At 44.2% G+C, this 71,022-nt stretch overlaps 1 protein-coding gene across 1 annotated transcript; it reads right to left on the bottom strand.

Annotated features, from left to right (window-relative positions):
- Positions 1-17,259: 17,259 nt before the first annotated feature.
- Positions 17,260-21,976, bottom strand: DBX1 (developing brain homeobox 1; the record flags this gene model as incomplete). The annotated part of the gene is made up of 4 exons (XM_079930401.1): positions 17,260-18,325; positions 18,745-18,947; positions 20,863-20,964; positions 21,610-21,976. The coding sequence occupies 4 exons, from the start codon at positions 21,974-21,976 to the stop codon at positions 17,960-17,962; spliced, it is 1,038 nt and encodes a 345-aa protein (XP_079786527.1). The 3' UTR covers positions 17,260-17,959.
- Between the last annotated feature and the right edge of the window lie 49,046 nt (positions 21,977-71,022).

The raw sequence follows: 71,022 nt of genomic DNA, 5'->3' as shown, positions 1-71,022 counted from the left end.
GGGAAGTCCCTCCTTCTCTCTGGATGTATCTTTCATCAGCCCACAGACATGCTCCAGAATCAGCTGACTTTAAAAAAAAAAAAAAAGGAAAAGCAAACCAAGAACCCTTCCTTAACAACACATCCCTTTCCAACTCCTGTTCCATTGCTCTGCTTTTGTCTATAGCCAACCTGATTGAAAAACTTGACTATTCTTGTCTCCGGTGACTCTCAGACTTTTTGACCATGACCCACAGTAAGAAATGCATTTTACGAAGCAGCCCAGGGCACACACACTCAGTGTGTAAGCACACACACTCTCACACAAGCACCCACACTCACACACATGCACTGGCATACACACAGTCACACATAAACACACATATGAAATAGAAACAAATATTTCAGAAAACATTACTCATGGAATATACACTGAGATTTTCTATTCCATTCAATGCTATGTTATGCCATTTCATTAAAAAAAAAAAACAAAACTGGCTTCTATAGACTGAATGTGTCCCCCCACCCTACCTGCTGCCACCAAATTCCTATGTTGAGACCTAATCCCCAATGTGATGATATTTGGAGGTGGGGCCTTTGGGAGGTGATTAGGTCATGAGGGTGGAGCTCTCGGGAATGGGATTAGTGTCTTTTTTTTTTTTTTTTACATCTTTATTGGAGTATAATTGCTTTACAATGATGTGTTAGTTTCTGCTGTATAACAAAGTGAATCAGGTATACATATACATATGTTCCCATATCTCTTCCCTCTATGCGTCTCCCTCCCTCCCACCCTCCCTATCCCACCCCTCTAGGTGGTCACAAAGCACCGAGCTGATCTCCCTGTGCTATGCGGCTGCTTCCCACTAGCTAGCTATTTTACGTTTGGTAGTGTATATATGTCCATGCCACTCTCTCGCTTTGTCCCAGCTTACTCTTCCCCCTCCCTGTGTCCTCAAGTCCATTCTCTAGTAGGTCTGTGTCTTTATTCCCATCTTACCCCTAGGCTCTTCATAACATTTTTTTTTTCTTAGATTCCATATATATGTGTTAGCATACGGTATTTGTCTTTCTCTTTCTGACTGACTTCACTCTCTATGAGAGACCGGGATTAGTGTCTTTACAGCAGAAGCTTGAGAGAGCTCCCTCACTTCTCCCTCGGGGTGTGGAAGGCATCTTCTCCATTTGAGAAGAAAACTGTATACCAGGAGGTGGCCCCTCACCAGACACTGACTCTGCCAGCGCCTTGATCTCAGAAGTCCAGCCTCCAGAACTGTGAGAAATAAATTTCTGTTGTTTTTTTTTTTATTTTTTTTATTTTTTAAATTTCTGTTGTTTATAAGCCACCCAGTTAATGGCATTTTTCTTGTAACAGCCTGAACAGACTAAGACACTGGCCTAAACTGTTGCTCCACTTCCTTTCTCCTATTAACTTTTTGACATTGAGAAATGCTTAAATATATTAAAGTTCAAAGGACAGTATAATAAACTTTGTTGTTACCACTTAGCATTTACAAATGCTAACACTGTCATATGTCCTTCAGATTTATAAACATGTCCCCTACACTCCCACCTCCCATTTCCCTTTCTTCCTCTTTGGAGGCAGGAATTGGATTTTTATCCTGTCTGTGTTCTTAAACTTCTACTAAATCTATGTACATCTACAACAAGATGTATTTTTCTAAGTATTTGAAAATTTTGTATTTCACATTTGTTTTGGGTTTTTAATTCATGTGAATTTTTGCATATGATGTGAGCTCAGGATCAAAAGTGTACATAATTTTGGAGAGACAGTTGTCCCAACATCCTTTATCGAAGTGCATGCTTTCTCTCCACTGAATGAGCAAACAGCAAGGTTTTGTGTATTGGTTCTGTTTCTGGGGCATTTATTCTTTAATTCCCTTCCATTTGGCCTACACCCATGTCTCAAATAAAACTGGTCTTCTCAGGGTCCCTGATGATTTCTATCTAGCCAGATAGTTTGTATTCTCATCTTGACTGCCTTTTTTTTTTTAATTTATTTTTTTTTATTTTTGGCTGTGTTGTGTCTTCATTGCTACGCACAGGCCTTCTCTAGTTGTGGCGAGTGGGTGCTACTCTTAGTTGTGGTGTGTGGGTTTCTCATTGCGGTGGCTTCTCTTCTTGTGGAGCACAGGCTCTAGGCACGTGGGCCTCAGTAGTTGTGGCTCGCAGGCTCCAGAGCACAGGCTCAGTAGTTGTGGCGCACAGGCTTAGTTGCTCCGCAGCATGTGGGATCTTCCCGGACCAGGGCTTGAACCCATGTCCCCTGCATTGGCAGGCGGATTCCCAACCACTCTGCCACCAAGGAAGCCCCTTGACTGCCTTTTTTAAAGTTTCGGGAGAACTGGCATCCCTCTACTTCTTTGCCTCTATGACAACCTACTTCTGCTGGCTTTCCTCCTACCATGAGCGCTGCTTCCTTTCCGTCTCCTTCTCAGGTGCCTTCTACTCTATCCAGTCCCAGCACAAGCTCCTCCTTCTCCAACCCTTCTTTGGCTTAAAAAAAAAAAGTACACAAATGATACACAAATACGTTGTTTCCAAAGTAGAGAAATGAAGCAAGGAAGATCCATAAGAGGAACATAAAATATCCCTTTTTTTATTACTCATCACCTGCTTCCCCAAAGAGGCACGTGGACTGTTGGGTGTGGGGGGCTGAGGATGTGAGCTGCCCCACTATCCACTCTCCCCTTTATCTTCTGTAATCGAACCACCCAGAAGTCAGATTACACTGAAATGTAAAGGTTTTGCTTCCTTTAAGTAGGGTTGTTGATTAATCAGACCTGGAGTTATTTTAGAGACAGCACTGCATGTGCAAGATGGGAACCCACATCTCCAGGATGAGCCTGGAACCAAGAATCTTTAGTCTACGGAACTCAAAGAATAGAAATGTTGCCACCGGAGCCCTTTACGAAGCCAGAAGTCCTTCAATAAAGAAAAGTCAGCTTCCAGCAGCACAAGTAACTTGATTACCATAGATGGACTGATTCCAGACTAGCCAATCAGCTTCCAAGTTTGAAATTCCCCTAACCAGTTAAATTTCACCCTGGACTCTGGATAGGGGAGAGAGAGCTTTGAGCCCTGCTTCCTGTCCCCTTGCCAGTCGACCTTGCAATCAAGCTTTCTTTTATCACGAGCCAGTGCCATGGTATTTGCTTCAATGCATGCTGGGCAGCAAGCCCTTGCTGGGTAACAAGGTTTCCCTCCCACACAGCTGTGTGCAGCTCTGTGACTGAGCTCTGGCTCATGGTGGAGAAGTTCAATTTGTGTGTGCAACTGCAGGGATGTTCCCTCAGAGAAAAAGACATGCCCTTCTCCTCATCTTTGCTCCTTTCTACTGTTTGGTTGCCAGAGCCAGAGCAGCCCCCTGGGACCCTCCAATACGTGGGATTTTTTTCCCACACCAAGCAACTTTGCATCGCCAGCTGGGAGTTCTTCAGTTCAACTCAATGCTGACACTATTGGCGTGGAGATGGAGTCAGCTGCCAGGAGTCAAGGCTCAGCCCCACCAGACTTCATATGCCAGTTCCAAGTGCAGCTTCTCACCTGTGCTTCTGACCAAGAGGCTGTGAATCGGAGGTTCCTACAACACCCTCCTCAGTTTCCATTAACTTGCTAGAGCGGCCCACACAACTCAGGAAACCAGTTTACTTACTAGATTATCGATTTATTATGAAAGAATAGAACTCAGGAACAACCAGATGGAAGAGTTGCACAGAACAAGTTATGTATGAAGGGGCACGGATCTTCCAGGCTCTCAGCCACTCTCCCAGCGCCTCCATGGGTTTACCAACCCAGCAGCTTTCTAAACCCCGTCCTCCTGGGCTTTTAGGAAGGCTTCATTACGTAGGTATGGCTGATTAAATCATTTGCCATTGGTGATTGAATTCAATCTCTAGCCCCTTTCCCCTCCCCAAAGGTGTGGATGGAACTGAAAGCTCCAACCGTTTAATCATGTGGTAGGTTCCACTTGCCCCCAGCCCCCATTTTTTTTTTTGGCTGCATTGGGTCTTCATTGCTGCATGCCGGGTTTCTCTAGTTGCGGCCAGTGGGGGCTACTCTTCGTTGCGGTGCACGGGCTTCTAATTGTGGTGGCTTGTTATGGAGAATGGGCTCTAGGTGCACGGGCTTCAGTAGTTGTGGCGTGTAGGCTCAGTAGTTGTGGCGCACAGGCTTAGTTGCTCCGCGGCATGTGGGATCTTCCGGGACCAGGGATCAAACCTGTGTCCCCTGCATTGGCAGGCGGAGTCTTAACCACCACACCACCAGGGAAGTCCCTGGCGCCCATTCTTAAGTGCTTTCTGGAAGTCACCTCATTAACATAAACTCAGGTGTTGTTGAAAGATGTTTGTTATGGATAACAAGACACCTTTACCTGTCTTATCACTTAGGAAATTCTGAGGGTTTTAGGAGCTCTGTGCCAGAAAGGGGGACAAAGACCAAATACATATTTCTTATTATAAATGACAATATCACAGACCCTAAAGTGGGAGCTGCCTATTGAGGGAGACAGGAAGACCCAGAGATGCTGTTCCAAACCCATCCTTATATATAGGAGAGGAATGTGAGTATTGTTGTAAACCTTTGTTATTTGGGATTTTCTCTCACACCCAAAATTGACCTAGCTCAAGCTAGACATCCTTTAGGATCTTTATTAATAAATATATCTTTTCTTTTCCATGAATGAATTCATGTATGGGTCTGTGGCTGGCTTTTTTTTTTTCTTCGTTGCGGAGCACAGACTCCGGACGCGCAGGCTCAGCGGCCATGGCTCACGGGCCCAGCTGCTCCGCGGCATGTGGGATCTTCCCGGACGGGGGCACGAACCCGTGTCCCCTGCATCGGCAGGCAGACTCCCAACCACTGCGCCACCAGGGAAGCCCTGTGGCTGGCTTTTTTACTGAACAATACAGTACGCTCCTCCATCCTCCTCACCTCCCACGTTTAATTCATTCCTACAACCTGTGGATCCTTTTAGCCCTCGCCCTCTCTGTACCCTCACTGCCGCTTCTCTAGTCCAAGCCACCATCATTTCTTTCTTTCCTTTTTTTTAACAGGGCTGGGTCTTTGTTGTTGTTGTTGGCTGAGAGGCTTGCGAGATCTTAGTTCCCCGACCCGGGATCGAACCTGCGCCCTCAACACTGGCAGTGAAAGCACTGAGTCCTCACCACTGGACTGCCAGGGAATGCCCCCACCATAATTTCTAAGTGTTGCTAACTGATCATTCTGCTTCCACTCTTGCCTATAGGTAAAACCAGTTTATTCTTCAATCCATTCACCTTGTGTTCAGGATGATTTTCTAAAAATCATAAGTCATGTCAAGCCATATTAAAAACCCTTCTGAAAAAAACAAACCCTTCTGTACTTCCTGTCCCATGTAGAATGAAATTGAAGCCCTTTAACAGGGCTACGAAGCTGGGAGAGATTTGCTCTGCCCATCCTCTGACTCCCATTTCTTTTTAACGTCATCGTGTCTCTTGGTTCCTTCCTCCATTGTTATGCCCTTTGCAGACTCCTAAGTCATCTGGAGCATCCTTTCCACAATACGTGCCCCACTGGTGCCTTATATCTGCTACAATGTCACCTCCTTAAAGAGGCTTTCCCTGGCTAGCTTTGCACTCTGTTTCCCTTATAGCCCTCATCCCAATTTGTAATTTTATATGCATCTGTTCATTGACTTGTCTCTGCCTCTCCTGCTGGACTGTAAGCTTCCAAGACCAAGGACCCTGTTTGTTTCAAGTATCACTCCATCCTCAGGAGCAACCAGAGATCCAGAGACACAGAAGGCACTCAGGAAATACTTGTTAAATGAAAGAACCCTGACTTAGAGTTGAGAAACCTTGGTTCAAGTACCATCTTTACTGCTTACAGGCCGTGCCACCTTGGGGAAATCAATCAACTTTCAGAGCCTATGTGGAACATGGGGAAAATGAAGCCTGCCCTGGTTATCTCATGGGGTTGATGTGAAAATCAAATGGGATGAGGTAAGGTAAAAATTTTAAACTCTGAACAAATGTCAGGGGTTGATTTGATGTTGAGGTGAGGAAAACTTATGTGAGAACTTAGAATGAGGACCTACTTTCTCAAATACCTGTATGTAAAATAGGCCTCTGCAAACCAGTCTGTCCAAGGCCTTGTTAATAATTAACAACTGTTCATTCCTGGTCACTTCCCCCAATTATACAGCTTGAAAAGGAAGGTTTTCTTGGAATACAAACTTTAGCACTACTTACGCCATCAATCCCAGTAAATGAGTCCTTTTGAATTAAGAATGAGGAGTTTAGTGGCAGCTGCTAGTGGACAGTTTTTTGCTAAGAACAATAAAACCTCAGCTCTCTCGCCCCTTGATCTGCTTTGCTTAGTTTGTTGGTGATTGCTGGGGTGTGGTATTTACAGAAAAGTTTAGAAAAGTGCAGGAGGTGGCCTGTCCTTTCGCATTGGATGCCTACGTGGTGTAAATAATCCTCTTTTAATCACAGTCTAAACATGGTCCTAAAACAAGATGTTTGTGCCAAAAAGAATTCCAGGAGGCATTACCCTGATGGTGGGGGGTTTGGAGGGGGGAGTAGGGATGAGTGGCTTAAATAATAGAATCATCAGCCCCACTCGGCTTGGGCAGGGGGTGGGGTGCACACTTTTGTTGTGTGGATTACCAAAGAATGAATTGAAACTTCACTTTTCCTTTTAATAATCACCTTCCTCTAATAGTACTTTTGCCATTTAAACTATAAAGAATGTGGTCCTGTTTTCTCCCTTGCAACACATCTATACAAACACATTGGATTTTTTAAAAAATATTTTATTTGGGAATAATTTTAGATTTCTACAAAAGCTGCAAGGATAGGACAGAGAGTTCCTGTATCATCACTTATCTTCCCTAATGTTAACACCTTACCTTACCACAGTACATTTGTCACAGTTAAAAAACCAATATTGGTACATGATTGTTATCAACTAAAGTCAGTGCTCTATTCAGATTGCCTTAGTTTCTACCTAATGTCCTTTTTCTGTCCCAGGATCTCAATTGATTGGGATTGTTTTTTTGTTCGTTTTGATTTGTTTGAATTTTTCTAAAATTTTTATTTTATATTGGAGTATGGTTGATTTACAATGTTGTGTTAGTTTCAGGTGTACAGCTAAGTGATTTAGTTGTACATAAACATATATCTATCCTTTTTCAACTTCTTTTCCCACTTAGGTTATTAGACAATATTGAGTTCCCTGTGCTATACAGTAGGTCCTTGTTGGTTATCTATTTTAAATATAGCAGTGTGTACATGTCAATCCCAAACTCCCAATTTATCCCTGCCCCCACCTCCCCCCTGATTGGGATTGTTTTTACATCAGCATCAAAAAGTCATTTTTAAACACTTTAAAGTAAAACCATAAACTTAAAATCAAGGAAACCTTTTTCTTTTTGGAGAGTGTAAAGTTGTGGACTTACAGGTCTTTACCAGGAAAACCATTTCTATAATTATTTAATATTGTCTTTCCAAATTCAGATTGTGGGACTCCAGCTAAAGACACTCTTTAAAGGAAAGCATGAATATCTACCCAAAGGACCCCATGTAGAAGCTGCTGTTGGTAGTGGGGTGGGGAGAAGGGGAGGAGACTTGGTGCCTTTGCCCCTAGTGGAAAAAGAATGTGCTGGAGTCTCTGCCATCTGGGTAATTAGGTGAAAGTTACTCAGCCTCAGTTTCCCATTCTGTCACATGCAGGTATTGATGTTTCCACGGAGAGCTGTAGTACAGGTTATATGCAAACTAAATGGAAGCTTTAGCAATATGCCCAGCACACTAGGACTCGGTAGTCATTACTGTTATTCTTTTATGTTTAAAGAAAGAGAATGAGGCATTTTGGAAATGTTTACTTAGTGGCTGCTTGTTTCAGTTTATTGCCCCTGAATAGAAACGTCCTATAACATCACTGTCCACAAACACACTCAGAAACATTGCTCCCTCTGCTCTTCGTGGTATGTCTTTCCGGAAACAAAACAGTATATGGTTTCCTCTTCCTACCCCATAAATATAATACCATGCTTCAAGACTTGGGGCAAATTTCTCCACAAAACCCACTAGATGCTGGGAAAAGGGGATAACCGGAAGATCATTTGTCATGGTGATTAAAGGAAGTAATGAATATAAAATGCTAATCCCCACATCTAGCATGTAGTATGGTCTGAAATAATAATAATTAATAATAGCTTTTCTTTGAGATAGTGGCAGTGAGAATGGAAAGAAGAGCAGAATATCTACTGAGGACTGACATACCAGGACAGGCCTTAGAGGGTGAGCCCTGTATGGGGCAGACAAGAGAGGGAGAGGTCAGGAGTGGCACTTGTCTCTATTTTTTTTTTTTTTTTTTTTGATATCATGATTGAGGGTCCACCTCTGCCTTTGATTTTTTTTTTAACATCTTTATCGGAGTATAACTGCTTTACAATGGTGTGTTAGTTTCTGCTGTATAACAAAGTGAATCAGCTATACGTATACATATAACCCCATATCTCCTCCCTCTTGCGTCTCCCTCCCTCCCACCCTCCCTATCCCACCCCTCTAGGTGGTCACAAAGCACCGAGCTGATCTCCCTGTGCTATGTGGCTGCTTCCCACTAGCTATCTATTTTACGTTTGGTAGTGTATATATGTCCATGCCACTCTCTCACTTTGTCACAGCTTACCCTTCCCCCTCCCCATAGCCTCAAGTCCATTCTCTAGTAGGTCTGTGTCTTTATTCCCGTCTTGCCCCTAGGTTCTTCATGACTTTTTTTTTTCTTAAATTCCATATATATGTGTTAGCATGCAGTATTTGTCTCTCTCTTTCTTTGTCTCTAATTTTTGAGCAAGGGAGATGAAGGCATTCATGGAGTTAGGGGAAGACTTGGGTGGGGGGTTATTTATTGTTGTTTTTTGGGGTGTTTTTGTTTCTGTTTCTGCTTCGTTTGAATGGAGTGTTGCAACTAGAAGACTTGCCCTTGGCCCGGGGCATGTGGAATTTAACAAGTTCTTGGGACATCCAAGGGCAGATATCCAAAGACTGCTGCTTATCTGGGTCTGGAGCTGAGGAAAGAGATGTTCGAGTGCCAGGCTGGGGTTCACCATCAAACAGATGTTAGCTGGAGTCAGAGGAGAAGATCACCAGTATAGCTCGTGGAGAGAGCAGCAGCAAGGGCTAAGGACAAAGAGAAACATCTGCGTTAAGGGGAATGAGCCACAGAATGAGCCTTTGCCAGCTTGAGGGGCTGAGAGACATGCATCCGGCAGTGGCTAGAGGGAACAGAAGAGGAGATTTTCTAGGGTACGTTTGGAGGAAGGGATAAAGTTGATCGTGTGTCAATACTGATACTACTGAGGTGCTACTGAGAAATGTGGGTGCTACTGAGGTACTACTGAGAAAGGTGGGCTGAAGATGGATAGAGAAGGGATTCCTGGAGGGAAGGGAAGAGTTGACAGAGGAGGGAGGGAACTGAGGACCTGTGGAAGGCGCAGGTTTGGTTGCAGCTAAATTTTTAAGTGGAGTGGTACGAACTTGGCCAAATAGTTTCCTCCCATCTCTCCTCTAGTAAAGCACTTCATACGTTTAAATGATGAGCTCTCAAAGTGTGATCTGGGGACCCCGGAAGTCCCCAAGACCCTTCCATAACTGTACAGTGGTGTTTTCTGTACAGTAGGGATTGCATATGCAATGGTGTCTCCCTCTGACGGCTAATGGAATATGTGCTTGTATAGTCTTGTGTTTCTTAGAATTTTCTAAGGTGGTGAATTTAGATGTATGTGCATTTTAGTGATTAACTTAGTTTTTTTTCTCAGTACTTCTGCTGTGCTTTTACAGCTCTCTTCACTTATACCTGCTATGACATCTGTAACCTCATTATCACCCAGTAAATTGCTATTTTGAAATTCCCAGATTTTCCTTTCACCTGTGCAGAAACACGAGACGGGCACATGGTTGTCTTGTTTAGCAATAATATTTTTAAATTTGTTGAAAATGTTCTACACTGTAAGATTTTGCCAAAACCTGCTATTATTTTAGAATTTTATATTTTATTTAAAAATAAAAGAAAATGTGCCATATGTTTTTCTTATATTAAGGGTGAATTGTTGGCTATTGAAAGGGAGACTATTAGAGTCACTTTCTCAATCCATAGCTGCACTATTTCTAAAGATGCTAAAACAGATAAAAGTGACATATCAGAGTTCATGGAAGGCAGGAATATACTGCCCCTCCCCCCCAATAAACAAAAACAAAAGCTGGCTGAAACTGCAAAAAAGAAGGAAAATATGTTAAAAGTTAATTGATGTAATAATTTACCTTTATTGTCTTACACAACAGACCATTCGGGGATAGTATTTTGGTTCCAATTAAATTGTACTATCATTCTGAGACCAATCACTCAGAGTTTAAAGAAAGGAATTGAATTGCATTTTTAAAACAAAGATGTGAGGCACTCTTTAAAAATTAAAAATTGTTACAGGGCTTCCCTGGTGGCGCAGTGGTTGAGAATCTGCCTGCCAATGCAGGGGACACGGGTTCGAGCCCTGGTCTGGGAAGATCCCACATGCCGCGGAGCAACTGGGCCCGTAAGCCACACCTACTGAGCCTGCGCGTCTGGAGCCTGTGCTCCGCAACAAGAGAGGCTGCAACAGTGAGAGGCCCACGCACCACGATGAAGAGTGGCCCCCCCGCTCACCGCAACTAGAGAAAGCCCTCGCACAGAAACGAAGACCCAACACAGCCATAAATAAATTAATTAATTAATTAAAAAAATTAAAATGTTACAGATTTTCAGACTAGAAATGGAAAGGCCGCCAAAGCATCTCACAGAGTAAGTTAGCATCTTGCGTTAGCTAAGGAAGTACACTCAGCGGCTGAGAGACTAATTCAAACAGCTGACAATGCTGAACACCTGCTGAATGAACAGTCAGTAAAAGAAGTCATGATGGTGCCACTTCCCAATAATAGAGTAACTAATCAAAAACAGTTAATAAATCGTCTGCAAAACTGTAATTTTGCTTTGGAAAAGGACAAATCTGCAAAAGTGCCCGGACATTCTATTCTGTTTGTATTTGTTTAGTATTCACAACAGCTAATCATCAAAGAAGATCTGTAAATGCTTGGCAGCAAACGCAAGTGTTGCTGAAGTATTTATAAAGTATTGAATACCTTTTTTTTTTTTTTTTTGCGGTACGCGGGCCTCTCTGCTGTGATCTCTCCCATTGCGGAGCACAGGCTTCGGACATGCAGGCTCAGAGGCCATGGCTCACGGGCCCAGCCGCTCCACGGCATGTGGGATCTTCCCGGACCGGGGCACGAACCCACGTCCCCTGCATCGGCAGGCAGACTCTCAACCACTGCGCCACCAGGGAAGTCCCTTGAATACCTTTTTGAATCTTATGTTTTATTCAACTACTGTGTTGACATTTTTAGGGCATTTTTAGTGCAAAATCGATTGTCGGTACAACTACTGGCACCTTGGCACAAATCAAGGCAGGGGTGCTAAACTACACCAGTGATCATTGCATTCTCTGCTGCCTCCTGCCCACAGACAGCCAGTTTCACTTACGAATGTGGTTGGTGGGGCAGGAAAAATTATTGATGTTATCAAATTTCAATGCTTAAGTATATAATATATAATCCTTTTAATACTATGTATGATGACATGAGAAGTGCGCATAAAGCACTTCCGCATCGTGAAATGTGATGGTGATTTCAAGGAAAAGCACTTTGCGATTCAACTAGCCACATTTTTCATGGAACTCCATTTTTACTTGAAAGAATGATGGATAGAAAGACTATGGTTTCAGACTTGGGTATCTTGTAGACATTTTCTCAAAAATGAATGAAGTGAGCCTTTCACTTGAAGAAAAAATTATAGCATTTGTCCCCATAATAAAATTAGAGTTTTCAAATAAAAACTTAAATTTTGGAAAACTTGTATCTGCCACCATGAGCTTGACAGCTCCTCAACTCTTAAAACTTCTATGATGAGATGTGTGATATTAACAAATGTGATGTTTGATAATATATGGAAAGTGTCAATGTTTAGAATATTGACATTACCCAGTGAACCAATGTTTTCTAAATGACCAGTGCATGATGTTCCAAAATCAAATATGGGTAAAATACCCATTCAAACTGCAAGACAGACCAATGGACTTTAATGTAACGTAGTTGAAAAGTTCATTGATAAGAATTTAGATTTCAAATTGCTACTAACCTTTAAAAAACTACCACTCATCAAGTTTTGCTGTTGTACCAAAGAAGAGCCACAGTCATCTAAGGTTAATCAAATACTGCTCATTTCCATTTGCATATTTGTATGAAGCCAAGTTTTCTACAGATAAGAGAATTCAGCTGTCTCCTATTAAGCCAGTCATTAAAGAGTTTTGCAGAAGTGTAAAGCAACGCCACTCCTCTTTCTAATTGTTTTGTTTTGTATATAAACTTATCTTTCGTAAAGTATGGTATTTGTATGGCTATTTAACAAAATTGTTTTAAAATGAAGTAATAAGTATTTAAATTTTTTCTCAGTCTTAATTTCTTATACCAAAAATATCGATAGATAAAACCCACAGAAACAAAAAAGTGTTTTAGATATTCAGTGATTTTTAAGAGTGTAAAGGGGTTTTTTAACACCACAGTTTGTGGATCACTGGTTTAGACCTCAGGGAGGAGAGCTGGTAGTTCGAGAGATTTAGGTGGATGAGAAGGGTTTTTAAATAGCCAATGATTTTTTTTTTAATTTGGATTTCTTTTTCTTTTTAATTAATTTATTTATATTTGGCTGCATTGGGTCTTCCTTGCTGCCTGCGGGCTTTCTCTAGTTGCGGCGAGCGGGGGCTACTCTTCGTTGCGGTGCGCGGGCTTCTCATTGCGGTGGCTTCTCTTGTTGCCAAGCACAGGCTCTAGGTGCTCGGGCTTCAGTAGTTGTGGCACGTGGGCTCAGTAGTTGTGGTTCACGGGCTCTAGAGTGCAGGCTCAGTAGTTGTGGTGCATGGGCTTAGTTGTTCCACGGCACGTGGGATCTTCCCGGACAAGGGCTTGAATTTATGTCCCCTGCATTGGCACGCAGATTCTTAACCACTATGCCACCAGGGAAGTCCCTAAATAGCCATTGATTTTTTCTCATAACTTCAGAATATTAAAAAACATAAAGCTCTATTAAGAGTACCTATTCAAAAAATATACAAATCAGGGCTTCCCTGGTGGTGCAGTGGTTGAGAGTCCGCCTGCCAATGCAGGGGACACGGGTTCATGCCCCGGTCTGGGAAGATCCCACATGCCGTGGAGCGGCTGGGCCCGTGAGCCATGGCCACTGAGCCTGCGCGTCTGGAGCCTGTGCTCCGCAACGGGAGAGGCCACAGCAGTGAGAGGCCTGCGTACAGCAAAAAAAAAAAAAAAAAAAAAAAAAAAAAAAAAAATATATATATATATATATATATATACATATACACAAATCAATTTTCACTGCAAAGTAAAGGAGCTGTTACAGTGGAGGATTACTGGACTGAATGTCAATATTATGACATAGTATGAGTGTGTTTCGTGTTTGGTAATTGCAATCATTGCTGCTTTTTTTGTGGTCATCCATTTATAATGCTTGGTGTCAGTCTATTTATCTCTTGTAAAAATAAAATACAGTGTGTGTGTGTGTGTGTGTGTGTGTGTGTGTGTGTGTGTGTGAAAAATAAATAAATACAAAAAAAAGAGTGCCTATTTGTTGGAGTTTGGTTAAATGAGTTTTTACCAGTTTAGTCAAGGAAGGAGAATGGTGTATTAGAGTTAGATGCACCTGAATTTGAATTCTGGCTGTGGTAAGCATGGGAAATTACCAAAACTCCTAGCCTCAGTTTGTCCATCTGTATTGTGGGATAATAATATCTACCTTAGATGGGTTATTGTGAGGATAAAACTTCATGTAAATCTTCACTACTTAAAGTGTGTTCTGTGGACCAACAAGGGGTTAGCAATGCTAAATAAATACCCAGAGCTCTGAATCATGATCTACATTTTGATGAGATCCCCAGGGGGTCTTATGCTCATTTAAGTCTGAGAAGCACTGATGTGTAAGGCAACTAGCAGAATGCCTGCCTGCCACATAATAGGTGTTCAATAAAAATTCTTTCTTTGTTGTATTTATTATTCTTCAGCTTATAACTATTTTAGTCTTTTGGACTAAAGTAATTGGCTTGATTTCTTTTTTTAAAATAAATTTATTTATTTATTTATTTTTGGCTGTGTTGGGTCTTCGTTGCTGCACACAGGCTTTCTCTAGTTGCGGCGAGCAGGGGCTACTCTTCTTTGTGGTGCACAGGCTTCTCATTGTGGTGGCTCCTCTTGTTGCGGAGCACGGGCTCTAGAGCGCAGGCTCGGTAGTTGTGGCCCAGTTGCTCCGCGGCATGTGGGATCTTCCTAGACCAGGGCTCGAACCCGTGTCCCCTGCATTGGCAGGCGGATTCTTAACCACTGTGCCACCAGGGAAGCCTAATTGGTTTGATTTTTAAGAACACATCTGACCAGTTAATTTAGTGTTTTTCTTTATTATCAGCCTAAGTAATCCTTCAACTTTCAGACCTATGGTCTAGAATCTAGAGTGTCTCTGTCCCTCCTTTTAATTAATTAATTTATTCAATACATATCAAACACCTAATACATGTTAGGGACTATGCATGACACTAGGAAAACAGTATGCAAAACGAACATGATTCTCACCCTTGTGACGCTCACCTAAAATTGGCACTAAAATGAGCCAAAATGTGCCACTTGTAATTCTCAAGAAGTAAAGCTTTGTGCATATGGGGGAGTAGCATACATTTTTAAAAAACCTCCAGAGTATATTTTTTTCCTTTTCTGGGTTTTCTTAACTTTTATTAATACAGAAAAAAACTTTATTTACATCACATAATACTTCTTGGTTTGAATTTTACATTGTCTTATGATAATATTGCTTACCTCAGGGAATTCCCTGGTGGCCTAGTGGTTAAGATTCCGGGCTTTCACTGCCATGGCCTGGGTTCAATCCCTGGTTAGGGAATTGAGATCCTGCAAGCCGCACCGTGTGGTATGGCAAAGGAAAAAAAAAAAAAAATATATATATATATATATATATATATATATAGCTTACCTCAGATTTTTTTACTTGCCTGCCATAATTTTGACCATTGCTGGATTTTTAAATCTGCTAACATGGGAGTTATTTTTCCAATACTGAAATATTACTGAAATTCTGCACCCATTGAACAACCCCCTATTTCCCTGTGACCCCAGCCCTTGGCAACTGCAATTCTACTTTCTGTTTCTATGAGTTTGACTACGTTAGATACCTCATATAATTGCAATCATATAGTATTTGCCTTTTTATTATTAGCTTATCTCACTTAGCATATGTCCTCAAAGTTTATTCATGTTGACAGGATAACATGTGACAGGATTTCTTTCCTTTTTAAGGTGGAATAATATTCCATCGTGTGTGTATACCACTTTATCTATTCACCCATCGATGGACATTTGGGTTGCGGAAGCTATTGTGAATAATGGGAATGATGTGAACATGAATCTCTCTTGGCTATTGTAAATAATGCCGCAACGCACACGGGTGTGCCACTAGAGTACTTTGATGTAGACACGAATCCATCCCCATGCCTGAAAATAGTTCTCGACTCTAAGTAATAACTGCAGGCTTGAGCTGGCAGAGAGGGAAATGTGGGCCATTTCTGGCCAGGATTCCATCTCTGGTTATCTCTCTGGGCAACAGCAGAGGGAAGGAGAAAATAGCCTGAATCACTCAGAGCAGAGAGGGTTTCCTGTCTGAAAGATTGTATGCCTACCATATGCAGGACACCATGCTAACACTTTCATATATACTGAGGGGGAAATGTGGGAGATTTCTTGAATTAAGATAACTGTGATAATTAAGATAATTTCCCCCCCAAATTCCCAGGACAATGAAAGCAGTGATTGCCAGTGTCAGGAATGGGCCCAGGAGGGCAGGATATCAGGACCTTAGCATGGAGGGGGCTTGTGTTATTTGAACAAAGAGAGTTGAGAATAGAATATATTCAAATTTCAAATACAACGCAAACTAATGAAATGTAAGCTTAACAACTTTTTTTCCTGGCTGTTGGGGTATGGGTTAGGACAATAAACAGGTGTGTTATGTGCCTGATGTGGCAGAGATCAGTCTCTCAAAGAGCACAGAGCCCTTGCCAGGGTTCTAAGCTGATGTTCTTTACTGGTTGCTGGTTAAATAAATCATTTTTGCTGAAAGTTAGTCTTTAAAGAACTTTAGTTTCACTGGGGAGCCCCAGAGTCTGTATCTGGGCTCCCAAGTCCTGCCTGTAGATGTCATTCCTATTAAAATCAGTTCACACACAGAAGTCAAAACCACCTTTGGGCTTCCCTGGGGACTAGGAAATATGCCTTCAAGGAGGGAAAGAAAAACCATTGTAAAGTTGCACCACTTAAACTGACTTTCATTGTTGTCTTCTAGTCCATCATTTCAGTCCTTAGAGTAGGGGAGAAGGATCATCACAGACTCAACTTGTTGACATCACTTGACTGGAGCTATTTTACTTGTAACCATAGCAAAATTGGCTATTTTATGGTACAGGGGAAGCAGAAAAGGCACTGGCCCGAGAGTCAGAGATGGGTTCTAGTTCTAGCTTGTCCTCTAACTAGTTGGGTGCTTTAGACAAGTGCCTTCCTCTCTTGAATATGAGCGTACCTTCTGTAAATTCCAGCAGCACTTGGATTAGAGTAGCTCCATTCCTTGCACTAGAATAGCTCTAACGTTCTGTAAGTTAGGGATAACACTTGATCATTGTGTGCATCCTACTTTTTATTTGGCATTTGTTCATTTGATACATATATACATATATAAAAATCTGTACATGGTAAAAATACAAAATAAGTATTTTTTATAAGTTACTCAATTAAACAGCTACCTTTTTAAAGTTTAAAAACCATTGCAAGAAAAGAGAGAAGGAAATCTAGTCAGTCCTTTATATCATTCACAATAAACTTGGTATAAAATATCCATACAAGTGTACAAAATAGTCTACAGTTCACAAAAGCTGTGCAAAGACAGCAAAGTTCTATGAAAAAAAAAATCAAAGAGGCTTGTGGGTCTCTCTCTGTTCACATCATGCCCAGTGCTCAGTGAAACCTCCCCAGAAATAATAAAAGGGCACAAGGTGGAGTGCTTGGTGCATATACTATGCATGCAGAAATAGTGAAGAAAAGTCTTTAAAACACACACTTGAAATAGAGGCCGACTCTTCCTCCCATTTAGAGAACTCACTTCTTTGCCCAGAGAGCGTTTGGAATATGACACATAGAAAAGACTCAATATTTATGTGGTACCTTAGACCAGAAGGCACGGGTAGATTTTTTTTTTTTCTTTTTTGAAATTCTTGAGCTTTCTAAGGGCATTGCTACGGGAAGACTGGGTTACCAGTGTCTGGAGTTGGGCAAGAGGCCCTCGCTACCTAAGGTGGGGAGGTGGAGGGATCTAGGAAGTCAGGGGTCTTGAAGTTATATGCTTGATGTTGTGACTCGTATCTCGGTTTCCTACTTCAGAAAAGGTTTCTTACCTTATAGGGTTGTTGCTGCTGTAGACCAGCAGGGCCTGGCTCACAGCTAAACCCGGGCTGGGAGAGTGAACACCCCACTGTGTTGAAAATATCTTGCAATAAGGAAGCTAAACAGGGGCCCTCGCGGCAAAGTTAAGGCTGGGACCAAGACCTAAATTTAACTTATGCGGAGAGGGCTGTTGGTAGGTGGTGTGGGGCAAGGGAATGTCGTTGGGGGGCAATGGAAGGGGCCAGGGTGCCCTCGACGACGCGACAGTTCTACAGCGGGGAGCGGCAGCGTCTGCGCAGCGGGGGCAAGTGAACACGCACCGAATCCCACCTCTTCAATTTCAAAGCACTTATAATCGGTACCCCGGGCGCGGGAGGGCTTCTAAGACACGGTGATCTCCTCCTCCTCAGCCTCCTCATCCTCCTCGGAGTCGGAGAAGTCCGAAGGTTTGTCGGGGCTGCCAGAGTGCGCGGGCGAGTGGGGCAGCGGCCCTTCCAGGCGCGGGTCCCGCAGGTGCCGAGGGTCGGGGGACGGGTGATGATAGACCAGGCGGTGGCGGAGGCTGCCCGGGCCCTCGTCCTCCTCGTCGTCGTCGTCCCCGGGACCCTTCTGGCCCACGTCGCTGAGGTCCGGGTGCGGATTGAGTTTGGTGGGAAGGGTCTGCTCGCGGCAGCCCCCGCTAGACAGGAGCTCGCGCTCCTTGGAGTTCCGCCACTTCATGCGTCGGTTCTGGAACCAGATTTTCACCTGGGGCGAGAGGGGTGAGAGCAGGGGAGAAGCAGCGGTTAGCGCAGAACCCCCGCCACCGCCCCAAGCGGGTGGGAAGGAGGCCCTGTTCTTCCTCTCTTTGCCGGCTCCCCACCCGGTAAAGTGAGTTCGGACCGGAAGTGGCCCTTACCCTACCCCCACCAGCTCGGCTGCACGCACCTCTCGCCCTTTCTTCCGGCACCTGGCCCAGGTGGGCGGGGGTGGGGAGACGCTGGGCTCGGGAGAGACGGGGTGGGGAGAGTAGCGGGCTATCGCGAGAAGCCTCCGCGAAGCTGGCTCGTGCACTTACTCCCTCTCTAGACCTTACCGCGTCTGTACAATGGGACCTAGGCGGTTTCAGAGAACCTTCCCGTTCGTACGATGCGTGGGGGGAGGGGCTCTGGGGAGACTGCCCTCACCTGTGAGTCTTTCAAGCCCAGCTTGGACGCCAGCTTCTTGCGGTCGGGCTTGCTGATGTACTTCTGTTTCTGGAACATCTTCTCCAGCGCCTTGCGCTGCACGTCGGAGAACACGGCTCGACGCAGCATGCCCCTACGAGGCTTGCCGCGAGCGGCCAGTGGCCAGGAGAAGGTCCCCGGGATGGGCACGACGCTGGAGGACGCTGCGGAGGCCAGGGGTGCGAGGTGAGTGAGTGGGCGGTGGCCCGCCCGGGCCGGTGGCGTCCGCCCCACCATTGCGGCCTCCTTAGGTTTTTCTCTCTGATCCCTTCATCTCTTTAAAGCTCTCCTTTTTCTCCGCCTGGAGAATAGGCTACGAACCCACAAACCTGCGAGAGTGAAAGGCGCTTTCTGCCCAAATAACTTTCCCTTTCAACCGTGCAAACCCGGATTAGGTAAAACCACGGAAACACAGAAAAGACCCCCCACAATAGCCTATTTCGTTTTTCCATTCAACGATCTCAGGGAAACTAACTTGCGTGCATCAGCTAATATAGCTGAAGAAAAAAGTAAATTGTAAAAATAAAGTAGCCAGCCACTGGGTTCCCCCCTAAGCTTTTAACACGTTTGTGGCTTTTGCATTCTTTAGATGAAAATGAGGTGATTTACTGATTTGATAGAGAGGAGAAAATCCGCTTTGGATTTTTTATGTTTTGAAAAATCCAATCAGTATTCATCTTTTTTTATATTAATCTTTCCTCCCCTCCCCCACAAAACGTAAAGAATTCGGCCAGAATACATGAAAAGTGGCAGCTAATTAGCACATTGACCGCTTCCCAATGGGTATTGGCATGATAAAAGGGGGGAGAGTTTCGCTTTAAGGGAGAAAAAAAATCCAAAAGAAACAGAGACTCTAATGAAGCGTGAATGGTAATTGTGTAGTAATGAACTAACAGAAAAAGACTGAGGACAAGCAGCGAAAGCCATATATTACTGGGACAAAAGAGATTTACACTTTCAAACTAAACACAACTGCAGGCCAAGACCATTGGGAGAATACTGATGGCAGAGGCTTCTCTTCCCCGAATCATTTTCATTAAATGGACATGAAAAGCTATTTATAAAGCTCGGGTTGTTTTTGTTACAGCATTGAGATGGGGGAGAAAGGGAGCAAATTCCATTATCAGCAGTAGCATGAATGGTGGTGGTGGGGGGGTGAATTCTCTCTCCCCCTTTCAAAAATCAATTGCTTGTTTCTTTCGCTGATATTTGGAAGTGCTGTCGAGGTTCTACCCATCCCCCACCGACCATGCCCAGTCTCTCTTCCCTTTATAAGAGTTCCTGTCTCCTTAATCTTGACCAGCTGCAGAGTTTTTGAGCCATAGTTTGAGTCACCACTGGGATTCCAGAATGAAAACGTCCTGGAACCTGTTTAAGGTGTTTCTCCTTTAAACCGGGACCCAATTATGGGCTTCCCTCCGACTTAATTTACGAGCTCTAGGATCTTTAAAACGGTATGGCGATGGGGGGACGGTATGAGAGTTTGGGAAATAAGGTAGGAAATAGAAGGTTGGGGTTGTGGGAGGATCTAGTCCCCCTCCCCCTGGGCGACCCCAGGCATCCCACACAAGAGGGCACCCCATGTGGTCTTGTGAAAAGCCTGAAGCCCTGAATGAGTCTTAAAGAGAAATTAGCCCCGGCTGGTAGGTGTCTCTCCGCGGCTTGGAGGGGCGAGGGTTGGTCTGTGTGTGGCTGCCCGGAGGAGCTGACCAATTGGTCATGGTGCTGAAACCTTTGTGGGGAATCGTGGCCAAGTGCACTGACTCTGTGGGAAAACGGCGGCGTGAAGGGATGCCAACAGCTCCTCGCCGGGAAGGGAACCGCCTCAAATTTGGACCATGACAATTCCTGCTAATTTGTAGAGCAGGGAATTGGTGCAAAGTGTCAAGCAGTCACTGCTTGTGCTAAATAGGGCATCAAATTGGCGCGACGGATTCGTGAATGTTGTACGCCTTGCAACCTCTGAACCGGAGCGTAACCCCGTGAGGTGGACGGAGAAATATGGCTTCGGGGCAGGGAGCGACGGAGTGGGGCTGGGGCGACGCCCAGCCTCCTGAAAGGAAGCGGGATGAGACCTACCTGGGAAATAAGAAGATCTGATGAAAGGCTGGAAGGAGCCTTCAAAGTAGGGAAAGGCGAAGGTCTTGGGAGGGACACTCTGGAGCAAGGCGGGGGATGTTTCTGGGAGAGAGTGAGGAAAGGAGGAACAGAAGGAGGGAGACAGAAAGGGCATTTGATTAAGTACATGATTATTGTACAGCACAGTGAATACACGACATGATTAACCTTTTGGCTGGTTTCAAAGGCATCTTACTCAGTGTACTGACACAGTAAAGTAAACCTTTCCCTAACACTGTCTCTATCTGTGGAACCCCCTCCCCCAATAGTCCTCAGAGGCCCCCCCCCATGTCATCCTAGGCACTAACGAGATAGAAGAACTGGTGGGGAGGGGGAGAAAAGAATTGCAGACCGATAATACTTGCTAAGCTAGTAAATATATTGTCTTGGGTTAAAAAAAAAAACTGGCTTTCAGAAGCTCAAGGACAGAAACGCAGACGTCCAGGGGCGTGCGCGCAATTTCACTGCGCCAGGGAACTGTGCGCGCTCGGACTGTAGGTGTTCAAATTCATTCTGAGGGTGGGGCGAACCTGGAGGCTTCCCGGGAATCGTCTGAACCTAAGTCTCACATTGCTTGACAGTGGGGCCTCGGGGATCTTGCGTACGTGTGTGCACTGCTGTGAGCGTGGGTACCCGCTGCGTATGGGAAACTGAGGCCATAAGGACTCTGCATCTAGACCGGCCCCTTAGCGTTTTGCTTTCACTTACCAGTTCTGGGCGCCGAAGAAAGGATGGCGTTCACTCCAAACTTCAGAAACGTGGGCTCGCTGGCAGGGGAGACGGCCGTCTGTGGTGAGCCGCCCCGCCGGCTGCCTGGACCCGGGGAGCCCAGGTCCGAGGCCCCTGTGTCTGTGAGAGCCGCAGGGGCCCCCTGCCTAGGGGGCGACATGCTGGCGGTGGGCACGCTGCGGGGCAGGTAGGCTGGGGGTCGGCTGATGCGGATCAGATCCTCCACCAGGAAGCTCGAGTGGCCGGAAAATGCCGACTGCAGGGACTGGGGCAATGTTAAGGTGGGCGTGGGGCGCAAGAGGCTGGGGTACCCGGCTGGGGGCGCGAGGAGGCCGGGGAACATCATGTTAGGCGAGGGGCGGGCGGAAAAACCCTTCTTCCAGTGGCCAGAGGGTAAATGCTGGGCTTCCCGCCCCTCCCGCCCTCTCTCTTGGGCTTAGCAAACGTCTTCTAGTAACGATCCCACTTGGGTGTCTGCGAGTCCTCCGCGGTCTTCCCGTTGAGGTGATGGTTTTATAGTGGCCCGCCCGTTAAAGCGTTTTGAAAAGTGACAGCTCTGACAATGAAGTTCAACAAAGTTCTCCACTCGAGCTTCATTCGCTGGAGGCTCTGGGCGCGCTGATTGGCGCAGGGGTGCAATTTATGATTGGATTAGTCTTCATAAGCATGGCCCGCACAATGGGCTGGCAACAAAGGCTGGCGCGCATCAATTCTGCGTATCGACCGCCTCTTTGCAATACAGTGCTCCCCCAAAGCTCTCGCCGGGAGTTTTTGTTCGGAAGCAACACCCGGGCTAATTAAATGCCTATTTAGAAGTTTCAGATGACATCTTGCCTCATAGAAAAGGAATTATTTAAAGAATGCACTAAATTTATTTGCAGCTCCCCTGCTGAGCCTGGAAAATAAATCAATAAATATTCATAGAAATTCATCTCCAGGCAATCAGTAAAATAATCCTCCCCCCTTGTGGGGAGGGCAATGGAAAATTTCAAGTCAGTGAACATGAAAATATACTCCCTCTTCGGTCTCTGCCCTATACATTACTCCAGCTGAGGCATAAAGCAGATGTGATGGGTGGGTTAAATAAATGTGGGGTAGGGGAGTGCCGTTCTAACAACCCAGGGAGACTTGAAATTGATGCTTTGGGGCTATTGGATGTGCGTCCCTAGGGTTGGAGGGTGGAGGTCTTGATTTGAGTTATTTCATGTTGGGAAACTAACTGAGATTGAGAGAGTTAGTGGGTACCTGAATAGTAATATGACCCTCCTGCAAACTCCCAGCAACTTAGAAAACGATTTTCAGCGACGTATCTTTATAAGTGTCACTGAGGAACGAACGGCAGTTCACCCGGGGGAGGATCAGAGAGCAGCATCGAAAAGGGGCAAGGTAGCCGGATTCCATTCCCAAGGGCTTACCTCTGCTGGAGGCTGCCTCAGACAAGGACACCTGGACACTGTGGGGGCTCTGCTGGCTCTTTCCTAACCTCTACAAGCCCTCGGCAGTTTCAGTAGAAACTCACAGCCTGGACTTTTAAAACCACAGCAGCGAAGGTTGGGATTTGTCCTGAGAGAGTCCTACCCATTGTGGGCGCTTAACCCGGCCAAAGTTTTGCTGCTTCTTCATCAACTGCAATGTACAAACACATGAAAACAGCACGAAGGACGCGGTTCCCAGAAATGTTGGTCCACATGAGGAAAGACGATTCTTAATTTGGTGCCTCAAATGAGAATCTTCCTGTAGACAGTACTGTGTTTTCTGCTGGGTTGGGGCTGGGGTGGCGCTGAGCCTCAATTCCGTTTCTCGGCTCGGCTAGATAACAGATGTGTAAAACGTCCCATTCATTTCTTTAGTGTGGCTGAACCTCCCCAAAGAGAAGTGTGCAGCCCGCCAGGCCGCCCTGATCCTATTAACCATGAACTAACTGTCACCTTCAGCTGGTTTTCCTTTTTTGCTTTTTAACACAAAGCTTTCTCAAAAATCTTATTAACCAGCTTTATTTCTCTCGATGGTTTTGTTCAGGGCGTTTTGTGTTGATGATCTCCATGTCGCTGCTTTAACCATTCAATAAAAGTGCATCTGTGATTTATATCACATTAAACCAGAAATGGAGCCCGCTAAAGCTCTCCCTTGATTCAGATTAAAAAGTTATTTAGGTCGGGCTCTGGAGCCGAATTAATGCTCCAACATGACGCAAGTACGGAGTTTCTGAGCCCAAGACTGTTTATGGAGGCATTCTGGGCAGCAGGCCCTGGAAAACCACTAAGGAAAGAACAACTGTTAAATAAGTGGCTATTTAAATATGGGAAATGCTTTGCTCAAGTTAACTGGAGTCCCCTGGAAACGATAGAGACAGATCTTCGGAGAACTTCAAATGTTCCTCTTTTTGAAGCTTTGCCATAGAATAGGGGAGAAAAAGTCGAAAGTATTTGAACACCTGAGCTCTAATTTTGCCACAGCGTTTTCATTCGCTATCACCCCTCCCCACCAACTGCTTTGTGGAAGCAGGAGGACCAGCTCTGGTTTTTGCATTCTCTCCCTCTTTCTCTTCTTTTTCCCCTCTTCATTCCCTCCCTCCTTGCTCCCCTACTCCCCTGTCAGGAGCCATTGCCAGTTCCCGGAAGGAGGAAAACTCGGACTAGAGGTGTTGGGTTTCTCATCAAGGAAGTGTAGCTCAGCACTATAGCATTTGACTGCAGTCTACTGGAAGATAGAGCCTACATTTGCAGGGCTTTGTATTGAGGGGCGGTAAGGACTCAAAGCCAGTCTAAGGCCTTCCTGACCCCCTGCCCCTCCTTCCCTAGACCTCCTCTCCAGCTGAGGTATTTCCCTGGGTGTGGTTTTTTGTTTTGTTTTGTTTTTGTTTTTTGCGGTACACGGGCCTCTCACTGTTGTGGCCTCTCCCGTTGCGGAGCACAGGCTCTGGACGCACAGGCTCAGCGGCCATGGCTCACGGGCCCAGCCGCTCTGCAGCATGTGGGATCTTCCCGGACCGGGGCACAAACCCGTGTCCCTTGCATCGGCAGGCAGACTCTCAACCACTGTGCCACCAGGGAAGCCCCCTGGGTGTAGTTTTTACAGTTACTATCTTGACAATTGACACGCTACTTGGTTCCCACACTTACACACACACACACACACACACACACACACACACACACACACACACACACACACACACACACACACACCGGCCATTCTGCCTCACTCTAGACTAACTGCTGCTAATGTCTCTTCTTTTAAAAGGGGGGCCTGACATTTTTTGGAAGGTGGGTCAACCCCTTGCTGCGATCCACGTGTTCTTGGCCTCCAGCGGTCCGTCTCCATAGCCTTTTTTCCTTTTTCCAAGGGGAAGAATGAAGGCGGGGGCGAGGGCTGGCGGCCCGTGAAAAGGCAAAATAAATCCTAAGGAAGCAAGAAATCTGACGAAAGGATCTTACTTTTAAGTGATTTCCTTGAACGCGTCTTTTCAAACTCCGCCATAGCCTAAGGGGCTGCGCAGCCGGCGGCTGCGGCTAAGACCTGTGACTAATGCCGTTTGACCTGAGCCCTTGGGGTTTTGTGCGCCCTGCCATTCATTGTAATGTCGTTATCTTCAAGTTTATTTCAGAGAAGTCACTAGCGTCCTCTCTCCCAGAGCGGGGCTTTCTGTCTGTTTCTCTTTCAGGGGGAAAAAAGACGGGAGGGGAAAAGAGTATCGGAGGCGCCGGTTGGGGTGAAGATCCTCGCCTGTGCCGCGGGCGCCGCTGCTCGCTGGGGGAAGGCCTCAGTAGAGACAGCCGAGGCTCCCGGGGCCTTCGAGGCCAAAGCTGCCGGAGCCTCCCTGGGAAGGCAGGAAGGGCTCCGGAATCCGTCTGGGCTTTCTTCCCCCCGCCACGCCCCCGGGGCCTTGGATAGCTGGCGCGTCCCTGCCCGATGCGCCGGGGTCTGGCCGTGGCTCACCCTCTCCAGTGTGGGTCGAGGCGTGAGCGCCTGCCCCGGGTAAGTGCAGGCCGCCCGTGGGGAGACGAAGTGCCCGAAAAGTAGAGAGTGGCTTGATATATTCCTCGCCCTCCGAAACGACAACGAACGTAAATTCGGGAAGACTGGGACCCCAGGGTCGCACTTTACAAGGGTTCAAACCCCCAGGCCGTGGCGCTCCCGACCGGAGCTACCAACAGAGAATGCTTTGCAAGTCTGGCAGGCTGCGGGGTGGCGGTGGCGTCGGAATTAGCACCCGCCTCCTGGCTTCTGCTGTCCCAGGGAAAAAGAGGGAGCTGATGCGCGAGGCAAAGGAGGAGGGCGGCGAGGCTTGGGCTGTAAGAGCTTTCCTACAGCCCTAGCTCTTTAGGCGAGCCGCTCTATTAAGACACCTCTAAGGGGTTCACCTTCAGAATAGGCCACAGGGAGCTACCGGCCGCCCCAGCCCTTTCTAGCATCTCCCCGCACCGCTCATTCCTTTCACACTCACTCCCCCCTTTTTCCTTGAAAATCCTTCTATTGTGCCAATCAAGCAGATGGTTTGCAGGAAATATAGCTTGGCCTTGCTGACCGAAACTAATTTTAACTAGCTTTCCAAGCCTGAAACGTTTGTTTTGCTCTTACAAAATAGCCCCCAAAACAGCTGGCAAGGGTGAATTAAACCCATTAAAGACACATTTATAAGAAATTATATTCACATAGATTGCCTGAACCCCCTTGTGCAGCCTAAGAGGGGAGATGAGCGCATTTAAATGAAAATGTCGCCGAAAGCTCCCCTCCTTAACGTAGCCTGAAAGTCCCGAAAACATTTTACTAAATAGATTAACTTGACTATTGTCTCGCGTCACATTTAGCAGCTTCATTAAGTGAATGGCTGAACAAATATATTACGCATGCATGGAAAGCGCTTTTGCGAAGCGCCTCATTGTGTCCTCAGCCCTGACAGGTGGTTAACTGTGTGTTGTGTTTTTTGGTGGGTTTTTTGTGTTTTTTTTTCTTTTTTTTTTTTTTTCTTTTTTTAACCCGAAGAAAGAGGGTGTCTTTAGAGCAGTGCTGTGCGCAGGCCCGGCTTGGTGGGAGTTTACTTTAACTGGCTGCTTGGGCCCTGCCGCCCAGTGATATTAGCACCGTGAGATGTTGGCAAAGGCGATCTGAGCCCATTCAAGATAATCAAAATTAAATTCTGGTGAGCCGAGCCTTGAGTGCTTTTTCTCTCCATCACTCCCACCTCCTTGTCTCGGAAATTAATTTTATAATGCTCCTTTTCAAAGCTGATGTCCCCCCACCTCCCGAAAGTAAATTGCCTTTGCGTTTCCTTGATTAACCGGCTCTCTGCAGACTGCAGTGTTAAATATCCTTTTAACTCACATTTGGATCCATTTCACTTTACTGTGTGTCTTTGGGGAAAGTCCTTGTTTCCCAGGCCTCAGGGTCCCTGTGTGGGAAACAAGGGACTAGGGCCCTAGAAAGCTCTCTAAGGGCCCTTTCAGGTCTGACCTTCTAAGGTTTAAAAATTCTCTGCTCTTTGTCACCCCACTGCGGGTCCCAACCCAGCAGCTCCCAGCGTCTGGCCTCCACCTGGAGGACCTGAAAGACTGCATTTCCGGGTACTAGGGGCGAGCCCTGAGTGGAGGGAAGAAGCGTGGAGTAAGCTGGAGGCTTCAGTGCAGAGCGACTGGGCTTCTGCTCCTCGGGTCTCAAGATCCACTAGGAGCCCTTAGGTGCCAGGCCCTCGCATCCCACCCAGCATCCCGCCCCGCATCCTTCCCTGCGTCGGACTTCTCTTCAGTCCTGGTCCTGCAAAGAGGTGTGGCCTGATGCCAGGTGTAAAACAGGAGGTGTTGCTCCCTGCCTCGCTCCCCTGGTCCTGGGAGTTGCTTTTCAGCCTCTTTAATTACTCCTTGCGCTCCCCGCCCCCCTCTCCCCCCATGAACCCCTTCCTCACCTGCCCCCGCCCCAGCTTTTTTACCCTTCCTCTCGTCTCAAGCTGAAACGATTGGTTTCCTGTCCCAGAATCTTTGAGAGGCGCTGAGTGGGAAACCACATAGGATCTTTCTCTGGACCTGAAAGAGCCGGTTTTCGTCGATGGTGGGAGGGAGAAGAGGGAAATATCTGTTCCACCTTTGCAGTCCCCAAGGACTCCGGGATGGGGAGCAGGTGCCTCTCTGAGGCTGGGTTTGCGTTGGGGTGGAGGCGGCCCTACAGGGAGTCAGCAACCCAGCGAGTTGGGTGGCGGATCCCGGAGAAATGGACGCCACCACCTACGACCACCACCCACACTTCAAGAATAGAGGACTCTGAGAAGACTGGTCTTGTTGATGTGCAGTGGCTGTGCGAAGCCGGTGCTGCCAGATTTATACCAGTCTTTCAAGCTATCTCTGGGGAGCTTGCTGTCTCGATATTAAACCTTAATCTTGTCCAACGTTTAAGAACCCACAAGGGAAAAAGACTTCTGCCTATGGACTGAGAGTCTGTTTCCCAAACCAGAATCTTGCTTCACCTTCTCCTTTTTCATGTTAAAAAAACCAGATGGCATGTTTTCAAACATAGAAGGAAGAGGAGTCATTTTAGATCTAGGGCCAGTTGGTTACAGAAGGTGGGGGCTGGTGGGGGGGAGGGAGCCTCCGAGGCTAAACGTTCCAAATTCTTCAGCTCATCTTTGAAATGTAGAGATTGCCCTTTTGGGACAAAGAGGTATTTTTCTAATCCAGATACTCATGGGAGGATTAGAGGTAAGACTGCTAGTTCTTTATAATGTAGTAAAAATTCATTTTAAAAATTATTTTTCTTCTAACAGGAAGTGAGTCTTGATTTGGTCAGAGGAGGGACCTATCAGAGAGAGAGGCTGTTTGGAACCATGAGTCAGTACTTGAGAGAGAAGTATTCTGATGTGTATGGGGCTCTAAGTTGCTGAAGGTTTGTTTTGCCTGAGGCTGAGATGGGTTTAGAGGTTATTGCAGGAAAGAGAGAAGGAAAAGTCCCCCAAGACTTTTGCCTGCTCTGCAGTTCTGCTTAGTCAGCGTAGGGAAGCAAGACGGAGGCATGAGAGAATGTGACATTCCTCTTACATGGGGAAGGGGTGGGGGGAAATAGCCTTATCTTAGGGTGTTACCTATACTGCACAATGGCCTTAAGGCTAACTGCCAGCTGCTGTCTACAGGAGGAAAATCAAAGCATTCCCTAACCTGCTCACCCTCCTCCACCATCAGCTTTCCCCTCTAACTGCAGAGAGAAAGATAGTCATCAGACAGAAAGGCCTTACATTTCCTTCCTGCCGGCTCACTCTTCCATTCTATTCACATCTCCACCCATTCAGGTCCTCCCCTGCCTCCTTGGGGACAGTGTTAGTTATTTAATCTCTGTTTGCCCTTCCAAATCCACCTCCTACTCCTTCTCCCCCTTCTTTTGTCCTAAGAGACTAGCAAAATGCATCTAGGGAAACGCATGGACACCAGCATACCCTGCTGGCTGGTATCTTCTGCTTTGCTTCAGTTAGTGGGAGGCAATGGCACCAGCTCAAGGATAGGAGGAGAGAAACGTTGGGGTTTTCTTCCTCTCACTCCCTTCTTTTTTTAACATTTATTTATTTTATCCATTTATTTTTGGCTACATTGGGTCTTCATTGCTGTGCGTGGGCTTTCTCTGCGGTGCGCCGGGGCTACTCTTCGTCGGCTTAGCTGCTCCGCAGCATGTGGGATCCTCCCAGACCAGGGCTCGAACCCACATCCCCTGCATTGGCAGGCGGACTCTCAACGACTGCGCCACCAGGGAAGCCCCCTCCCACTCCCTTCTTGCTTTGTTGCATTTCTGTGAATAACTGTAGCTGCAGCTCCCAAGCTCACTGGGCCCTGCGATATAATAGCTTTCCACTTTTGCTAGTCTTTGGGTGCATTAGCATTCCTTGTTTATTCCCTTAACCTCACCTGCGCTTCTGTAAGTGGTTCCTTCATTGGAAATATTTGCTGCTGAACTCCTGACTGATACAGGGACCTTGTTTTTCATTGTCCTCTCTGTCTATAGCTTCAATACCCCCTTCATCACAGGTTCTTTCAAACTGTGCTCATATCAAAAGGACCATCTCTTGACCTTACGTCCATTTCTAACTGCATCTTTTTACAGACTTCCTCTAACTTTTGTGAGGCCTGAGACAAAACTATAGATGGAAGTCTGTGGCCCACCCTACTCCACTTCCCACTCTGACTCCATTCTACATCATGAAGGGCCATGCATCCAAGAGTGTGGACACCTGGTCCACTTATCCAAGGTCCATCCATATCCCCTGCACCCTCTCCAAACAGCCAGAGGTTTAGGGATGGGCATGCCTCAGGTGTAGGGATGGGCACACTAGTGACATTGTCCACTCATGGGAAGATAGACCTAGGAGAGGCTTATGTAGTCTTTGAAAACAGGCTTGGTTCCACTTGGGTAAAGAATTCCAGAGCCTAAAAGGGAGCATATGGGCTCTAGGTGAGCACGTCCCTTTGGCCACACGGACATGGGTGGAGCTGGAGGGGAGCCAGGCTGGGGCCCTTTCTGAAGTTCAGGGCCCACACAAGTTCCCTGTTTGTCCTGGTCGAAGCATGGTACTTCTTTCACAACCAGACTTTTTTGAAAAGCAACGTCTAACCTTGCTTTCTCCTATTCCTGCCACCTTCATGACCTTTCTCAACCTGCTGCCACCACATTCCACTGAGATGGGTTTGTTAGTGTCATTGATGCCATCCCTGTTTGCAGAGTCAGTGATCTTCTCTAATTCTATGTGGCCTGCCTACAGCATTTGTCACTGTGGACCTCTCCCTTCTGGGCTTCATGGTTTTCTTTTTCCTCCTCAGACTGTTCCTTCTTGCTCAGTTTGTGAACTCTCTTTTCTCTGCTCAGCCCTTAGACGGTAACATTATTCTGGGTTCTGACTTTGGCTCTTCCCCCAGACAGTTATTGAAATTCTGCTTATTACTTATTCTACCCCTGTTGCACTACATGCGCTTCCCTAATTATGCCCCGCTCTCTCAAACCCCAGTGCCTTTGTGCACACTGACCCTTTGGATTCTTTTCACCTGGCTGACTTCCATTGGTTGGGAAAGATTTGGCTTGAGCCTCTCCTCCTTTGTGATCCTTCTTTGACATGTACTGTGAGGTCTGTCTGTTGGGTATTTTCTTGTCGTACCTAACACTCACCTTTAATAGTGCATTTATTACGCTGTGTTTAGAGTTGCCAGATAAAAATACTGGATGCACAGTTACATCTGAATTTCAAACAAACAAATATTATTTTAGTATAAGTATGTCCCAAATACTGTGTGGGATATACTTAGACTAAAGACATTACTCATTGTTTATCACAAATTCAAATTTTACTGGATATTCTGAATTTTTATTTGCTGGCAACTGTACCTACTGGAATAATTTACATGTTTGTTTCCCCTGTAGACCATGAACTTCTTAAGGGTAGGCACCGTGTCCTTTGGCTCTGTGTCCTAATGCCTGGCACATAGCATGCATTCAGAGAATGTGTGCAGAGTGATAAAACCTTCAAGTTTGGGAGCACTTTGCTGCCTCATTTCAAAGGACCTTTCCTGCTTTGAAATTCAGTGTATTTAGTTTATTGATCTCTCTTCTAACCTCTTCTAAAGTCTTATCATTATTAGCTCTTTGTTTTATACTGTTTGGTTCTCTAGATGGTAACCAGATGGGAAGGCTCCCAGATTTTGTCAAAAGACTGATCTTCATCTGTATCTCCTAGGGCAGTCCTCTTTGCTGATTTGAATGATTAGGTGATGAGGTCTGTTGGCATTGTTGGTCATTATTAGATATTACTGGTGAATATGCTTAGTTGACTAAATATGTTTAACAGAGGGTCAAATTCCATAGCACAGGAACCAAGCTCAGATTAACGCATATACACTAACTCTTGGTCTCACAGCATTAAATTAAGTAAATATTTAATTTTCACAGTGTAAATAATGAATCCACTGGCAGATCCCCACCCAACCCTCACTTAGGGGGTATAAATATGTGTTTTGTATACATGTTTATATACATACATAAATATATTTGTATAAATATATATGTTAATGAACTCATCACTAAGAATTATTCTCTGGTCCAGAAAGCAAAATATTGCAGCTCTGAAAACTGGTGCCTGCCGGCTAATCCTTAGGTCTTAGGTACTAAATCGGTTGACGTGAGACAGAAAGCCAACACAGGCATGGGTATCAGAATTGGTTAATTATGGTGGAGAGGAAGTTAAAGAAAGCAAGACTCACAGAGAAAATGCAGAGCTATCCAATTTATTATCAGAAAAAAAGTCAGAATGTAGAACTAGAGCTGCACTCTCCAATGCAGTAGCCACTAGTCACATGGAACTATTCAAATTCAAAGTAGTTAAATAAATAAAATGTAAATAATTTAAATAAAAATTAAATTTTAAAATTTAAATAAAAATTAAAATCTAACTCCTCAGTCACATTAGCCACAATTCAAGTGCTCAGTAACCACATGGGGCTAGTGGCTACCATATTGGACGGCATAGATATAGAACATTTCCATCACTGCAGAAGTTCTTTGGACAGCGTTGACTAGAGTTCCTGAATGTGAACTGAATCTCTTGGCCTGGGGAAATGGAAACCTAGAGGAATATGACTGTCATATTCAAGTACTCGCAGGGCTGCCAAGAGAAAGAAAGTAAGTAATGAGTTCTAAGTTACTAGAAGGAACCAGAGAGAGGCCAGATGCATACTTCACAGCAACTAGAGATTTTAAAACATAAGTCAGTCCTTATTGCCCCATCCTCCCCTTCAATCAACAAATATTGATTGAGGTCCTACCGTGTGCCAGCAGGCACTGTTCTAGGTCTCGGAACACTGGAGTGAACAAAACAGACAGAGCTTGTGCCATCTTGGATCTTCTCATTCCACTTAGGATGAAGTAGGAACGGCCCCTGCCAGCCCCTCCCACTCCCCCTCCTCTACCACAGTCCTGTCTCCCATCTCTTCTCTCTTCCTCTAAGATGCCAGGCTCTTTCTCACCAGTATACCTTTGCGCATGCTCTTCTCTCTGCTTGCTTCATTTGGTTAACTCCTGCTCATCCTTCAAACTGCAGTTTAAATGCTACTTTCTCTTCACCCAGTTTCAATCACCCTGCATTTTTTTCTTCTTGGCAATATATCTATATCTATATTTATACATATACAGTAAGTCCCCTACAATACAAACCTTAAAGTTGCAAACTTTCAAAGATGCGAACGTGTGTTCCATCAACATCTGATGTGAGTGAAACTGCAGCTTGCCCTCTGCCTCCTAATTGCTTACGATCCTTCAGCTCTACCATCTCCCACCTCCTCTCCCTCCTCCAGTCAGTAACTCTTCTTGCCTGTTCACTCAGTGCCAGTCCTTGTATGCCAGTTGTTGTGCTGTAGTTTTCAAGGTACTGTACTGTAAGATTAAAAATGTTTTCTTTATTTTTCTGTTTTTTTAATAAAGTCTTTTTATTTTATTTTTTAATTTTTGGCTGCATTGGGTCTTCGTTGCTGCACGCGGGCTTTCTCTAGTTGCGGTGAGCGGGGTCTACTCTTCGTTGCGGTGCGTGGGCTTCTCATTGTGATGGCTTCTCTTGTTGCGGATCACGGGCTCTAGGTGCGTGGGCTTCAGTTGTTGCAGCACGCGGGCTCAGTAGCTGTGGCTTGCGGGCTCTTTTCTTTTTTATGTATTATTTGTGTGAAAAGTATTATAAACCTATTACAGTACAGTACTATATAGCCAATTGTGTTAGTTGAGTACCTAAGCTAACTTTGTTGGACTTACGAACAAATTGGAACATGCTCTCGGAACGGAACTCGTTCGTATGTAGGCAACTTACTGTATAAAGAGAGAGCACACGTTGTCACTCACTAGCTGTGTGACTTTGGGCCCAGTTACTTAACCTCTCTGTCCCTTAGTTTTTTCAACTGCCTCATCTAAAATGGTAATAATAAAACTTACCCTAAAAGACTATGAAAAATGTTTATTTATTGCCTAGAACAGTGACTGGCTTATATTTAGACACATAAGAAATTTAGTACCCTTTCCTCTCAAGAAACTAAATATCCTAATCCTATACCTGATTTCCTTTTAAAATGTCAGTGAAGGACATTTAAACCAATAATAATAGCAACAGCAATGATAATGATAGTTAGCTTTATTGAGAACTTACTATAAGCCTGGTACTGTGTTAAATATTTTCCAGGCATGATTTACAGTAATCCTCAAAACAGCCTCATGAGGTAGATACTATTATTATCCCCACTTACCTACAGGAGGAGATACAGAAACTTAGGGAAATTTAACAACAGAACCAGGTTGGCTTTGCATTGTGTCAGCCTGGCTAGGCTGAACTCTTTCTCAGAAATTTCCAGTGCAGCATGACTCCCGTTAGGGTGGACAGCTAAACAGGCTTGAGAGATTCGGAGGGTAGAAGTAAGCAGTGGCTGGTTTGTCACTGACCAGCTGGCTTATGTCACTGGTGTGAGGCAGCTGGTCCTCCACTTTCCCCAGCTTCTCTGACTCCTGTGTTTACCCCGCTGAAGGAGGGTGTTGGCTTTTGCAGGACATTCACACCAACAAGGTCAGAGGCAGTAGAGACTGACAAGGATTTCAGTCTGTTCTTGTGGGGTTCCAGCTTGTGTTTGTGGATTCCAGCCTGCTCCTGATATGTGTATGGTATACTGCCTGTTAGTTCTGCTTCTCTGATTGAATTCTGACACACAGTTAATAAATACCAGAGCCGAGGCTTGGAACTCAGTCTGACCCTAGAACGTTCATAACCATTATTCTGTATTGGCCCTGAAGAAACTCTAGGGATTTTGAAGGTAGATGAGACTAGTCTGAGGTTTAAATTTTAGGTCTGGAGCCCTCTTCTGCCTTGAAATATTACAGCGATTAACAGGTCATTATACTCATGGGCCAAACTGACACTCAGAGGGCATATAGCAACTGATAAAGTTTACCTTAGTTTATAAAAATCAAAAGTTCTCAACATGGGTAATATAGCCAATGTTTTGAATAATTGTAAATGGAAAGTAACCTTAAAATTATATAAAAATTAAAAATAAAAAACTTTTACTACTACAGTAATAATGATATGAGCACATATTTAGCATCTACAGAATTTCAGGTACTGCTCGAAGTGCTTATGTATCAACTCATTTAAGCTTCACAGTCCTCTCAACAAGTAGAAGCAGCAGTTCTAACACTTACTTTATTCATAGAAGTAGGTATTAGATTTCAAAAAAGTGGACTTTGTGAGGGCAAGGGATACAGAGTGAGGGGGAGCTGTTAGTTCCCTGCTCTGACAAAGGGAGATAGATATAGATGAACCTTAGGTCTCCACTAGCTCCATTTTGGAGAGTGTATATCTAAAGCACTTAACACATACCTATCAGTTAGGATGATTTCAGCTGCAGTAGCAAAAGGACCCATCCAAAAACAGTAAGCTGCAAAGAAAAGTTATTATTCCATAAAACAAGAATTCCAGAAATAAAACAGGTCCAGAGTCCATTAATTTATTGTCTCATTGATATCATCAGAATCCAGGCTCTTTCTCTCTTCTCTGCCATCCTTAATGTGTTGAGTTATCCTCTTTTTTTTTTTATAAGTTTCTACTTAGGATGTTTTTTTAAATTTTATTTATTTATTTATTTATGGCTGTGTTGGGTCTTCGTTTCTGTGCGAGGGCTTTCTCTAGTTGTGGCGAGCGGGGGCCACTCTTCATTGCGGTGCGCGGGCCTCTCACTGTCGTGGCCTCTCTTGTTGCGGAGCACAGGCTCCAGACGCACAGGCTCAGTAGTTGTGGCTCATGGGCCCAGTTGCTCCACGGCATGTGGGATCTTCCCAGACCAGGGCTCGAACCCGTGTCCCCTGCATCGGCAGGCAGATTCTCAACCACTGCGCCACCAGGGGAGCCCGAGTTATCCTCTTTGGCTGGCTCCCTCATGGTGTCGAATGGCTGCCCCATCTCCAGACATCACATGCAGATGACAACATCTAGCAGAAGGAGAGTCAGTTTATTGTCTTCTCTCTCCTTTTATCAGCAGGAAAAAAAAATCTTTTCCAAAAGCCCACCTGGAGGATGTCTACTCCTGTCTCGTTGGCCAGAATAGTGCCAGTTGCTCATGTCTAAGCCAGTCACTGGCAAAGAAAATGGAATTACTATTTTTTAATTGAATGGATCTAGGGTAACCTTCCTGGAAATAGGAAGGACCTAGCTTCCTGAAATACATGGGTGTTAGATTTCTGAACAAAGAAGATACTGATTAGCAAAGGAAAAGGTGTGTGGCTTTATATAGGCAACAAACAGTGTCTGTTACTACATGTTAAATAAAGCAAAGTGTATAAAATGTGCCTTACCCAAAGCTAGACCCATGGATGTGTCCTGGGAGCTGCCCTTTACCACTGTGTCTTACTCCTGTTTTTAAAAAATTTTTACTGACCACCACAGATACTGCCAATGCTCACCAATGCCCATTCTTCTCTTTTTGAGGACACAGACAACATTTTCTAGCTTTCCTCACAGTTAGATGCAGCCATAGACCCTGTTCTGGGCAATGGAATGTGGGCAGAAGTAATCTGTATTACTTCCAGGCTTGGCATATAAAATCTCTCAAGTACAATCCTTCTTCTTTTTTCCTTCCATTGGGACATGAAGGCCACGTGTAGGGGTGGCAGAGATTCAACATGTCATGAACCTGGATCCCTGTGTCACGGCTTGGAGGAGAGCCACCCATCTTGTATTGGACTGTGCTATGAGTAAGAAATAAGCTTTTATTATATGATTTGGGGGTTATCAGAGAATTTATCCTGTCGTGACTAATGTACCCATCAAATCATCTTCCTTGTGCCTTGTATTTTGAGCACAGGGGCTGCAGATCTGGTATGCAGGTCTCAGGCTGCTAAGAGGGTTATCTGAACATGCATAAAATCCCATGCATGTTAAAAATAAAACCCCTTTCATGGTAGCCTTACTTAAGTACTTCCAGTGATAAGGAACTCACTATTTCTAGCAAGAGATAACCTCTGGTTAGCAAGAGATAACATATTAATGAAAGGTGGTAAATACACTTCAGTTCATGTGCCGAATCTCTATGGTTAGTAGTTGCATTTAAGCTACTATTGATATGTAGAGAAGGATTCTAAGATCAACTCTGGGTGGCCTGGGAAAATTTTCTGCTATTAATTAATAATGCCTTCCAGGGCTCTGGCAGCAGGAGCGGTAGACCCATGCTCCATGTAGCATCTGTGGTTTGAGAACTATGAGAACTACAGCGAGAAAGCTCATAGGAAAGAGGTTTGCCATTAAATAACAGGACTCAAGGGGATTGGATCTTGGGATACATTTCCAGGGTTGATGATACAATTGCAACAATAATTATGCCTTCCGTTTAGCGAGTACTGTGCTAATGCTTTATATATATATAGATAGATAGATAGATAGATATAGATATATAATTTCCTTGTCTCCTCATAACAAGTCCATTTTACAGACAAAGAAACTGAGGCTCAAAAAATGTAAAGTAGCTTGCAGGGCATCATGTAGTTAATTTAGTGGCAGAGGCAGATTTGGACCAGGGTGGTCTGACCCAGAGTCTGTGTTCCTACCCTGTCGCCTATGCTGTCTATGGAATTGGGGAGGGAGCTGATTAAAGATTTCTGAACTTCAGTTTTTGTTGTGAGGGAATGTGTGGTACACTGTAGGAGGTTTAGCAGAATTGCTAGCCTCTACCCATTAGATGCCTGTAGCATACTCCCCCCTCCCTTCTAGAGAAAAATGTCTCCAGACACTGCCAAACTGGCCCCGCTTGAAGACCAGTGGGTTAGAGGAAGGCACGCCCTATGTTTGGAGCATTTGTGGTTCTGGGCAGGCAGGTGATCTGGGAAGGCGCCAAGGAGCGATGTGGGAACTTAGGGGGCAAGGGGGTCCATTAGGGTAGCCTGGGAGCCTTTGTCACATGAAGAAGGCAATAGCATTGAGGAGGCTGAGTCCCCTAAGCTCATGCACTAAGTCTCCCAGGTATTTCCTGTTAAGGGGCAGGATTGAGGAGGGAGAAGCTTGCAGGGGAAGGTTCCTGTGGCCCCAAATTGTAGGTAAAGGAAGAATGTGGAGTGAGGATTTTAACCACACAGGTCACCCTGAATGCTACTGAGAGCCTGCCGCCGTGGGCACATCTCCTACTCGGTAGATGCGGAAGGAGTGTTTGTTGAGTGAATGGTGACCAGTTGGACCAAAGGAAGGGAATAAAGCAGTTACACTTATTTTTAAGTAAAGCTATGGTATGAAACAGCGTTCTTGAAGAGCCACTAAATCTGTACTTGGCAGACATAAAGCAGCAAAGGCACCAGTGTTCAGGTGAAAGCAAAAGACAGTGTCTCTTTTAGTGAAAAGGAATTACCAAAAGCTAACATGTGCCTTCAATGCCTCTTTAACTTTTAAATGGAAGTCTATTTGATATGAAAACAGAGGTGTTCGCCGCTGGCATAAACAGAAAGCACACTGCTTTGAAAAAAGTACGAATGGTATTTGGCAAAACCAATGACTTTCCTGGTAGGTAGGTGTTCTGAGGCAATGTTCATGTATTTCAATTCTTATTACTTATTTTGCTTTCTCTTATTCTCAAAGTGAGTAGCTTCTTAATATACATATTTAGTTAGAATGTGTTTTAAAGGGTTTCTCAAATTCAGAGCCTCTAGAGGGATGGTGGTTACAGAAGGTATCCCTGCCTTCACCCATTCAGAAACACAAGCGTTGCTGTAGGGTCACTGTCCTCTATTTTAGAGAAGCTAAAAGAAGTTACAGAAATATTTAAGCTAACTAACGACAAAGCTGACAAACATACCAACATCACAAGTTCAAGGTCACATATAATTTCTGCCCTTTTCTCAAAAAACCAAGTACTGCAATCAGTTGGGGTTGTTTTTTAACAAATAAAGCAGGCTTTGTTTTCATCCTCTCTCATTTCCATTTTTAGCACAGTTCACAAATTCATATTTTTTTCTGCCACCATTCAAGATATTTTTCTCTGGGTTATGTGCACTAAATGGTATAAAGCATGAAGGGAGAGGGGACCGTTGTGGTCTGTGCTATTCACATTTGCCTGTTAATCTAATTACCAAGGTAGGGGCTCCAGAAACTGAGCTGCCCACATAGAAAAGCTTTCCCCCCACCTGGTGGATTGTTTAGCCAAGCTTCTTAAATGGGCAGAGTTTGGGGTTGGGGGGCAGGGAGAGAAATGAATCTTTTGTTGTTGTTGTTGTAAGTTTCTGTGCAGAGCAACGGAAAGAATTTAGTGGTTGTCAACATGAGTTTAGTCCAAAGGTGTGGTTTAAAATGTAGGTTCATTTTGACTGAGCTTCAGGTCACGCAAGCCTCGGGAAACCTGTGCCGCTATTTGTTTTTTGTGTGTTTTAAAAAGAGTTCAGAAGACGCCAGGGAGGGAGATGAAGCGGAGATGGGGGCCGGAGCGTCCCAAGGGGATGACGTCCTTTACAGGGTGGATACTTCAGGGGTGTTGTTTCCAGAGGCTCTCAGTGACGGATTGTGTGAAAGGGCAGCTTTGAATGAACAGCCCCAGCCAGGCCTGATTTTGAACTGGTTTTCAGTCCTTGATTCCTACACACAAAATGAAATACCTTGTCGAATAGAGCCCATTGAGTGAGGATGATGGGCTAAGAGCCGGGGCTACGAGGTGGCAGCGTGGGTGCTTGTTTATCGAGGAGGAGTTGTCCGTTGTTCCTGGGGCCGGTGAAAGGAAAGACGCCAGAATCCGATGGCTGGGGTAGCACTGATGTGAGGTAACGGGGTAATCGGATTGAAAGGGTACCATAGTATTTGTGTCAGTTCACATCTCGTCAAAGGAATAATGTGAGGCGCTACCTAGCTGAGGCTTTGGCCCGGGGGTGGGCGGGGGGAGTTCTGTTAGCAAGCATCCAGGCCTCATTGGATTCAAATATAAACTAATTCTCACAGGAGCATTGCCTGATTAATCTATTTGCATAATAGTAGAAAAACTACAGAGTGTTTACTCTTTTTATTTCCCCCCTCTGTAGGGATTTGGACAAGAAAAGGTTTAAATTCATTTGAAAGAAGGGTGTGTGAGAAGTCAGCAGAAAAAGCCCCCTCTGGGGCTCCCAGGGCTGTTTTCTGGATGGAAGGGGTTGGTAGTCGAGGCAAGGCCTGTTCACCCAAGAAGTTTAACTCTTCCTGGGAAAAATCACCTTGTTCCGAGGCCCTTTCCTGGCACTTGCTTTAGGGGACTTCGCTCTTGGCTGAGACGATAGTGTGAGGTTCAGAGGAGGAACAGGCCCCAAGTGAGCTATCCCCCTTGTTTCAGATTCTGGTCCAAGACCATGGTAGTTTCAGAAAATATATAGATAGGTTCCGTTCTGACTTACTCTGCTTCACGGGTGTTTGTGAAACGAATCTCGGGTCTATTTGCCATTCCACAGAGAAGCAAAGTAATTAGGTTTCTAAAACTCATGCCATTTGCAACCTGTTTTGACTAAGCACGTTGATTCAATAAGCACCCGCTTAGCACTGCCTGGTTCGGTATGTGATGGTGGGTGTGCCGATGGGATCAGTGTTATCTTTTTAAGAAATCACATTATAAAAACAGAATGTGAAAAGGGGGCTAAGGATTCCTGAGTTTCAGATTTTCAATGTCAAACTATTTTTCCTGCAGACACTTCAATAATAGAAATTTTAAATGTTGCTATAAACATTGCTTAGCAAATCCAGCTTTGATTACTTCCAGCCTCTGCTCAAGAATAAAGAGCCTTCTTTTCATAGTCCTACAGACACTATCTTCAGTACTTCTTACTCATTCTCATCACCTTTATTCCCTCATCTTCCATTGTTGTGGTAAAGAAAGCCGCAAGTCATTCAAATGAAGCTGCCATGTTGGCTCAAGATGCTTCTGTTTCTACAAGTTCCAGATGGAGATACTTTAAAAACAATGGCAGGGCAAATCCTACCTTCTAAATGATTGCATGGTTAATTCCAAATTTTATCATGAAAACTTCCTGCTATAAGAGAAATGCCTATGGCAGGTGCTCGACAAACGTTACTTTCACTTTCGCTTCACTTGACCGTATCCAGGATGACAATGAGAAAATTCCCTTGTTTCTTAGGAACATCCAAGAACAAGAGCCTAATACAGCAGAGAGGGAAAATGATGTTCTGGGAATGTGAGCTGCTTTGGGGGTGCCAACCCACGTAGGATTCCCTTCTTTGGGATCTGTACTCCCTCAACTCCTATTAACAAGGGTGAGCCTCCAACAGTTCTTTTTTTTAAGACTTTTATTTATTTATTTATTTTAGAGCAGTTTTAGTTTTACAACAGAATATCAGCATCACTTAACCAGAATTGGTACATTTTTGCCAACGATAACCCTACATTGACAGGTCATAATCATCCAAGTCCATAGTTTACCTTAGTGTTTACTCCTGGTGTTGCCTTTTCTATGGGTTTGCACAAATGCATAATGACATGTATCCATTGTTACCATGTTATACAGAGTATTTATACTGCCCTAAAAATCCTCTTGCTCTGCCTAGTTATCTCTTTCCCTGATCCACCCCTGGCAATCAGTGATCTTATTGTCTCTATAGCTTTGCCTTTTCCAGAATGTCATCTAGTTGGAATCACACAGATTGGCTTCTTTCACTTAGTAATATGTATTTAAAGTTCCTCTGTGTCTTTTCATGGCTTGATAGCATATTTCTTTTTAGCATCGAGCAGTATTCCATCGTTTGCATGTGCCACAGTTTATTTATCCATTTACCTATCGAAGGACATCTTAGTTGTTTCCAAGTTTTGGCAATTATGAATAAAGCTGCTCTAAACATCTGTGTGCAGGCTTTTGTGTGGGTATAAGTTTTCAGGACATTTGGGTAAATTCCAAGGAATACGATCGCTGGATCGTATGGTAAGAGTATGTTTACCTTTGTAAGAAGCCTCCAAACAGTCTTCCAAAGTGCCTGTACCATTTTGCATTCCCACCAGCAATGTATGAAAGTTCCTGTTGCTCTAGAGCCACCCCAGCATTTGGTGTTGCCAGTGTACCAGATTTTGGCCATTCTAATAGGTGTGCAGTGGTATCTTATTGGTGTTATAATTTACATTTACTTGATGCAAACCAAGGAGTATACTTACGTTCAGAGTATACTCAATCTACTTACTCCGAAAGACAGTCATCAATTTTTGTATGTAGAACTGTGCTAGCTACCGAGCCAGAGAAGTTAACCCACTCTCATGCGTCCAACATCTTATTATCTATCAGAGAAGCAAAACAAACACATTCCCACCCACAAGCTCATGTATTCTCACCAGTTGAGCATTACTGGGAAGCCGTTATGATTGAGGGGCAAAGTGATTATGTTGCTTACCGGGTGAAACTGATCGGATAAGGAGGTCACTGGGACCGAGTAGGGCAGGAGCCTGTGAGCAGCAGCAGCATTGCCAGGAGAGGAGACGGCTCATCCTGGCTGCCGCTAGTGGTAAGAAAAGGATCTCAGGCTCCAGGCGTGGAACCCAGAACACTCTGGTTTGCTCTGGATGGGTCTCAACTGTGACACTGCGCTCAGTCCTGGATAAAAACTGTTTGTGAGAGGTGCTGAGCCTAGTGGAGGGGTTCTGAGGACAGCATGGAGTCTCAGAGAAGGAAATCAGAATCATTCCACACGGCTTCAAGTAAGTAGAACTGGGACTAATCAAGAAAAACTTATTTGGCTGAATACAAATAAGACCTTTCTAATAGCTCACTCTCTAATCCATGTAGTCTCCACCTAGCAGTCACAGTGACCTTTTTTATTTTTATTTTATTTTATTTTTTATTTTTTGCGGCACGCGGGCCTCTCACTGTTGTGGCCTCTCCCGTCGCGGAGCACAGGCTCTGGACGCGCAGGCTCAGCGGCCATGGCTCATGGGACCAGCCGCTCCGCAGCATGTGGGATCTTCCCGGACCGGGGCACGAACCTGCGTCCCCTGCATCGGCAGGCAGACTCTCAACCACTGCGCCACCAGGGAAGCTCCACAGTGACCTTTTTATACATAAATTGCTTCAAGAGATGCCCCTGCTTAAAACCCATCCACGACCTCCCATTGTGGTCTCCTGTGCCCTGCTTCGTCGGCCCTTGCCCACCTTGCCAGCTTCCTCTTACCAAGTTCACTCTGTGTTCACTAAACTCTAGGTCCCTTCACCTTCTGGCTCCTGGAACCAGCCAAGCTATTCTGTGGTTCAGGGCCTATGCAAAGGTTATATTATCAATCCTGGCCAATTCCCCCCCATCCTTGAGATGGAGCTTAAAGATGGAGAATTTTCAGGCTTTACTCTCCAAATGCATCTGCAAATCTGACCTTGTTCTCACTGCCTCCACCCCACCTGCTATTCCTCACCTCCTTCATCTCTCACCTGTTTTATTGCAGTAGTCTCTCTGTTTCTAACCTGGTACAACAGTCTCTGTATTCAACACAGAAGCCAGAGGGTCCCTTTTAAAATGCAGGTCAGATGATGTCATTTCTCTGTCCAAAACCCTCCAAAGCTTCCCATCTCAGAATAAAAGCCAAAGTCCCCATCACCTTGCCGTCTTTCCCACTACCCTGTGACACCTCAGACTTCCCCTCCTGTTACCCCTCCCGCTCTCTCTGCCCCAGAAACAGCAGCCTCCCTGTGGCTCTTTGAACTTGGCAGGCATATTCTCAACATGGGGCCTTTGTCTGACTGTTCCCTCTGTCTGAATTGCTCACCTTCCAGGTATTCATATGTCTCACGCCTCACCTTTCTCAGTTCTGGCCTCCAATCTCACCTTAGTTTAATGAGTTCCTCCCTGAGCTCCCTATTTAAAGGAGAACATCCCCACCCCCTCCACTCCCCAAGGTCAGGTAGATCCTGACCCCCTCAGGGCTTTATGATGGTTCTGGTATGGCTGGAGCACAGGGCTGAGACCGTGGGAAGTAGATGACCACTTTGGATAAGCTGGCTCCCGTCCAACTGTGGGACGTGTTCAAAGGCAGACTAAAGATGCTGGACTTTTAGCCTATCGGAAATGACTCTCCCCGCTTGGAAATGTTCAAGCGGGGAGAGTCTTGATGAAGCAGTTGTTTTGGACAAGTTATTCAGCTGGTGGGGAGTTAACCAGGCAAACAGCATGTCTGTGGATAAAGACTGGAGCTAAGTCAGGGTCCTGTGAGAAGCATACTCAGAGGGTCGACGTCACTGCCGTTTGTTTACTACAAGTAGGTTGTGCATGTATTACAGAACATCTATTCTGGGGCATATAAAGAAGGAGGCGACAAGGCCTCTTCCTTTGCAGAGGTGGCAGCACAGCGAGGATTCTGAGAAATGAGGAGCTCTGGCTTGGTGATGGGTTTTCCATTTCCGGGAAACGGTCTGGAGTCTCCGAGCTTCCCTTGGTGCTGGGCACTGCTGTTGTCACCTTAACTGAACATCCTTTCCCCCAGACATCGTACCGAAGAGGAAAATTTTCAATGGCTATAGTTTCTAAAGTAAATTTATTATTCATTATTCACGTAGATTAATTTGGATCTGCAGAGCCAGCCCTTCGGGGCCTAATTGATTACTTATTTCCTCGCAGGCACACAGTTTTCTCTGATGTGGATCCTCCCTCTGTGAGACCAAGGGTTAGGTCATGGCTCCAGCTGTTCTTTTAATTCACAGTGACCTTAGGCAGTCACTTCACCTTTGCCCCTTGATTTTATCATCTGTAAAGTGGAAACATTGATATCATATCTAACTTTCTCAAAGGGATATTGTTGCAGAGAAATTAGTGGATTTTTAAAGGAAGTAAAATATAGAACATATAAATATTAGTTATCATTGGTATTATATCACAACCCCCAGAACAACTATTAAAATCACTGGTGCTACTACTGCTGTCTGTTCTTTTTTAATGAAATTATTATCCATTATTTACTTCATGGATCATGACTTTAGTGTTGTCTCTTATAAGTCATTGCCATATCCAAGGTCATCTAGATTGTCTCCTAGGTTATCCTCTAGGAGATTTATAGCTTCATTGTTTTACCTTTAGGTCTGCGATACATTTTTGAGTAAATTTTTGTGGAGGGTGTAAAGTCTGTGTCTAGATTCATTTTTTAAAAATACTTTTTAAATTTAATTTTTTATATTTTTAAAAATTTAATTTTATTAATTTATTTATTTAATTTCCCACCCCAACCCCCAAGGCAATCATTGTCTAATTTTTTTCACAACAGATTATGATGCCCATTTTTAAAATTTGTTTTAAAGTTTATATATTTATTTATTTATTTTTATTTTTGGCTGCATTGGGTTTGAGTCTTTGTTGCTGCGCACGGGCTTTCTCTAGTTGCGGCGAGCAGGGCTACCCTTCGTTGTGGTGCGCGGGCTTAACACTGCGGTGGCTTCTCTTGTTTGCGGAGCACAGGCTCCAGAGCGCAGGCTCACTAGTTGTGGCTCATGGGCTCTAGAGCACAGGCTCAGTAGTTGTGGCACATGGGCTTAGTTGCTCCGCGGCATGTGGGATCTTCCTGGACCAGGATTTGAACCTGTATCCCCTGCATCGGCAGATGGATTCTCAACCACTGTGCCACCGGGGAATTCCTGCCTATTCTTATTCTATACTTTTTCTTTTTACAACTAGAACTGAAAAGCAGAGAAATATCAGATCATGCCCACATCCCTGGCAACAAGTATTTTTTTCCTTTCAGAGAAAGATCCTCTGCAGGTCCCTCTCAGTTGGTCCTCCAAAGCTTGTCACAGTGTGTCCCAGTCACTCTGCATGGGATGGCCATGGATAAACACTATGTATTAAGTAGCCCAGGTATGATTACCTGTGACCAGGGGATGATTTTTCCCTTCAGGGGACATTTGGCAATGTCTGGAGACCTTCCTGGTTATCACAAATTTGGGGAGTGGGGGGTACCAGAAGAATGCTACTGGCATCTAGTGGAAGAGGCCAGCGATGCTGCTGTTTAATGTGCAGGACAGTCCCTCAAAATGTTGTCTGGCCCAGAATGTCAATAGTCAAAGGTGAGAAACTCTGAACTAACCTAAGGACTTTAATTTTCTTCTAAATTTGTTTGTTATAAGCAGGTTTCCTTTTTTCTTTTTCATTTTTTACTTTTTTTGGTTGAGGAATAATTTACATATGGTGAAATGCGGATATCTTAAGTTTAGTTACAGTTTGATCACTTTTGGCAAATGCAAATATTCTTGCAATCCAGATTCCTGTCAATACATAAACCATTTCCATAACCCTTCAGAAGTTCTCTTCTACCCCTTCCCAGTCGGTTCCCACCCCACCCCCCAAGGCAACCATTGTCTAATTTTTTTTTTACAACAGATTATTATGCCCATTTTTAAAATGTGTTTAAAAATTTATTTATTTATTTATATTTTTGGCTGCATTGGGTCTTTGTTGCCGTGCGCAGGCTTTTCTCCAGTTGCAGCGAGTGGGGGCTACTCTTTGTTGCGACGTGTGGCCTTCTCACTGTGGTGGCTTCTCTTGTTGCGGAGCACGGGCTGTAGAGCACAGGCTCAGTAGTTGTGGTGCACGGGCTCAGTCGCTCCACCGCATGTGGAATCCTCCCGGACCAGGGCCCGAACCCATGTCCCCTGCATTGGCAGGCAGACGCCCAACCACTGCACCACCAGGGAAGTGCTCCCGTTTTTTAAAATTAAAAAAGAATTTATTTTTTGGCCGTGCCACACGGCGTGTGGGATCTCAGTTCCTTGACCAGGGATCAAACTTGCGCCCCCTGCAGTGGAAGCGTGGAGTCTTAACCACTGGACTGCCAGGGAAGTCCCTGCCCATTATTTTTGAATGTTAAAGATGTCCTATCTGGAGCATGGTAGTTGGTAGGGCTAGTTTGAGCAGAGCTGATTAGACCCCTGGGACCAGGGAGCTGGCCCATAAGAATGAGGCTTGAGAGGTATGAAGGGCAAGTCACATGCAAAGAGCAGACAAGCAGGTCGCTGGCATCAGAGAGACCTTGCAGCCAACAGCTGACAGAGATGGTCAGGTGGGTAGGAGAGAAATAAAGGAGAGCCAGGGACAGGAAGCAGGGCCCTAGTCTTAGGGATGCAGGTGGAGGGGCTGGGTGAGGGCTGTTGGCTGATTCAGGCAGAGCCAGGCTGCTTGAATAGAAGCACGTGTTGAGAATCTTGTCAAGGGAAGTGTATTTGTTTCCTCGGGCTGCCGTAACCGATTACCACAAATTTGGTGGCTTAAAATAATAGAACTTTATTCCCTCACAGTTATGGGGCTGGAAATCCAAACTCAAAGTGTTGGAGCGCTCAGCTCCCTCTAGAAGCTGCAAGGGGAAAATACGTTCTTTGCTTCTTCCAGCTTCTGGGGCTGTCCGCTTTCCTTGGCTTCCTCGGCTTGTGGCCACATCCCTCCAGTATCTGCCCTGGACTTTATGTTGCCTCCTCCTCTTCTGACTGATCTCCTCTGTGTGTCTCTTATAAGGATTGGATTTGTCACCGTCAATGTCACTGGTCATTGGATTTAGGGTCCACCTGGATAATCTAGGATGATCTCATCTCAAGGTTCTTAATTACATGTGTAAAGACCCTTTTACCAAATAAAGTAATATTCATAGGTTCCAAGGATTTGATGTGCACATCTTCGGTGGGAGGTAGGAATTTTTCAGCTGACCAGAGGGAGCAAAGTTTAGAGAGAAGTTTTTTGAATTGGGCTATGAAGTCGGAGTGAGCCCACTGCAGGGCTGGCTGAAAGCCAAGCAGATAGTCCACAGATGTCAGTTCCTTTATATTTCTCCAGTCTAAGGTTGGGATTAGTTCCAGGGAATGAAGGACATTAACATTTGTTGAGCATCCAGTACTGCCAGGCACAGTTTTTGTTTTGTTTTGTTTTGTTTTGCGGTACACTGTTGTGGTCTCTCCCGTTGCGGAGCACAGGCTCCGGACGCGCAGGCTCAGCGGCCATGGCTCACAGGCCCAGCCGCTCTGCGGCATGTGGGATCTTCCCAGACCGGGGCATGAACCCGTGTCCCCTGCATCGGCAGGCGGACTCTCAACCACTGCGCCACCAGGGAAGCCCAGGCACAGTTTTAAGCGCTTCATTATCAGATTCCTTTAATTCTAACAAAGACCCTCTGAGGTAGCTACGCCATTTCCCCCCTTCATCTCTTTGTATTTTGAAAATAGTCAAACTTAGAGAAAAGTTGAAAGAAAGGTACAGTGAACACCTATATATCCTTCTCCTGGGTTCACTGATCACTGCCTTATTGCCTCATCTGTTCTCTGTGTGCTTACATAATACATCTGGGGAAGGGAAGCTGAACCATTTGAAATTAAGTTATAGGTATCCTGATATTTCAACCCTAAATAAATCACCAGCAACCTCTTGATTTGCCACATGAGAAATAGTTACTTTTATTTGACAAACGAAAAAATGGAATCTCAGCAATGTTAGGCACATTTCTCAAAGTCTCAGAACCAAAATACAAAGCCTGTGTTTGAGTACAAGGCTGTTTGACTCTCAAATGCATGCTCTTTCCGCACATTTTTATTCATTTATCTGTTTATTCGTATAGTGGTTTTGGTGGGGTGGGCAGCTATATGCACTGAGGATACACTGATTAAGGCATGCAAGGTGGAGAGATAATAGCTTGGTAAATAGATAAATATTACTAAGGTAACTTCAGGGTCTGTGATGAGCAAGGACTTGTAGGGGAATAGTGGCGTACAGCCTGGGAGGTTAAAAAATGTATATAGGTCATGGCCCCTGCCTTAAAGGAGATTGTAAGGGAGCAGGGTTCTTAGACTTGAGAAGCGGGAGTCTTAACAGCAAGGAGACCTCTCTTCCTCTTCTCCCTTTCTCAAGAAGCTTCAGCAGGAGATGCTTTACCAAAAGAGAGGATAAACCAAGAAGGGAGAAGACACAAGGTCCTGGAAATAAGAGGTCCAACCCAGAAGAGAAGCAAAGGGAAATGTGGGCCAGCAGGCCCAGAGGACGCAGCGAGGAGCAGGAGGATGGAAGGGTGCAGGAGAAGACAGACAACTGGTGGTATCTGATGCATTTGAGCACAAAGTAAAGAGAAGAGTATTTAGAGGTGTTTTAGAATTCTGAGGGAGAGTCTTAGAAGAACTTAATGAGAGCTACACAGAGCTATGTAAAGAAAAAGAAGAGATTATTAGTTTCAGGAAAAAAGAAAAACACAATAAAGGCAGTGTAACCATTGCCTAATACTAGCTCTTCAGTGCACAGTATTTGCATACTTGTAGTAAAGGACACACGTAATGGTGATTGTACCAAAAGTAGAGATAGAATTATTGCGGGAGAGTGGTGGCAGACATTGAGTGTGAGGGGTAAACCTTCACCGTCTCTTATGGAAAGTCAATAGCTAATGTCTAAAACGTAGGGCTTCCCTGGTGGTGCAGTGGTGAAGACCCTGCCTGCCAGTGCAGGGGACATGGGTTCAAGCCCTGGTCCGGGAAGATCCCACATGCCACAGAGCAACAAAGCCCGTGCGCCACAACTCCTGAACCTGCGCTCTAGGGCCTGCGTGCCATAACTACTGAAGCCCGCGTGCCTAGAACCCGTGCTCTGCAACAAGAGAAGCCACCACAATGAGAAGCCCTTGTGCAGCAACGAAGACCCAACGCAGCCAAAAATAAATAAATAAATAAATTTAAAACGTACTAGTCAACAAAACAGAGCTAGAAGCACACTGTTTAGAAATATGGGGGTAAATAGCAGAAGAAATTGTTAAAAATATAGGAAAATAGTTCTATCTGGAAAGTAGGAGGAAGGGGCTGAGGATTATTATTGTAACCTTTGTAGTATAATTTAACAATTAGATGATGTGCATGTACTACTTTGATACAAATAAAAATGAACAAAAGTTGGTAGAGGGGAAGGAAGAGTGGGAGGAATAGAGAAAGCAAGAGGTAGAGAGAGGGAGGGAGAGAGGCTGACTGAGTTGAACTTCCTTTTCTCTGCCAGTCTGGAAGAAAAGAGCATGGCTGGGTTAGAATAAACGAAGATTCAGAAAAAACAGCCTCAGGGGTAGATGACTGGAAAAGGATTTTGATTATTCACAGACTGGATAATCAGACCTTAAATTATTTAAATTAGATGTTCTAGAAAGAAGGCTGTGTATCCAACAGAAAACAAGGGATCAGTACTTTTTAATGTTGAAACCAGATTATCTAGAGTTGATCAAGAATTCCTTATCATATGAGCTCTTCAGATTGAATGGTTCTTAAGACATTTTCGTCTTGAAATTGTATATGCTTTTTCCTCATTCCTAACTTTTATAACAATTTTATTAAGTAATAAGTATAGCTAAGTATAAATGAACTCCCAGATTGTGTACTTCAACTTTTTAACGATTTTGTAATTCATCTAAGATTTTTTCCACATGCTTCTTGTTTTCAAGAACTTCCAGAGTCTAGAGATAAAAACAGAAATAAGACCTCAACGTTGCCCTTGATCTACAAGGGATATTTAAAATATTTTAAGGTAGGCCACAGGGTATAACATTTATATTTTTCCATATTTTATCTAATTTGTCAGGGCAATCCATTTTGTATTTTTAAAAAGTTAACATTCCGAATTAACACTAAATTTGTTATATTGGCCTATATTTTTATTTCATTAATAATATTGCTTGCATTTTCTAGACCTTTCCCTAAAAGCACATATTTAATTTTCCTGAGTTGTTTTGGTTACAAATTCTCCTGACTGTTTTTAAATTTTCAGCTTTTATTTGTCCACCTCTGGTATTCTGAATGCTGAGTTTGATCATAGCTGTGATATGAAAAGGGCTATTTCCCTAAAGTCTCTTTTAAAAATTGCCTTTTCCTCTTTAACCTGCTATAGAGTTTATGTAGAATAATGGAACTATTTCACAGAGTCACTCCTGTGAATATTTGCCTTGCACATGGTAGATAATAAATATTTCATTGAACAAATTTAGGATTGATGACTGTTCTTATTTGGGGTCCTAATAGGTGAGAGTTAGTCAATTTGAACATATGTAGAATTTAAACACAATCTGATGGGAAATACGATATTCTTAGTGCCTTCCCTTCAATCAAACACCAATTCTTTTAGCTTCGATTTGAAATACTTCTGAATTATTTGCCCAATGGTAGGTTTAGAGAAGCCTTCCCCTATAATCCAGTCTCCTGCTTCTTAGCTATTATCTTCAGTGATTGAGTCAGATCCCGAAAACCCCAAACTTGCTTTCTTTGAAGTTAAAGACTTCTGGCTCCACCCAAGCTTAGGATGTCAAGTGAGAGTAACAACCATTACTAAGACAGTAATAGGGTTAAAAAAAGAAAAAGGAAGAAAAGAAGGGCATACAGAAGGTAAACATTCATTATTATTTAGAATACGTCAAGTTTTAGGCTCATGAATATATAATTGAATCCATATGAGATACCCCTAGTCCTCTAAAAATTTTCCCATTCCAATAAAAGTCTATAACATCTAGAAATTTTGGTACTTGGATTATATTCATTTATTAAAATTGGATTGAATTATATGAAAATATTTGGTCTAACTTATCTACCATGGTTTGATTATGCTACATAATGAGATAGAAATCCCTAAGATACGTCCTGACTCTGCAGCTTCTGGATTACGATTAGGCAAGTCCCTGCATGCTTTTCTGGCCTGTCTGTCCCTCTGGCTGCCATCTCAAAGCAAGCTCATCCTCACTCTCTATGCTCCAGCTCTATCCCTCTCCCTCCACCCACAGGGCCTTTGCACAGGCAGCTCCCTCTGCCTGGAATGCTCTCCTGTACCCCCCAACGCCCATCTCATTCCTACTCATTCTTCAGGTATCATTTAAAATATCATTTCCTTAAGGAAGCCTTCCCTGACCTCCAGTCTACATGAGATCTTCCCACCATAGTGTTGGTCACAATGGTAATCAATTTATTTCATGATTATTTGGTTTTTATTTTTCTCCTCCACTAGATGAGACAGAGATTATGGCTGGTTTGTTTACCTTTGTTCCCCTTTGAGCACCTTGTCTGACAAAGTAAATGTTTAGTACGTATTTACTGAGTGAATGAATTAAAGCTGTCACTCAATGCTTTTATTAATGTTCTGTACCTCAGTTTACTCTAAAATAGGGATCATAAATCCTACCTCTCATGCTTGTTGTATGGGTGAAATGAGGTCTAGGGCTTGAAAACATCTTGAATGGTGCCTGCATGTAGTAGACATCAATAGATATTGAATAAAGAGTTTAAAAATAATAGTACTTCTTCAATATGTGAAGCAGCACTTAAGTGGAAAGCCTTGAGTGTTAGCAACACCATTCATATGATGATTTATACTTCATAAAGCTCTTTCCTCTACACAAAATGGCAGATTATATTTTCCAAAGATGGCCCTACCAATATATGTCTATCCCCTCCCACATCATCATCTTACAGTGGCACTGACACTCCTTCTGTGGAGAGGTGGGGGCTCTCCTTGAATCCCAATGGGACTTGCGACTAAGGGAAAATGGCGGGAGTGATGCTCTGTGACTTCAGGCTTGGTGATCTGCCTAATCAGGCACTTACCCCTAACCTGCTACCAGGTTGTGAGGAAGCAGTGAGGCAGTCAAGAGTCAGCACTGACCATCAGTCGTGTGAGTACACGAACCCTCTGAGATTCCATCCCCAGCCATTGATTGGCCCCAGCTGATACCAAGTGGAGCAGAGATAAGCTGTCTCCACTGAGCCCTGTCCCAGTTGCAGATTTGTGAGCAAGGTGAATGTCATGGTTTTAAGCCACTCTGTTTTGGAGTAATGGTTATGCAGCAGTAGATGACCAGAGCAGGTGGTCATCACCGACGCTGCTGTACTATGCAGCGAGCAGGTGGGTATGATCATTTATTCCCATTTTTGAGATGAGGGGGCTGCAGCTCACAGGGGTTCAGTGACTTCTCCAGGATCACATAGCTAAGTGGTAAAGCCCTAGCATCTGGATTTCGGATTTGTCTTCCCAGTACCCCGTAAGTACTGACTCTCCTTACATGGGCCTCAGAAGTAGGGGGGGTACGAACCCTCTGGGAAATCCCACCTTCTGTTTAAGTGGGCTTGGGAGGCGTGGGACTCCCTTCTCTTAGAACTTAGGTTCCTTCAGATATTCGAGTGTCCTGGTCACACACTTTGGAGAGAGGAAGGAGATAGTTGGAACAGATTATAGCCTTAGATAGTACTTAACTTTTCAAGGTGCTAGGTATCCCTTATGCCATAAAAGTTCTCAAATGAGGCTTGGCAGGTGTTATTTACACACACACCAGAGAGAGAAAGGTTCAGAGAGATAAAGAAACCAGTTGGAGGTGTATCCATGCCTCTTGACCCCAAATATGTGTAGAATTTTTCAAAAGGTTTATCTGCCACCCACCCCCTCCCCACACACCCATACACAAACCTGGTTCACTATTTTTCATCACAAGGAACTCAGTGGAAGGTCAGCTCCCACAGTGACATCAGCTTTGATTACCCTGACTAGACAGAGTATCACAGCGACTGAGCATAGCACATGGTACCTAGTAAATGCTCTGTGGGACAGGCATGTTTTGAAGGCTCCTGGTGATGATAGGATAAAATCTAAGCTCCTTTGTATTGGACATGCACAGAGCTCTTTCTGATTTGTTCCTCTCCCTGCTCAGCCTTGTCTTCTGCCACATGGTCCTTGCCCACCGTACATCAGCAGCAATAAGAGTGCTATCACCTGCCTCTCTGGCCTTCACATCTGCCTGGGGTGTCTCCTTTCTGCTAGTCTGCTGACAAACTTCTTCTTCAAATCTCAAGTGCTGTCTTCTCTGAGAAGCCTTCTCTGATGCTTCCAAGCCAACTCAGTCAAGCCTTGCACCGAAGCAATTTTATTTTCCTTTCTAACTGGATGCACTAAAATCAAAGATAGTATTTTTCTTCAAACGTTTTCTTTCCCGGGCTTCCCTGGTGGCGCAGTGGTTGAGAGTCCGCCTGCCAATGCAGGGAACGCGGGTTCGTGCCCCGGTCCGGGAGGATCCCACATGCCACGGAGCGGCTGAGCCTGCGCGTCCGGAGCCTGTGCTCCGCAACGGGAGAGGCCACAGCAGTGAGAGGCCCGCGTACCACAAAAAAAACCCAAAAAAAACAAATGTTTTCTTTCCCAGTCCTAAATGCTTTGCCTAATGCAGAGAAGGCACCTAGAAAAGATTGACTTGATGAATAAATTATCTCATTTCATCCTTATGACTACTCCGTAAAGTCGGTACCTTTACAATCCCATTTCACAGACAGTGAAACTGAGTTCAGGAAGATGAAGGGACTTAGGGTACCATGGCTAAGCAGTGGCACTAGGTATCAAATCCAGGAATGTCTACTGCCAAAGCCCCTTTTCTTTCTCCCATGCCACAGCTGTGGCTGACTCACTGTTCCGGGATGGTTGGATTAACAGCTAGGGAAACAACAAGAAAATCCTCTATAGACCAAGGCTGCCCTGGAGCTCTCTGCACTGCTCTCAGGAAGTCCTCCACCTGCTCTGTGAGTCAACACAGCTCACAGTGCACCTTTCAAATTAGCTGGTATGATTAAAGGTCAGTGCCTTTTGTCCCTCACGTGATTATTTTTTTTAGAGACATTTTCCTGATCATATGATCTATTATTTCCACGCCCTAAACTCTCTAGAATAGCTTTAGGACTTGGGCTACACCTGATTCCCATCAGGGTTTTTATGTTCCTGTGGACCCCCCTCTCCCCCTCCAGATTAACCTGGGTTTGAAGTTTTGATTCATTTCATTCTGCATTAATGGGGGATTCTGAACTCTGCTGCTTTGAAACAAGCCCTACTGGTTCTGTTGGCTATATGGTTGCAGAGGAAATGATCTTCTGCCACAGTAGCTATAGAAAGTCGAGTGGCAGAAGTAAATTAACCTACCGTTTCCACAAAGGGTTATGCTGAGAATTGCCAACAATATTTATGTGGGCATTGTGCTCCCAGATACACTTGGATGGCAGTGAATTGTCAGTTACTATGACAAAATAACTGAAGAAATCAATCTGCCAAGTATGAATAGCTCTCAATGGGCTTCAAGGTTCTCAGGTTAAGGGACCCGCAAAGCTGACAGCGGTTGGGTCTCATATCGATATGACCTCCATTGGGGAGCATGCAAATTAGCAGAGATGGAAGCAAAGAGGTCTGTTCCCCCTGCCCCTGCTCCCAAGAAGGGCATTTTCCAATATTCACATGGAAATGAAAGACCATTTTAGAAGGCCTGGAAGTCCAGCCATGTTAATTGATTCAAATCAGGCCTTTTCTCCAGAAGAACCTTGAAGGCCTTTCTAAAACACATACCTGCCCAATTCCATAGAAGAGACATGAGTTTCACCTTCGCATGCGACATTTTCTTCCTCCTTATTCGCCCTCTCCTCAGTCTCTAGCTAAGTCACATTGGATTGCACAAAAAGTAACACACTGTGGATAAATCAAGTATGAGTCTCTCTCTCTCTCTCCCTCTCCCTCTCCCTCTCTCTCTCTCTCTCTCTCTCTCTCTCTCTCTCTCTCTCCCCCCCCCCCTCTCTCTCTCTCTCTCTCTCTCTCCCCCCCCCCCCTCTCTCTCTCTCTCTCTCTCTCTCTCTCTCTCTCTCTCTCTCTATATATATATATATATATATATATATATATATACAGGCACACGCCCAGTAAGAAGTGATTTTTCTGATTCTTCTCCATTGGATTGTAGGCCATCCCTGGGGTCCTCTCCATTTCAAAGAGAGTGACTTTTAATAAAAGCTTTTTATGGGTGAGTACTGGATAAGCTCCCATCCTGTTGATAATAAAAAGAAAGATAAAGCTATTCATTTGGAACATTTGTAAGGACTTGACTTCTGGAGCAAGAGTTGGGAGGAATAAAATATTGAAAGCCATAGGCTGTTTAATTTCATTTCTGTTAGCATTGCTGATTTGTGATGTGATTTTAGGGTGACTCATGTAAATCCTTTATATATAAATAACCCATAAAATCAAGTTCTGAGGAAATTTGATATTCTTTGTTTTAAAGGCAAAGGATTATTAAAGTAATTATGATCAGAAAAAGAATAAAACAAGTCATTTTTCTGTACCAAAAATCTAAAATATCAGACTTGGTTCTATTTCTTACCAGCTAAGTCTTCTTTGTGAGCTCTATGAATTGTGTTCTATACATTTAAGATAAACTAAGAGAAAATGTTAACATAAGATTAAGTCAGTGTAAATGTGCTAACATGAGACCTGGAAGAAGCACTGCAGGAGTCAGAAAGCCTGGTTGAGTACTTAGGATAATCACATAGTAGCTGGCAAATCTGGGCTGAACCCCAGTTCCATCACCTGTTAAATGGGGATAATTACAACCAGATCATAGTAAATGACACTGAGACTTCAGAGATGTCAAGTTGGTCATCTTTGTAGTTGTTGAAAGACATGAAGTCTCCTCTGGAAAGGTATTATGGAGGACAAAAGAAGAAACTCTAAAGAACTGCAAACAGTGTATAATTCAGTATTGAATATTGTATTAGGATTTTAGAAGCAGGAGACTTGCATAAGGGTTGGAGGATTCAGGAAAGGCATAATGAAAGATGCAGAACTTGGTCTGGGCCTTGAAAACAGGTCCAAATGTAGTTTTATGCAATTATTTAATATTCTTAATATGTAAAGAACTCTTTAAAATCAACAAGTCAAGCATACCAATAGCAAAAAAGGGAAAGGACATAAAAGGTAATTCATAAATGGCAAAAATGTCAAGAAGAATGTTAAAATATTCAACCTAATAATGAAGGAACTTCAAATAATAACATGCTTTCCTCCTTCCATTTAGTTGGTAGAAATTAAAAAAAAAATCCTTACCCAGCAGTGAAAAGATCGTTTTTGCATCTTGTTCATGGAGGGTATATGAATACAACCATTTTGGAAGACAATATGGCAGTATAAAGAACAAGAAAAGTGTTGTTTAATCTTGATGAAATCATCAGAGATGTCCACAAAAATACAAAATACTTGTACAACATGGAGCTACCTATAGTAGCAAAAAATAGAATTACTGGATACCTAACTATAGGGAATTGGTTTAATAAATTTTGATATGTAATATTAAGAAGAATGTTTTCAAAGATTTTTCAATGGCATGGGAAAATGTATCCGGCATAATAAGTGATTAAAAAGCCAGGTTAAAAATTATACATAAGATTAATTCTATTAAAAATGTCCTTATGTATGTGTATTATATAAGTATATTTAAATGTGTATATTACAAAAAAATAGTGAGTATTTCTGAGTGACAGGACTATGGATGATTTTTATTTTCTATTTTATAATTTCTATATTTTCTATATGAACAATAAATGTTATTCCTTTGTATGTATTGTGGTTTTGTACTTAGTCGAACAGAGAAGTAGTGATGTTATTGTTTTGCTTTGTAGAAAATCAGTTCCATTTTCTTGGATAACTCTTTGTTGCTTTCTTCCCATTGGATCAATGATTTATTTTTGCTACTCTAGAATCTTGCCCAAATGCCATATTTCTCATGAGTTAGGAGGCGCATATCCTCTTGTCATTACCTTTATGCAACATTCTTTCCTCCTTTTGGCCAGATCATCTATTTTGCAAGAGGCAGTAAGAATGGTGCTTAATGAAGGGCATGGACTCTAGTCTGATTGCCTGGGTTCTGTAAAACCTTAGGCAAGGCATTTAACCCGTACCAAGTATCTTTTGGGAGTGGTGGTTAGTAAAAGATGCTTAATGAATATTTATTACCTTGTTGAAATGAATGATGCAAAAACAGATAACAGGAAAAGAGAGGCCTTATATCTACTATCCTATATATACTACCTTCCATGAACATTTACAATGTGCCTTCCTGCTCCTGAGAGGCAGCATATTTTTAAAGAGTAGACTTGAAGCAGAATTTCAGCCCCACCAAATAGTTGCTGTCTTCCTTGCGCAAGAAACTGAAACTTTCTAAACTCATTTTACTCATTTGTAAAAATGGGGACTAGTAAGAGTTCTTGTGCTGATTACCTTTGTAATAGCGCTGTTCAATAAATATTTTCCTACCCTTCTACCTGCAAACCCTATTTCTCTTTTCCCAAGGCAAATGAAGTGTATCTTTCCAGGCACTTCATTCCTGTAGGTCCTGCAGTATCTTCTATGGAACTTGGTTAACCTAATTGCAATGACACACTGCCTTCTGATCAGCAAAGTTACAGTGACTGATGCTATATACAAATAGTTCCCTTCGATTTATTATTCATTTTCAGACTTTTCTTCTGTTACACTTAAACATTTCCCTCTCACTCTCCAGTTGAACTTAATTGGCAGAATCAGCTTCTATTAAACATGAAGCTTTCCTGTCTGTGAGAATGTCTTTTTTTTTCTCTGCAAGTCCTGGGAAAACTTAGCAGATTCATTCTTTTAAGGGAAGTGATTATGTGATAACTGGCTGCAACTTTACCCTAAATGTGGTCATATTTAGTCTCTTTCTTGCTCATGTCTTCCTAAAAAAGAAAAGAGTAAAACTAAATAAGTCCTCCCTCGTTGAATTTGACATAGATGATTATGAATGACTTCAGAAACAAACCTCAGTGCCCTATGAGGCAAATTATTTGAGCCCACCCCATGTGACCTATAATGTTTATGGTTTTTAAGAATATAAGAGACCTGGTTTAGGAAGTAATTATAAGAAAGCCAGATTGCAGAGAAAGAAAGTGAGAAAGAAGCCAGTGGCATTGAATTCTAAAAGTCTGCCTAGCAAGAAGCCAGCGCAGGAGATGTGTAGTTCAGAAAAGGGTTCGACTCCTTTTGAACCTTTATATTCCCTAATCCTTGAAACAGGTTTGCTCTCTTGTTCACATTCACTAAAGATCCAAAACAGCTGGGTAAAATCTGGAATAATATAGGGTTACTGTTAACATGTTTAAATTGAGATCAAATCTTAATCTTTTTCTTTTCTGTGTATTTGCTTCAAAGGGTTTCAGGGGCAGTGATGTGAATTATTCTGCATGTGCTTGATAGATTTTAAGCTTTATGAGAGGCAAGATGCCTGCTGACTTTGTGAGCATGAAAAGACCACTCTGACCAGGGTTTTCAGATTCGGTTAGTCTGAAAGTAGTGACTCATGTAGGTCATTATTCCCACAAAGGCAAAAGACTTGTCTAATTGGACTACAGGTGGTTTATACCAGGTTGTCTCTTTACCTTAAGACAAGTGGAGAAAATGTTTAGGTGAGAAATGTTATTCCAGTTTATCACAAGGCTCACAAATTAATTTTCCAGTTGCTGAGTTCTGAAGGAGATTTTAGTGTTAGAAGACAAAAATGCAGATATCCCCGTTTCCAGCAACTTGTTCCTCTTCTACCTTGGCTTAACTGAAATTTATGAGCAATTGCATTAATTTTTTTCAATTTCTCCTTCTCTGAAACTTCTGGAGAAAGCATCAAAATCAAATGAAAAGTTTTCCTCAAAGAGCCACATTTAAGTAACTTACATAAAAGATGCATTACTCATAATTCAGTTGAAATTTAGAATATTTAAATTTGATCTTCTTTCCTCTTCATAAAGATGTAAATTTGAAACACATCTATTTAGTGGAGGAGTTAAAAATAGTTTTATGTTCTGACTTTTTTTTTCATTGCTCAAACAGATATCTCTAGTTTTTATATCTCTTGTCATTTTCCTAATGAGAAAAGATGTCAAGTGTCTTTACAAACCTTTCAGTTTGTATTTGTTTCTGGAGAATTTTTAATTTAAGTATACTATGAATATAGCCATACTGCCGTCTAAGGAAACTATGACTGGTTTTCTTTTAAAGAGTCTGGTTTAAGAAAAATCAGACATATGAAACATTAACAAGGGGGTGTTTATTCGCATTAGAAAAGTCTTCTTCACTTTAAAGAATAATTTGCACTTGAGTTCCTTTAAATGCAGCAGTATTTGTGCGTTTGAAATATGATTTTATATAAAACGAGTTCTTTCCAGAAGTATGTATTTATTAGTGTTAAAATTAGTACTTAAATTTTATTGCATTAGTCTAATTACCTAGATAATTATGGTTTTTAAAAAATCTGTACTTTCACTTGAACTACCCACAAACTGAGAAATACTATTTATAGAACATTAGAACTGGAAAGGAACTTAGAAACATTTTAGTAGAGCCCTGTGTCCATTTGGTTTTTCATTGTTGAGCTCGCAGTTAGAAAGGAGATGCAGAAAAGTTGGCCAGCATTATCAAATTATTCCTGCTGTCAGTTTGGAAGTGTGTATGTATGTGTGCTTGTGTTTGGTGTAAGAGGTTGGCCAAAATTTCACAGCTCAAAAATGATCAAAGGCATGTTTTCTACAACCCTTTATTCAGCAAGTGGCAAATGAAAAGGAAGGGATTTTAAAGTCTTTATATGCGCTTTTTATTTTTAAAAAACATGTCATTCAGCACAGATAAATGTAATAATTTTAAATGCTATTTGGCCTTTGTTCACCTCCGCGCTACCACCTTCTCATCGCTGTTTCTTTAAACGTCTGAATTTGAGAAACCTTTTGAAATCCTCCCCCTCCACCCCCCTCTCGCTATCCTGAAGACAACACACACTCCAAATCACGCACACTCTCGGGCCACACACACTGGCCAGAGAGGGAAAGGGGAGACATTTTACAAACATTTTAAAAAGGAAAAATATCAAATCAAAGACAGTTTTGCCATGGGCAGTGGCAACGTATCTACCCGGCTGTCTATGACCCCCAATAAAAATCATGTTCAGAAATGGTGAAAAGTCTAGCGAAGCAAACTGTCAAACAGGAGGAAACAGAGCCCTTGAGGAAAGGGGCGCGTTCATCGTTTTACAGATTTAAGGAGGGACCGGCAGGGACTGCTTTAGAACCGCTCCAGGCTGCCCCTGCACGTACTTTGCGCAGAAAGCTGGGCGCTGGACCTTTTGAACTCTGGCCGCTCGACAAAAATACCCTTTTGAAAAGGTGGCGTTCACTGGGCTGTCAGAATTAAGCGACACCGAATTAAGGCGCTCATAAGACCGCGTTGGGCTCAGAACAGAGCCTCTGGTTTTAATCCCGACATTTTGGATTAATATCAGGTGTTAATTTCAAACAGGGCGGCCCTTTGGAGGAGATAAAGAAGGGAACGTCGTCATACTTACTAAACTTCTTTTTTTTTTTAATGCTAGAAGAGCGTGGGGGGTGGGCATTGCATTTCTTATCACAAGCACCCCAGTAGCATTAACTGCGTGCGGAGGGAGTAATTGTGAAGGCAGGCAAGGATCGAAACAGCACTCTGCGTTCCTCCAGGTCCTCTCGGGAACGGCGGGTCTGCGAGGGGGAAGCGCCCTCCGCGCAAAGGCGTTTTGCAGATTGCGGGAGCCCCTGTTCCCGGAGTGGCCCGGAGTCTGCACCCAAAGGTAGGAACCTAGAGGCCGCCGCTATCTGCTTCCCACCAATCAGCCAGGGTCTTGTGAACACCCCCGTCCGCGATTCTCCGCAAAGGGTGGCTTGGAGAGGGTGGAACTTTGGAGTGGAGTTCTTTCTTCTTTTGAGTGCAGTGTGAACACAAAGGGCCAAATTGGGCCTCCTGGTCTGCGGGTGCTGTTGCGTTTCAGACCGGTGTCCTAGCTGCGAAATCAGCCACCCTTGTCGCACTCTCACGCCAGACTCGGCACTGTTGAGAGTAGTGGGGCCCGCGGCGTTCTGTACTCGTTCCATTAGGCCCGTCGGTCGAGAGGCCAGAGCCCGGCGTCAGCAGAGACGCGGGCACCCTCGGTCCCCTGCGCGCCCCACCATGGGTTGCTGCTTTCCCGCCGGTTGCTTCGGGCCGGCCAGCCCTTCTTTCAGCACAAAGGGTTTGAGGTGCATTGCTTTCTTTGGCGTAAAGCCCTCGCCGGGTCAGAGTGAAATCTCCGCTTTTTTCAGGAGCATGGCAACACAAAAGGTTTAAGGGGGGAAATTGTTAAAAGGAAGCCCTTTTCTCTTTAGGCTGAATGCAGTGGGGAGATTAAAACTTTCATTTGAGATTTTGCAGTATTCATGGTGGTGGGCCCATGAATGGGACTGAGTCAAAGCCCCCAGCGCTGCTGTGTGTGCCCTTTTATCTCCCGCACATCTTCAGACACAGGTTGTTTTGCACTTGAAAGAGGGGAGAGAGGGGAATGTGGGACTTTGACAGCTGATACTGGCCTCTGAACTCTTGATGGGGATTTTCTAATTAACCCCAAGTACCCATCAGGTGGCCAACACAGAATGATTTCTGTCAGAGAGGGCAAAAAGTTTCCCATTTTGATCAGATGGACGGGAGAGTTTTTAACATTCAGAGTAAGGAAATTCAGGAAGAGTCTCTGAGCACAGAATTGGAAAAGCCTGATGGAGCAGGCTGGGTTAGGGGAGGCAGCCGTGAGGACACCAGTAACAGAGGCTGTGTGCGGGCCATCTAGACGTGGCCACCATCAGATCGTTTGGGGAGGGTAGATGTGGCTGCTGAGACTTGGAGAAAGTGATTCTGTGTGCTTTGAGAGTTAAATCAGCTAAGGCCTTTGGGTGGAGAGCTCTAACTTGTAGTTTGACTTATGTCTGGATGTGGGAATTCCCATTTGTTTATTAGGTGATTTTAATTCTAGTTCAAACCCAGGACTCTTTGCCAAGACCCTAGCATTCGCTAAAATCCATTCCATATGGTTTTAGTAAATGCACCTCCAGTTGAAGAGATGCTGGAAATGGTGTATCAGCCTTTGTCAGTGAAGAGAGAACTACTGATTCGTTGGTTCAGAAGCAAAACTGTGGTGGGTTGTTTTCGAGCAAGTCCCAAGAAGAAATAATACGTTTGGATGATGAACTTCCAAATTCTAAGTCCCTTGGGGATTCAGTTTCAGTGTATTTGGGGGTGAAGTCTCCGAAAAGTATGTGTTTAAAAAGGGCCCCAGGCAGGTGATTCTTCTGATTGGGCCAAGTTCCAGGGCAGTGTTTCCCAGGTTTCTCTGATGATAATGAGACTAGGAGTGCTTGTTTAAAAAAACCAAACAGACAGACTTCGGGTGTTCATCTTCATACTGAAAACTCCAGTGGATAGTTCTCAAAGTATATGTTTTTTAACAAACTTCTCAGCGTGCTTCCAAGGCCCCCAAATCTCCTGTTTTTTCTTTTACGGAGGTGCCGCTTCCCAGTCTCCTTCACAGGTTTCTTTCCAACTCCCTGACCTTTAAATGTTGAGAGAGCTCCACTGCCCAGTGTTTGGTCCTCTTCTCTTTCTAAGCCCCCTTCCTTGGTGATCTCATCTAAGTCTTGTGGCTTTTCTACTAGACCCCCAAGTTACAGCTCCGGCTCAGATGTCGCTTGACATCTGAGACTCTCCATCTATCTAATTGTTTGCCTGGTATCTCCACTTGACCTTGACCTTTGTCCTAGAATTTTCTCTCAGGCATCAGAGAGAAGGCCATTGTGGCTGGGGCATGCAAGGGTGGGAGGGCAGTAGAGGTGAGGTTGGAGAGGAGGGCAGGGCCACATCATTAGGGACCTTTTAGGCCATAGGAAGGGGTCTAGGTTTTATTTAAAGGGCCATTGGAAAGCTTCAAGGGTGTAAGGAGTTGGGGAGAAATAACAGGATCTAATTAAGTTTTCACAAGGACATTCTGGCTGCCATGTGGAGAAGGAATTGGAGAAGGGCAAGAAACACAGGAAATGGAAGCCCAGATAGGAGTCTTTTGCAATAGTCCAGGCAAGAGATGATGGTAGCTTACTGCAAGTAGAAGCATTGGAGAAGGAAAGAAGTGGACAGAGGGGATAATTTTGAAAGTAGCAACATCTGGACTAGCTGAAGGATCGGATTTAGAACATGAGGAAAAAAGAGAAATCAGGGTAACACCCAGGTTTTAGGCTTAATAATTTTGATAGTGGTGCCATTTACTGAGAGAAGTAGAAGGCAGTGCTTCCTGCCTTTCTTCATGTTGTAACACATATAAAAAATGATGATGGGGCTTCCCTGGGGGCGCAGTGGTTGGGAGTCTGCCTGCCAATGCAGGGGACACGGGTTAGTGTCCCGGTCCGGGAAGATCCCACATGCCGCGGAGCGGCTGGGCCCGTGAGCCATGGCCGCTGAGCCTGCGCGTCCGGAGCCTGTGCTCCACAACGGGAGAGGCCCCAGCAGTGAGAGGCCCGCGTAACGCAAAAAAATAAAATAAAAAAATTTAAAAATGATGATATTTGTAGGATTCAGTGAGTAAACTAGAGGGGATTTGCAGATGTCTATATGAGGCTTAGTGAAATTTTTCTTTATATTTTCTTTGTATATAATTTTATTATGATAAGAAAAATAGAATACAAAGCATTAGGGAGGATATAGCAAATACATTTTAAAAATACCTCTTACAATTTTAAAAAAGCTTTAATGAGGAACTTGCTTTGGAACATTGCTTCAATGACTTTTTTTTTAATGTCAGGTTTTCAACTTGAAGTAGCTACACACAGTTCTGATCAAGACTGTTTAATGATAAGCTCTTCCAATTCTTGAAAATCACAACAAAGAAAACCTTTTTTCACAGAGACAAAATTAGAAATATTTTTCTCACCATTCAAAAACTTCAAGAGTTGCACTTAAATGTAAGGACTTTTGTTTGGTTTTTTTTTTGTTTTTTTGCAGTACGCGGGTCTCTCACTGCTGTGGCCTCTCCCGTTGTGGAGCACAGGCTCCGGACATGCAGGCTCAGCGGCCATGGCTCACGGGCCCAGCCGCTCCGCGGCATGTGGGATCCTCCCGGACTGGGGCACGAACCCGTGTCCCCTGCATCGGCAGGCGGACTCTCAACCACTGCGCCACCAGGGAAGCCCAAATGTAAGGACTTTTAATGTTGAAATCTCTTGTAATATTTCTAATGGACTTCAAGTCCAATCAGATATTTTCATTGTCATTATTTGTTCATTCAACAAGTATTTATTGAGGCTTGCTAAGTGCCAGGTACTGTTCTAGACACCTAAATACCAGCTCTTTCAAAATAATGATTAAGCCCTAATTTGCAGAATCTGCTTGCCTGCCTGCCAGTAGCTCATCTGTCACAATATGTCATCTGATTTATGTGAAGGGAGAGAGTAAAAGCCACCAGCTGGAGCCCACCTGTGTGGCCCCTAACCTCTGTCTCTTTGTTCTGTGCTCTGTGCTCCTGGGGCACCTGAAACTCCTCCAGTAGCCCTGAGGGTGTTACTTGCCCAAATAAGTGAGGGCCAGGCATAGCTCATTTTGTTTGCTGATCTGGGCATTCATGAGACTGCTGGGCATAGCATCTGGCTGTGCTCAGTGGCTGTTTTCAAAGGATGCTTGAGTAGCTGCATAGGGCCAGAGACAGCTATCCCAGGGCCTCTGATGGCCCCAGAGTCCAACTGGCCACCCTCACAACCTGATACCTCGTGACACACGTGGGTGCTATGACACTTTGGGTAAGGGGCTCTAAATCAACCAGAATTGTGTCTCCTGCCCCATTCCCCCTCTCCCCTGCCCCCATTCACATATGAAACCCTAACCCCTAATGTGGCCTTCATGGAGGTAAGTAAGGTTAAATGAAATCATAAGGGTGGGGTCCTAATCCAATATGACTGGTAAGAAGAGAGGGAGAGGGAGAGGGAGAGGGAGAGAGACACACACACCTTGGGATGCGCAAAGCACAAAGGAAGGGCCATGTGAGAACACAGTGAGAAGGCAGCTATCTACAAGCTAAGGAGTGAGGCCTCAGGAGAAATCAAACCTGCCGACATCTTGATCTTGGACTTCTAGTCTCTAGACTTGTGAGATTAATTTCTGTTGTTTAAGCCACCTGGTCTGCTGTATTTTATTATGGAAGTTCTAGCAGACTAATGCAAGAACTGAGCCAAATGCAGAGGGTTTCAAGCTTGGTCCCTCGTTGGGACCATCCAAGGAGCTTTAGGCAGTACTAATGCTCGGGTTCTCCCCTCAGAAATTCTGATATGATTGGCTTGGTGTGTAGCCTGGGTATCAGGACTTTTTATTTATTTATTTATTTATTTAATTAATTCTTTTATTTTTGGCTGCATTGGGTCTTCGTTGCTGCGTGCGGGCTTTCTCTAGTTGCAGCGAGCGGGGGCTACTCTTCCTTGCAGCGTGCGGGCTTCTCATTGCGGTGGCTTCTCCTGTTGCGGAGCACGGGCTGTAGGCGCACGGGCTTCAGTAGTGACTCGTGGGCTCTAGAGCGCAGGCTCAGTAGTTGTGGCTCACGGGCTTAGTCACTCTGTGGCATGTGGGATCTTCCCGAACCAGGGCTCGAACCCATGTCCCCTGCATTGTCAGGCGGATTCTTAACCACTGTGCCACCAGGGAAGCCCATCAGGACTTTTTGATAAGTCCTAAATATCAGGCAAGGTGAGAACCACTGGGGTAATGGGTAGAAGTTTCGAGGAAACAGTTTAATTTGACTGAAAAACAAAAAACAAAAATTTTTTGTTTTGGGTCTGCTTAATGAAGTGGTTAGATAACCCCCCTCTGCCCCCCTTCACATCACTGAAAGTATTTAAGCAGAGGTTGGAAATGGTGCAACGGTTTCCTGGGAGAGGTTGCACCAGATCACCAGAGTACCATCCTCCTAGGAAATGGGGCATCCACTCTGTCACCACCACCCCCAAACATCCAACCTCACCCTTGCCTGACCCCACACGTGTGGACATTCTCCTAGAGCACCCTGGATCCCTCTCACCTGGTAGTTTCTGATCCACACCACTCACTCTCTGATCTGTCTTATGTGAGTGTTTCTCTGTAACCTTCCGGGTCCTCACCATCAAATGAAGAGGCTAAACTTGAGGTATTCTGAGCTTCTTTCCAGATCTCAAATTTCTTAATTTTAATCAAGTAAAAGTATAGCTTCCTGATTGTAACAGGAGATGGGAATTAAGTGAGCAACTTCAAGCCATATCAAGTTCCTCTCTAAGAGAAAGTCAGATTTAGTCAATGAGCTATGCTTATTTCTACACAAATTGAATTAGTAGGAAATGAAAGGGTCACCTGCTAGAGATGTCCCTTTGGCCCTGGCGGATAAATGCTTTTCTAGACTGACTGCCTGGGAAAGCTTAGATTTGTTGTGGGCACACCTGTCAGCCTTGCTCGTGTATTGTTTTGTTTTTGTTTTTGTTTTTTTCTGCTAGATGCTTATTATCCTGTAAACTGGTGCAGTAAATTGGCACAGAAGGGGGTGGTGTGTCAGACATTCAGGCGATCTGTATATACCTCCTAACTGCTGGGGTATTATGGGCTCCTGGGAGAGGGGAGACGTCAGAGGCCTTTCTTAGAACCTCAAGTGGGATTTGCCTTCCTCTGTGCTCTGTTCCTCCTCATTGTGGATTTTGGGGCTCACCCTGCTCTTGTAACTTTGGGTCCTGCCCCAGTTCTCCCCACTGGGATTCTCCCCTTGCTAAGTGCAACTAGGGAGTAGAGTACACCTGCTCTGCGGCCCCTTTTATGCCACCTCTGAAACTAGCTGTGACACTTCGGCGTCGAACCATTTAATGTCTGATAATGTGGGAAACAGGCAGGAAGTAACAAAAGTGGATGTAACAGTGATTTTAAGCCCTACAGAGTTTTAGAGTCAAAGCCCCTGGCCTTCTCTTCTTGCTTCTTTCTGATGGAAACTAAAAGTCTAACATGAGAATGAGTGTCATGTGTGTGTACATGTGTTGTGTATGTGTATATATACGTACATAAAGATACTTATTTTAAAGAATTGGCTCACATGATTGTAGAGGCTGACAAATCTGAAATCTGTAGGGCAGGCTGGCAGACTGGAAACCCAGGTGGGATTTGATGCTGCAATTTTGGGGCAGAATTCCCTTTTCTTCAGAAAACCTCAGTTTTTGCTCTTAGGGCCGTCAACTGATTGGATGAGACCCATCTTCATCAAGGGTAATCTCCTTTACTTAAGGTCAACTGTTAACCTTATCTAAAAAACACCTTCACGGCAACACCTTTATTAGTATTTGATTAGATAACTGAGTGCTCTAGCCTAACTAGGTTGGCACATAAAATTAACCATTATAGACACTAAGAGGCCAGCAACCTCTGGGCCCAACTTTTGATTCAGTCTCTGCAATCTTCTAGGTTTTGGGGGAAAAAACCCATCATTTTTTTTTTTTTAATTTTATTTATTTATGGCTGTGTTGGGTCTTCGTTTCTGTGCGAGGGATTTCTCTAGTTGTGGCAAGTGGGGGCCACTCTTCATCGCGGTGCGCGGGCCTCTCACTATTGCAGCCTCTCTTGTTGCGGAGCACAGGCTCCAGATGCGCAGGCTCAGTAATTGTGGCTCACGAACCTAGTTGCTCCGCGGCATGTGGGATCTTCCCAGACCAGGGCTCGAACCCGTGTCCCCTGCATTGGTAGGCAGATTCTCAACCACTGCGCCACCAGGGAAGCCCCAAAACCCATCATTTTTGACCTTGGTTTCTCTTTCTAAAATGATCTGGCGTATCTGTGGACGTTGCCCCCACTGAAAAACTAATTTGAAGGTCAAGGCTAAAGAGGCATAGACTTATAGGATGATATTGATGAAAAGGGCTTGAAAGATGATCTGGTCAAGCCCCTCAATTTACAAATAAGGAGATTGAAGCTCAGCAGAGAGGTGCTATTTAAAGCCAAGAGATTGTGACCCATGGCTGCAGAATGTCACTACAGCCATCAAGTGTACTGTGACAGCAATTGCTGTATTTTCCTAAAAATGGCTCTCAGTGACCATGTGCTGGCCTGGGCGTGGGCAGGATCCTGCATAGACTCAGGAAGATTTAGCAGGTGCCTACAAAGGAACCTTCTGGAGATTAGACCTTAGTAGAGTACAGTCCGTTGGCATCTAGTAAGTGTCCATATACTGAGAAGGCATGAACACGCTGGGCCATCTTGAGGTAAAACCACGTAAGAGAAAAGGTGGAACCCCTGTGAGAAAGGAGGAAGAAAGAAGGGTGACTGGGTGAGGAGATAATGCCAGAACTACAAATAGAATATATCTGGTTTTCCTCTTCCCTCTCTCTGAAGGCTTCTTCTCACTCTCCTTTACTGGCTCATCCTCCCTTGCCCAAGTCCTTTAAATGCTGACATTCTGCTAAGTTCAGAGCCCCCTTCTCTTCTAGTAGTATCCTCTCTCCCTAAGTGAAGCCATCTTCTGCATGGCTTCCATGTCACAAAAGATCCTCCAGTATGAACCTGCAGCACAGATAACCTCTATGAGCTCCGGTCGTGTATATCCGACAGCCGGCTAGCATCTCCATTTAGATGCTGCCTCAAGCTCAACATTTCTAACTTTGATCCCACGCATCCCCACAGCCCCTGTCCTTAAAACAACAGCAAAGCACGAATGAAAGCTCATTTCATCTTCCTCCAGGGTTTTTGTTTTCTCTGAGTGAATGGTATACCACATCCATCAAACTGGACGAGGTGGAAATTTAGGAGACATTCTTCACATCCCTCCCTGTTCCCCATCATTATTTCTTCAGTAGCTCTCAAATCCACCCACTTCTCTACATCTCTTATTCCCAAAAAGCACATGGTAACTCAAAAGAGTTTTCACAAACTGAGCCCGCTCATGCAACCAGCGTCCAGATTAAGCAACAGTACATTACCTGCTCCCAGAAGCCCCCCTCGTGGCCCATTTCAATCACTAACCTTCCCTTCAATTAGTTATTCACTAGTTATGAATGGTATCGTTCAGTATGAACTCTTTGTGTTTCAGACGGTCCTGTGTGGAAAAAAAAAAATCTGATGATGTCTTGTCATCTGACTCCCTTGTTTAAAACCTTTGCATGGCTTTTTATTGCTCATGAGATAAAGACGAGATTTTTCAGCCCGCTGCTTCTCTTACCATACTGCCTTGCTTTTCTTTCAAATACCCAAATATGTGTGACCCTTCTTGTCACTAGGTCTTTATATATGCTGTTCCTTCTTCCTGGCATGCTTTTCCCACCCCCTTCTTTACTCCCCTGGGCTAATTCCTTCTCATCCTTCGGCTCTCAGCTCACCTTAGTCTTCCCCAAATAGATCAGGTTCTTCTATGATCTCATAGCACTCTTCCTTTCCAGCCCTTATCAAAGGATGCTGTTGATAACCATCATCTTCCCTGGCCAGCCTGTAACCTCAGTGAGAGGTGGCAGTGACAGCATGAGCTCGACGGGGCCAAAATGGGGGAGACCACAGAATGAAGTTGGAGGAGGGGAGCCCCAAGGACAAATGCTGCCCACCTTGGTTTTGTTTAGACCAATTGAGGATAGTTGTTTCTCACCCCCTAAATTCACTATTTGGGGAAGGGTTTGCTGATTTATTTGTTTGTTTATTTATTACATAAGTAATAATCACTGTAAAAATTCAGTCAGTATAGATGTATATAGAGGGAAAAATAAGTGAAACCCACTTTCTATTGTAATCCTAAATCTCTGCTCACCCCAGAAGTGACCACTACCAGGAATGAGGTGTACATCTCCCAGACATCCTTCCCATGCATTTACAACATGTGAACGTATATAGATTTTGGGGGTTTCTTTTCGATTAAGTGGGGGCATATTATATATATCTTTCCATGACAGTACATACAGATCTACAGAGCACCCTTAAACAATTTCCACTTCACTAATTCAGATAAGCCACTACTTTCCATTCTCTTTATAACATACAGATGCATGCTTGAGGCCCCATAAACATTCTTAGCTAATAGGTCACTCTGTAGCCACCGGGCATGTCTGCGCTCATGGGTTGAGTCGTATGCTTACCAAGAGTTGAGTTGTTTGTTCCCAAACCTGTTTATGCCAGTTGTCCTTGCTACTGTAGTTATATGCTTTAACTAAATGTGAGGTAAATCAATGACATTTCAGTGCAAAATGAAAGAGAGCTGTTGTTTCTCCAAAAACTAAGTTTGATGTTTTGGGATTAAGTTCAAAGATGATCACTAAAACAAATTGCTATCCAAGTAAAGAAAACTGGGACTATTGGGGAAAAAATAGTAAAAACGGAAGGTTTTATACTTGCTTCTCAAGTGTCTTTAAGTTCTCCGTACACTTAAATAAAAATGAAGCTGGAAATGATATGTGATGTATTACGGGTGTGGTTTCTGTAAGAAAGATGACACAGAGCACCGATTATAAGACTTGTCCTCAAAGAAAAGCATAGGCCTCATTTCAGGAGCTTGGCACATTGATGTTCATATACATGTTTTAGATTAAAATAACATGTTTTAGGTCAGTGTGTATGATTTTGCTTGATCCTCTGCTTGCTTTCTTTTAGTATTTATTTGGTTGCACTGGGTCTTAGTTGCGGCAGGTGGGCTCCTTAGTTGTGGCATGCAGACTCTTAGTTGTGGCATCCATGTGGGATCTAGTTCCCTGACCAGGGATCAAACCCGGGTCCCCTGCATTGGGAGTGTGGAGTCTTAACCACTGTGCCACCAGGGAAATCCCTGA

The sequence above is a fragment of the Stenella coeruleoalba genome (genome assembly GCF_951394435.1).
Source record: "Stenella coeruleoalba genome assembly, chromosome: 8".
NCBI classification, from domain to species: Eukaryota; Metazoa; Chordata; class Mammalia; order Artiodactyla; family Delphinidae; genus Stenella; species Stenella coeruleoalba.
Note: the sequence above shows the minus strand (reverse complement) of the source record. Positions and strands in the feature narration are given on the sequence as shown.